This window comes from Rana temporaria, chromosome 11, assembly GCF_905171775.1.
Source record: "Rana temporaria chromosome 11, aRanTem1.1, whole genome shotgun sequence".
Classification (NCBI taxonomy): domain Eukaryota; kingdom Metazoa; phylum Chordata; class Amphibia; order Anura; family Ranidae; genus Rana; species Rana temporaria.
The window spans coordinates 7,284,469-7,356,404 of record NC_053499.1 but is presented as its reverse complement, the minus strand read 5'-3'; the positions used below and the strand labels follow the sequence as shown (position 1 = coordinate 7,356,404).

General features: G+C 46.9%; 2 protein-coding genes across 7 annotated transcripts in view; one reads left to right on the top strand and one right to left on the bottom strand.

Annotated features, from left to right (window-relative positions):
* Positions 1-17,577, top strand: part of USP47 (ubiquitin specific peptidase 47) — a 78,111-nt gene extending 60,534 nt beyond the window's left edge. For 5 of the 6 annotated variants that reach the window (XM_040327956.1, XM_040327954.1, XM_040327957.1 and 2 more), the window contains 8 exons: positions 3,134-3,309; positions 4,628-4,708; positions 4,797-4,912; positions 6,239-6,357; positions 8,305-8,435; positions 10,566-10,613; positions 12,273-12,403; positions 14,197-17,577. In XM_040327956.1, the coding sequence (XP_040183890.1) occupies positions 3,134-3,309; positions 4,628-4,708; positions 4,797-4,912; positions 6,239-6,357; positions 8,305-8,435; positions 10,566-10,613; positions 12,273-12,403; positions 14,197-14,371 (977 nt within the window). In that variant the 3' untranslated portion in view covers positions 14,372-17,577. The remainder of the gene's footprint in view (positions 1-3,133; positions 3,310-4,627; positions 4,709-4,796; positions 4,913-6,238; positions 6,358-8,304; positions 8,436-10,565; positions 10,614-12,272; positions 12,404-14,196) is intronic. The other variant, XR_005744154.1, reaches the window with a different exon arrangement.
* A 6,394-nt stretch (positions 17,578-23,971) lies between these two features.
* On the bottom strand, positions 23,972-68,404 carry DKK3 (dickkopf WNT signaling pathway inhibitor 3). The gene is made up of 8 exons (XM_040327953.1): positions 68,317-68,404; positions 63,840-64,080; positions 54,209-54,337; positions 52,285-52,365; positions 29,293-29,385; positions 27,496-27,634; positions 25,983-26,136; positions 23,972-24,631 (listed from the first exon to the last, which is right to left on the bottom strand). Exons 2-8 carry the CDS (start codon positions 64,053-64,055, stop codon positions 24,421-24,423), a joined length of 1,023 nt encoding a protein of 340 aa, XP_040183887.1. The 5' UTR covers positions 64,056-64,080; positions 68,317-68,404; the 3' UTR covers positions 23,972-24,420.
* Between the last annotated feature and the right edge of the window lie 3,532 nt (positions 68,405-71,936).

Genomic DNA, 71,936 nt, shown 5'->3' with positions numbered 1-71,936 from the left:
CCGTTACCAATTCTGACAGGGTCGCCAAATCTGACGAAACACCGGTACAGGGTTCTGGGTGGATCCCTAGAACGGCTTTATGACGTCAGCCCGCTGTCGGCTGAAAATGGGTCACAAGCCTGCAGAACTAATTGCACTCTTGTGATCCATAGACGTCCTAGCCAAAAAAAGCTTTGACTATACTTGTCCTTTAAGCCCTCTCCTATTCAGTCTATACCAGGTTGGGTGTATTCTTATTGGTTCCCTGCAGCCCAGAAGGGAGATTGTGTTACATGAGGAATTAAAGTGGAAGAAAATGCAAATCCCAACTACTTCTAATCCTACTCTCAGCCACATTCTAAGCCTAATCTTTTTAGCCCTGTTAAGAAAAAAAGACTATCCTTACCTGTTCTGCAGCCGCTTCGGTGTCCAGCACCACCCTCTGTGTGCCTGGGAAGTGAGTGTCACCCATAGAGATACTATATGGGGGTTCCGTTGTCGGCTGACTCTACTACACACTGCTCCTAAAGCCTCTGCTGCCAGCTCAGTGTGGGACCGGCAGAACAGGTAAGTATAGCGATTTTGTTTCTTTACAGGGCTAGATAGATGAGGCTTAGAATGTGTCTGAGAGTAGAATTTGAGTTTTGAATTGCCTTTACTTGGACTTAAAGGCCTCTTTCAGATGGCGCGGAATCAGTTGAGCGTATTCGCCTGCTCAGCAGGGGATTTCTCAGCTGATCCCCCCACGGAGCAGGGGGATGTCAGGTCCGTGTCCACTTCTCTGTGCAGAGCGGACAAGGACACAGCCCCCTGTTCTCTATGGGCCATTCGAATGGAAACAGACCACCTGTCCCTTTCCATCTGACTGTCGATCCCGATCCGTGTGTTTTGATCGGATGCCGGTGGCTGTCAGTGGACACATGTCCGATGACACCCGCTTCTCTATAGAGAACAATGGGTGGTCCCATCGGGTCCGCCTGAAAAACGGAAAAGCAGACCCGATCAGTCCACTCGTGTGAAAGGGGCCTAAGGGATTAAGCTGAGGGTACCAGGCAGGCATTGTGTGGCATCGCATGTTTGTATCTTGGGGTATCCCAGCAAGTTTAGACTTAGATTGGATGTGTGGTGTAACGGTCAGGGGTTAACGCCGTTATGATATTCCATTCCACCAACCCACGACCGCTTCCGACACGCCACAACCCGGTACAGAGGATCCATAAGAATTCCCCAGACAAATGAGACACACGCAGCTCTGTTCTCTGGTTCCAAACAGAATGGATACTTTAATGGTAAACTCAGGCTTGTTATATACAGTTAGAAGCCTGAAGAAACCATGGCTTAACTCCACCCACAACATGACACAATGGGTGCTCAATACACATTCCTTTAGATAATGACATTCAGATAATCTACATGAACTATTTACTAGTCATTTACCCAGACGTTCTGACTCCGCGATAAGCTATTCTCACCTGATACACAATATACATTCCTTTTGTGGACGTAATTGACATGCTAATCCACTACAGCTGAAAAGTCGGCCATCTGACCTTTCAGACTGCCAACACATCGATCATCAATAGACTTTCACACAATGAAATATCTTAGGAGCCAGACTCAATTAACAACTCAACAGTCTATGTGTCCCCACATGAATGAGTCACTCTGCTATTGACCTGTTGGGGTCAGAATTAACCACCTGTAATATTCCAAGATATCCTGCAATACATGAATTATCATTACTGTCCCATCTCATGTAATCCGAGATATCATTTCTCAGTCATCCTATACCCCTATTGGACATAGGATGACCCTAGACCCTAGAGTCATTAGTGAAGCTGGCACAGGAGTACCCCGAATCCTTCAAGAGCCTCTGGGTATCACGGGCCATTCCGTTACATGTGGGATAATCCATCTAACCTTTGCACCTTTTTTATATATAAAATGTGTATATTTTTGGGATTTGGTTTCTCCCAGCCAATCAGAAGTCATTCCCTGAGTACACCAAAGTGGAGTCGGCTCGCTGTGGATTTCTGTACTGGGCACATTGTCACAGCTCTTCTTGCTGTCTCAGGCCTTGTTCGCTGTATTATGTATTTAAAGTGTTACTAAACCCACAAAAGTAAAAATCAGTCTGTATATGAAGTAAAACATGTTTTATACTCACTGTGGAATCTGAGGGGTTAATCCTCTGCATTGTGTAAAATGGCTGTTTGATCCTCTCTTCTCTGATCCTGGCCTTCTTCCACAGTCCCCAATCTATCTGCTGATAGAACAGAGTCTATGGAGTCAGGCTGCACATGCTCAGTTTTTTTTTTTTTTCCTTCTTGGGAGGGTGCATGTGATCTGCACAGGGCCAATCGGCACTGTCCAGACAGAGGGTCAGGGGTCATGCAGCCTCATAGGACAGTCAGAGGAGAATGAAGACTCCTCCTACAAGCTTTAACCAGACATTGATAAAAGTCACAAGACTGCTATATACTGCTGATGAAAAAAGGTATTTAGCAGTTTATATTTAGTAAAATAATTGCATTTCCATATTCTGTGTACTGTGGGAGACCAGATATAGTGAATGCAGGGGGCGGAGTTTAGTATCACTTTGACCACTTGTCCAGGGGAGGACGTCCTATGACGTCCTCGACTTTGTGCGGTGATATCTGAATGATGGGTACAGCTACAGGCATCATTCAGATATCACCGTCTTCAGCCACCGATTCTGTGCACGATAACGATCAAAGCAGCGGTTCCGCCGCTTGATCGTTCTTATAGGCAGCGGGAGGAGACGCGCACCCATCCGGTGCTTCTCCGGGCTCTCCCGTGCCATCGGGGGGCTCGGAGAGCCAATCGGTCGGCGCTGCCTGGAAAGCATAGAGATGACTGGTGACCGTCGGAGACCCGGGCGCGGCGTTATGACGTCACGTCCAGTACCCGGGAAGTAAACAAAGCCACTGTCGGCATGTGATCGGTGAAAAAAAAACTGTCTGCACCCCCATAGCAAACATTCCCCCTCACTTCCAGTCCTGGTGACACACTGAAAAGGGTCACCTGCAGATATTGTAGAGTACCTCGATGTTCTGTCGGGGGTGTGATTAGACGTGTGAAGCCCAGAAATGTGTTGTGTTGTGTGTTCCTGACCCGGCTCGTCTCTCTGCAGGTTTATTGGTGAATGTAGATAAAAGAATCACCCTCTCTGCTTTCAAACAGCAGCTGGAGCCTTTTGTGGGCGTGGCCTCCTCCCAGTTCAAAGTCTTCCGGGTCTATGCCAGCAATCAGGAGTTTGAAAGTGTGCGGCTGAACGAAACGCTCTCCTCCTTCTCCGATGACAACAAGGTAGGAAGTTGGGTCAATGTCTTTGTTGAAGTTTCCATTTCAGTCTATGGGTTGCCACAATTTTTTTATAGAAAAAATTATAATTTACATCTGCCCTTGAAACCATGGCAACGGTACTCATTGCATGCTTAGGATTTTCTAAAATGTCATCCCTTGCTTACCACCTCTCCAAGAAATGCTCATGGCTCGATGTCAGTTTAGACTTCCTGCTGAAAAGGACGTGGCATCCCCGGCCAAATTCTGGTCTTCTGCGCTTCCATCTTTGGTACATGCCAAGTGATCGCATCACGAGGGTGCCGTGTTTCCTATGGCAGCGCTTGGACTGACTGTGTGATCATAGTAAAATCACACCCTTTAAGCACTCATGCATAGGCAGTGGCGGCTAGTGCTAATTTTTTGGGGGGGCAGTGCAACCACACCCCCCCAACCCCCACCCCCGGTCAGGTCGCCCATAACAACCCCCGATCCGGTCTGGTCTGTCAGTAGGTTGGGTTATCCGCAACAAAAACTGCTCTGTCGGTAGGTCGGGTTATCTGCAACACCGGTCCGGTCTAGTCAGGTTGGATCATCCGGGGGGGGGGCGAAACACCAAAACCCCCCCCCCCCCCCGGCTTGCCCACAGAAACTGCCGATCTGGTCTGTCAGTAGGTCGGGTCACATGCAACATCCTCCTTGGTCTGGTCAGGTTGGGTCATCCGAAAGGACCCCTCTCGAGTCGCCCACAACAACCCTCTCGATCTGGTCTGTCCGTAAGTCAGGTCGTCCGTAATGGGCTAAGCCTATTAGAACCTCAGGCTGTAATCACGTCTCAGGCTGTAATTCCCTATTGGAATCCATGCGTTTGGCGCCCTGCATGTAATTAGGGGGAGGGCCGCCACTGTGCATAGGGATGCAGGGGTAGGGGGGTGCCATGTTAAAGTGTCTCTAAAGGCTGAAGGTTTTCATTTCCTTAATGCATTCTCTGCATTAAGGTTAAGAAACCTGAGTGCAGCTCCTAGCCCCCCCTCCCCCACAAATACCGAAGTCCAATTTCGATTCAGTGATGTGCACAAAAGCAATGGCTCTCTGCTTTCTCTTGCCTTATAGGCTCAGAGACAGCAGCAGGAGCCGCTGGCAGGGAGGAGGAAGTGGGGGGGCAGGGCTGAGCCACGCTCTGTGTGCCTATGGACACACACAGCTGGCTTGAGAGTGAGCCCGTCCAAATGCCCCCTTTTTCTCCCCGCTTTTTTTTTTTTCATTAAATTATGTGTTGCAGAGTCTTTGTATAGGAAAGGGTAAAAGCTTTGTCATATTTTTTTGCTTGTTTTTGTATTTCTAGATCACCATCCGGCTGGGAAGGGCCTTGAAGAAAGGAGAGTACAGAGTGAAGGTGTTCCAGCTCCTAACAAACGACCCCGAGGTAGGAGCATTACACAGAGACCTCCTGACCCCGCAGTGCCGCGCCTGCATGGAATATTCATCCTCTGCCTTTCTGGTTTGTTTTTTAGCCATGCAAGTTCCTGCTGGACGCGGTGTTCGCCAAAGGCATGAGTGTCCGACAGTCCAAGGAAGAGCTGATTCCTCAACTCAGGGAGCAGTGTGTCCTGGACCTCTCCGTGGACAGGTACCTACCCTTCTCTCAAGGCTTTCCTCTCCTTTGTGTCTGGTTCAGGCATGCACATGGGCTGAAGTTTTTTGTAATGAGTAAAGTTTATTAAAAAAATAGGACCTGTCATTTGGAGATGTTTCAATTACAGATAGAAAGTCTTAAAGCAAGCCACTTCCCACCATGGTCTCTTTTTCGAAAATAACATAGTGCTCTGTTACTCTGGTGTCATAGGTACCCTGTGTATTAAATCTGACCTCTGGCCTTCTCTTCAGGTCTTGCACAGTTGTAGCAGCTCCTCTCCTGGACTGAAATGGCTTCCCCCAATTTCACTGCACACTGTGAGCTTCTCACAATGTGCATTAACTATCAACTTCTAGGCGCTACCAGCTTGTAATTTAGGGTATGTAGCCAAAAACAGGATGGTCACTAACCCAGCTGCTCAGACTATTTATTCCACTAGGAGTTGTGGAATGATGATCCAAAAAATAAATAAAAACACAAACCAGAGCGCTATATGGAAAGTGACCACAAGATGGTGCTGTAATGTATCGCTATACCAGGGCTCACAAATCAAGCCTCGTACACACGCTTGGTTTTCTCGGCAAGAAAACTGCTGGCAGAGCAGAGAGAATGGCATGTCCTTTGTGTGTGCACGGACCGAGTGTTTGGTGCCGCTGTCATATACTGTAAGGCAGGCTCCTCCTCTCCGGTCTCTTCCCTTCTCCCGGGCGGTCAGCCGCCTCCTGGTTCCTCGAGTCCTCCGTGTTCCCGGCGTGCAACGTCATATACAGCCCCGCCCTCTGGAGGGTGAACTTGATAGACAGATCACCCGTCCTATCCCAGTGACGGGTGATCTGTCAATCAAAGTCCCGGGACCAGGGGGGCGGGGCTGTATCTTTCAGCGAGCGGCGAGGAACACGGCTATTGAAATAAAAGCCGTTATCTCTGTTCCCCCTCTGTACACCTGGGTCTCTCTCTCTCTCTCTCTCTCTCTCTCTCTCTCTCTCTCTCTCTCTCTCTCTCTCTCTCTCTCTCTCTCTCTCTCTCTCTCTCTCTCTCTCTCTCTCCTGGCCTCAGTGATCGCTGGGAGAAGGACTCCCATTGACACACGCTCGCTGCTCGCCCCCCCCCCCCCCCCCCCCCGACTCCCAGGCAGCCCTTCCTCGCCAGACCTTAGAATACACTCGCAAAATGCGAGCAGGCGAGTGGATTTTTGAGGTCTGATTTAGAAGATTTTGTCACACTGCTGGAGGTGGAATCTGTCTCTACGTGAATCACATTTGTTTGTATGGCTCCTTTTAAGTTTTGAGAGAGTCCCATCTAAATGTCTGTTTTCTGCAGGTTCCGATTAAGAAAAAAGACCTGGAAGAACCCCGGCACAGTATTCCTCGATTACCATGTCTACGAGAATGAGATCAGTATTTCAAGCAACTGGGAGGTCTTCCTTGAGGTCCTGGAAGGTAAAGTGTGTGTTCTGATTTCTGAAGAGTCAGCCTAGGTTCACACTCGTGCGATGCGGGAACTGGCGAGATTCCAGAGCTGGTTCCTGCCTCGCATGTCTCCCGGAGGCAGTTCACACTGCCTTCTGTGAACCCCTGTGGGTGTCAATACAATGTTAATGACGCCCTCCGATCGGTTCACAGATCGCAGTGCAAACTGTTGATTCAAACAGGAATCCGATGAGAACACCCATGCGATCCGATTCCAGTGGGGTGGGGGGGGGTGCCTGTGCCTGTGCCTTTGCCTTTTTCCCTGTGCCTTTTTTCCCTGCGCCTTTTTTTCTGCAAATATAATGCGAGTTCAGCCATACATTCATTGCTCAGACATCGCACGTGATCGGCACCTCGGTTGCGAATCAAATGCAATGTCTGAAATCGCACTGAACCTGGGCTCAAGGACACTCTGAGGGAAACCTGTCACCTAGTTGTCAGACTGTAATTGCGATCCTGTGGCTTCAACCTATTCTGAATGTTTGTCTCTAGCTTCATGTAGACTGCAAAGTCAGACGACAAATCTGAATTGTCAGGAAAAGTCTGCACTGAAATTCTTCATGAGAGGTTTCTATGCTTTACCCATCAAGGGTCTGTAAATTAACCACTTGAAGCCCGGGTTATAGCCGTAAGACAGGTACAGCGTGAGCTTTAATTTCCAGGAGGGCGTACATGGAGGTCCTTTTGGGCTCGCACTGCCTGCGTTCCCCCTGCAGGGCACAGGTGGAGCGCTTTGTGATCGAGTCCTTGGAACTCGGCTGATCACAGGTCGGAGTTGTAAGGTTGCTGGTTCAACTAGACCCGGGTTTTAAGGACAATCTGGATGTATGGAAAGTCCCCCAATGCATTGGTAGTGAGAAAACATCCACACGCACACATGGTATGTCCACACACTAGCTTTATTTTCTAATGCTTACTTGTTCATAATCAGACAAGCTTATGTTCTTTTATAATTTCAAGTCCCAGTGAGTTTCTGCTTCTGGTGCCCACAGACCAATCAATGATAGTTTGTCTCCGGTACCAAGATACTCTTTACCCCAGACCACCTCCGATGCTCAAAGTCCATCTGCCCCCCCATCCCCAGAGACCCGTGACCGCTGTCGTCCCGTGGCCCATGACCCCCATCACCTGGACCCTAGGATTGACGCCCAAATACTGAAGGCCCACCATCAAAATGGCCCATCGCCTTCAGTGCCTAGACCACGGGGCCCAACCTTTTGAAGAGCAAGGGCCACTTAAGTGAATTTGTAACCGGTCACGGGCCATAATGAGTGTAGCGGGTGGATGGCATGTTCATGTCTGCTCCGCATATGCAGAGAGGACACTGACACAGCCCACTATACTTTTTAGCAGATCGTATTGGAGGTAGGATACAAGTCGGTTTATGTCTGCCACTACGTAGAGGTGAATGGGGGTTCCAATTGGTCGGACTGACCTTGTTAAAGGGGCCCAAGGCAGTTTACCCGCACCGCGGTGTACCTTTTGGCTTTCCTGCACTTTGCAATAGACTTCTATTATATTCTGCTGGTTTGGTGCATTTTCAGAAAGCTCATCAATCTCGCAGGTAATAACAGAAGTCTATGGCTCAGTGCAGGGAACCCGCACCTGGGGATTAGTTTTAAAGCAGCCCAGTAACCACTGCAGAACAGATATGCCCAGATATATATATTGTGATTTTAGTAATAAACTGACCTTTAACAGTATTATATTCCATCCCAGAGCACGAGGTCGCGGGCCACATGTGGCCCCCAGGCCACTGGTTGGGCACCCCTGGCCTAGACCAATAGCAGTACAACCTCTGCTTCCCAGAAACTTGATGTCTGTTGTGTTTCATGTCTTCTAATAGTTGGAAAACCATTCTATTCATGTACTTGCTGATCTACACCTCTCCCTGTGTTTTATGTTTTCTTGAAACAGAAGGTGAGAAGATGAAGTCTATGTCCCAGCTGTCCTTGCTGACGAAGAGGTGGAGGCCATCACAGCTAAAACTGGAGCCCTTCCAGGAGATTGTGCTGGAGACCAACAGTGTGGATGAACTTCGAGAGAAGGTGATAATCAAAGCATTACAAGTCTTTAGCTGGATACACACTATACAATTTTCTTTAGATTTATCAAAACCATATAATATGAGGTCAAATCTAAACACTTTCAATTTGAATGCAGTCGGGCAGGACCTTCTACTACATAGTTGAAGGTAAATCTAAAGGAAATCTTACAACAAAAGTTGAATAGTGTGTATCCAGCTTTAGAGTCCGTGTTCCAAACATTGTTTGGTGGCTGCTAAAGGGGTTGGACCACCAATGCCGATTCTTTGTCTTTTGAAGACTTTGTCAATGAGATCTCTGTGCTGAACTACCAGGTCTGTACATCTGTTGTACTCATTATGAGGCCCCCCCCCCCCCTCCCTGGGCAGGGTTCCTGAGTCTGTACACCTGCCATGTTCATTATGGGGAGTTTCCACCATTCCTGCTGGATTTTATATTTATATTCCTGATGAAAGGTGGATGGGAAACGCCCAGCGTGGACAGGAACAGTTTCGGGTGGACAGGGACAGTTTCGGGTGGACAGGGACAGTTTCGGGTGGACAGGGACAGTTTCGGGTGGACAGGGACAGTTTCGGGTGGACAGGGACAGTTTCGGGTGGACAGGGACAGTTTCGGGTGGACAGGGACAGTTTCGGGTGGACAGGGACAGTTTCGGGTGGACAGGGACAGTTTCGGGTGGACAGGGACAGTTTCGGGTGGACAGGGACAGTTTCGGGTGGACAGGGACAGTTTCGGGTGGACAGGGACAGTTTCGGGTGGGAATTGAAGGTGGAGATCTCACAAAGTATACAAGACCTTATATAGAGTTAGAAAATGGTTTGGCCAACAAGGCTTCTCCTTTAATTACAATACAACTTTTGTGTGGATTAATCCTTTAATTGCAGTGAAGGTTTATCACTTGTTGGACAGCTGAATGTTCTCACACACCATGTCTTTTTAAAGCCATTGTTTCCAACTTTTAGGGACTCGTTATTGAATGAAATAGTACCACTGGATTGGCGTAGAGCTGATGTGGTGCCCATATTTAAAAAGCGTGTTAAGTCTTTACAAAGTAACTATAGACCTGTTGAACGTTTACAGGGTGCCGCCCCCCTAATCCATGCGCCTGGTCCCTAAGCTCCATACAAGGGTGCCAGACAAACAGATTTCAAGGTGAGTTTTTTTGGGCTTCAAAAAGGGGTGGGCTCGGGTCGCAGAGCCCCCTCCCTTTTTTGAAGACCAAAAAAAATAAACACATTGAAATCTATGTGTGTCCGGCGCCCTGTATGGAGATTGGGTACTATTTCAATACCGAGTTCCTAAAAATTAGAAATAATGGCTTTGAATAGACTTGGTGTGTGAGAACATTCAGCTGTCCAAGTGATAAACCTTCACTGCAATTAAAGGATCAATCCACCCAAAAGTTGTATTGTAATTAAAGGAGAAGCCTTGTTGGCCAAACCATTTTTTAACTCTATATAGGTCTTGTATACTTTGTGAGTTCTCCACCTACAATTCCAGAGACTCTTCCTGTCCACCTGGGAGTTTTGGGCGTTTCCCATCCACCTTTCATCAGGAATATAAAATATAAAATCCAGCAGGAATGGTGGAAACTCCCCATAATGAACACGGCAGGCGTAAAGACTCAACAACTCCGCCCAGGGAGGGGGGGGGGGGGTGACGGAACCCTCATAATGAGTACAACAAATGTACAGACTATATATATATATATATATATATATATATATATATATATATATATATATATATATATATATATATATATATATATATATATATATATATATATATATATATATATATAAAAAAATTCTCTCTCTCTATCTATATCTATGTGTGGGGAGAGGGAGAGAGAGAATATATATATATATATAGAGGGAGAGTGTGTGTGTGTGTGTATATATATATAATATCTAGAAATGTCATATGAGAACAGTCTTGCATGACCGCAATTGTCATTCAAAGTGTGAGAGCGCTGAAGGCTGCAAATTGGCCTGGGCAGGAAGGGGGTAAAAGTGCCCGGTAGGCAAGTGGTTAAATAATAAAAAAAAAATAGCCAAAACTTACAGTACAACTTTTGATACTATGAAATGAATACATAAGGGAAAACGGCTTTTTTTGTGCTTCTTTCAGATGTGTGAGATCAGCGGCATACCGCTAGAGAATTTGGAGTTTGCCAAGGTGAGTTTTGTCTCCACCTCGTCCTCATAGATCTTCACTCAAAGCATCTCATTTTCTGATCATTTAGTAAATACTTGCTTAATGACCATCTAGTAATTTTGTTATTTAAAAGAGTTGTAAAGGCAGAAGGTTTTTTATCTTAATGCATTCTATGCATTAGGATAAAAAAAAAAACCTTGTGTGTAGCAGCCCCCCAATTCCCTGAGCTCCTTCTCTCTAACAATGTCCACGAGTGTCTTAGCGGTCCGGTGATCAGCCGATATGGTTCCGGCTAACGAGAAAGTTCCTGTAAGGACTGCGCAGGCGCAATCCTTCCGACGGAAATCTCCGAACCTTGGCCGGCATCCAGGGCGACGTGGATTTTGAGGAAAGTGGCCAGTCGGCCTCACGTCGTCGCTTCGCTCGGACGGCACGCTGCTCTCGTTTGGCCTCCTGGCTCTTTTTTTAACATCCTCCAATGCACGGGGATGTTAAAGAATGAGCCTGGATGCCGGCCGAGGTTCGGAGATTTCCATCGGCAAGGATTGCGCCTTTGCAGTCCTTAAGGTTCCCCTAACGAGAAAGTTCCTTTAACGACAAGTCACCGGGACTCTCCTTTTGATTGGCTGAGACACATCAGTGGCGCCATTGGCTCCCACGGCTGTCAATCAAAATTAGAAGAGAGAGGGGGGCAGCGTTTTGGAGCATTTCCACTCATCACACATAGGGCAGTCCATCCACCTGCCGCTCTACACATGGCAATCGCCCCAAAGAAGCTTCAGAATTTTTTTTTTTTTTTTAGTGGAGCTTGATGTATTTTTTACTGCGATTTTTGGTGCGGCGCATTTCTGAAATGCACAGATGTCGATGGATCCTCATTGTTGTGTTATCGCACCAATTTCACTTTCAACCCCCATTGACATTTAGCATAGTGGGAGCCAATGTTTTGTGTCTCGTTTTTCCTGTGACACGCATAGGGCAGCCTGTTGATTTCAATTGGATGCACTACACATGGTTAATGGGACATTTTGGCGTTTGTGTGTGTGTGTGTGTGTGTGTGTGTGTGTGTGTGTGTGTTTTTTTTTTTTTTTTTTTTACTGTGCAGCATTTGCCCTTTGTTTTTTCACATGTTTGCTTCTGTTTGTTGTGCCGTTAACAATTAATGGCACTGAAAGCGCAACTAGTAATTTCAGGTGTATAAACATAGCCATACACTATGCAATCTGATTGTATGCAATACCGATACTAGTATCGGTATCGGGACAACCCTAGTTCTAGTCTAATAAAGTAGAACGGCTAGTGGCTAGTGAAGGGGGAGAGGGGGCTTGGGTGGCCGGGGGGGAGGGGGGGTGCGGCAGTTGTCTGCCCGCCATAGGAGACACATGTCAAAGTGGGCCAGTCTGGATGAAGTACAGGGCCAAATTTTTGTCCCAGTCCAGCCCTGCCGCTGTGGCTTGAATCATGCTCGTTTCGCGAGACAACACTCTCAACCCGAGTTAGAATTTTTTAAAATACAGCGCTCTTATTGAAAAACACTCATTAACCGCGTTACTCCCAATTTGAGGTTCCACTGTACCGTATTTATTTGCACAGCAACTAAGACATTTCTGATTTAAAGTGCCCCCCCATCTGACTTTTGAAATGACATTTGCCAATCTTTATTGCTTTTGTTCCTTGCAGGGTCGAGGGACATTTCCCTGTGACATTTCTGTCCTGGAGATCCATCAAGAGTTGGACTGGAACCCAAAAGTATCGACACTGAACGCCTGGCCGCTGTATATATCAGACGATGGGGCCGTTATATTCTATAGGTACGGTGAGCAGCAACCCTCTGAATAAAACAGGACTGTGCAATTTTTCCATAACGCATCAATCTGAAAGAGTCCGCCCTCTGCGTCTTTGTATACTGATAAGGATTGGAGATGTAGATGGTTTCTTATAGTTGGCTTCTTATCTTCTAAGTGTCGATGGCTGCTTAAATTCTAGGTGTGCCCAGCACAGTGCAGAGATTCAGACACAGCTCGGCTATACATGTATGTCACCGGCGCTGTACTGGGCGCAGCGGAATGCAGATCCTTATGGGTAACTGATCATGTGATCGCAGTGTAAACAAATCTGTTATGAATGAATTCAGTCATAACGGCTCTGCTTCCTGTACCAGTGAGCTGTGATTGGCCCACAGCTGGCTCAGGTACCTTGTGATAATCGCAGCACCTTGTAGCATATAATTAGCTGTAGCCAAGCCCTCCTCTGCACTTTAAAGCTTCAAATCATACCAAGATCAGTATGATCCAGTTATTTTTTTATTTAATTTTTTTCAAACCCATTAGGGTTTGTTTACAATTGCAAAACTGGAAGTGATGAAATGCTCCATCGCTTCTGGTTTCCTATACTATAGAGATGATTAGAAGGGTTCCATCTTTATGGTCGGGTTGATCACTCAGGTCTCCCAGTGCATCAGGAGAGCCTGGTAAAGCCGCTGTTGGGGAGGGGTGATGGAACGTCCTTTACCGATGCTTGTTAAAGCAATCCAGCGACTAATAAGCTGCTAGGATTGCTTTTACAATGAAAGCCGACCATCGGCTGAAAAACAATACTGGGATGAAGCCTGCAGCTGCAGGTTATGTCCTAGTATAACCACTAAGAGTGCAGCAACGTGCGGGTACATTGCTGGCTGTCAATGGTTGTTATCATTTAGTGCCAACAATTTATAGGCTGCTCTATATCTCAGGCCCTGCTTACAATTGAAGGTCCCTACTGTATCTTGCATACATACACAGGGTTAGTTAACCTTTCAAATTCAAGCTACTTGTAGATGGTGTCCTGTCCGGAATTTGATCTTAGGACCCCTGGGCTGCAAGGTAGAAATGCTAACCATTAACCACTTCCTGCCCGGCCTATAGCAGAATGACGGCTGGGCGGTGGTTCGGTTATCCTGACTGGGCATCATATGACGTCCTGTAGGGTAACAGCCGCCGCGCGCCCGTGGGGGGAAGAGCATCGCGGCGATCGGTGATGCGGTGTGTCCTCTCCGACGGAGGCTCTTTACCACGTGATCAGCCATGTCCAGTCACAATGTAAACAGGAAGAGCCTTTGTTTGGCTTTTCCTCACTCACCTCTGACAGACGCGAGGAGAGACGATCGGCTGCGCTCCTGACGGGGGGGGGGGGGGGGGTGCTGATTATCAGCACAGCCCCCCCTCTGATGCCTGCCCAGGACCACCAGGGATGGCCATCACACTGCACCAACAGGTATGCCACCCTAGACCACCAGGGAAATTGCAATCGGTGCCTATACCCAATACGTGCCATCTATCAGTGATGCCAATGAGTGCCCATCGTTGCCACCTTATCAGTGCCCATCAATGAAGGAGAAAACATACTTATTTACAAAATTTTATAACTGAAACAAAAGAAAAACCTTCGATGATAAATGATAAATATTCTGTTTGTGTACAATGTTGCATGACCACGCAATTCTCATTTAAAGTGCGACAGCTGAAAATTGGCCTGGGCAGGAAGGGGGTGTCAGTGCCCGATATTGAAGTGGTTAAGCCTCGATCTGTGCCCTTGTCACATAATTAATATTCTCTTCCTCTCCTAGGGATAAAACTGAGGATCTGGTGGAGTTAACGGACGAGCAGCGCAACCAACTGATGAAAAAGGAAAGCAGCCGGTTGCAAAAAACTGGACACCGCGTGACTTACTCCCCCCGCAAGGAAAAAGCCCTCAAAATCTACTTGGACGGAGCTTCGAGTAAAGACGCCACTCAAGACTGACGGGCAGCCCCCGGCGGCCCACCTTTTTTTAGAGAGCCGTGATTTAACACAGACACTGCCGCCAAGGAGTGCCTCTCTTAGCCCCCCGGGTTCCACTTACCGAGTGTGAAGCTATAAAGAAAAACCAGCACTGATTGGTGGACTTGCACGGCCAATCAGCACCCTTGTTCCTTACGCGAAAACAAAAAAAAAATGTAAAACTAAAAAAAAATAAGTGGGGGGGCAATCACCGTTTGTGACTTGAGATCTTGTTTCTGCACTATGGTCGATTAAACTGTAAAAGAAAAAAAAAAAAACGCTGAAAGGGATGTGCAAATAACAATAAAATTATAGAAATGTATAGAGAAATATATTAAATTAAGTCGGGTGCATTGAAAGCTCTGGGCTTCGTCTTGTTCAGGTAGGATGTGGGCCCCACATTGGCTTCTGGCTATTCAAAAAGAGAAGAAATTCTTGTACAGTCTTTTTATTTTGCTGATAAACACATTACCTCATTGAACGCTAGAACGACCTTTTTATGTACAAGTCTGAAGGTGAAGCACAGCGCAAGAGAAAAAGGAAAAGTCGTAGATTTGTACCGAATAGCAATCAGACTAAAGCCGCGTTCTCCACTGAATCCGCTCCCCGCGTTACCGTATTGAAGTTGAGTTGGTCGCCCGCTGGGCATATATGAGGGGGAGCCATGTATTACGGTATTGATATTGGGACGGTCGTCCGCTGGGCATGATGCAAGATGGGCGCCCCGCATTATGGTATTGAAAATAAGGTGGTTGTCAACTGGGCATGATGTGCCCGCCCCCCCTTTTATGGTATTAAGGTCAGTCGTCAACTGGGATTGATGCAAGATGGGCACCCCGCATTATGGTATTGAAATCAAAGCGGTCGTCAACAGGGCATGATGCAGGATGGGCGCCTCCCCATTATGCCATTGAAATCAAGGCCACCGTCAACTTGGCTTGATGCAAGATGGGCGCCCTACATTACGCTATTGAAATCGGGGTGAATAGGCATGATGCAAGATGGGCACTCCACATTATGGCATTTAAAATCAAGGCCACTGTCAACGGGGCTTGATGCTGAAATATTGATATTGAAATCAAGGCGGTGGGCAACTGCACTTGATGGAAGATGGGTGCCCTCTATTACGGTTTTTAAATCAAGGCGGTTGGTGACTGGGCACCCCCCATTACGAAATTGAAAACAAGGCGGTCGGCGACTGGGCTTGATGGAAGATATGTGCCCCCTATTGCGGTATTAAAATAAAGGCGGTTGGCAACTGGGCATGGTATGCATGATGGGAACCCCCCCATTAGGGTATTGAAATTAAGGTGGTCGTCAATTGGTCTTGATGAAAGATGGGTGCTGCCCATGGCCGTATTGAAATCAAGGCGGTTGTAAACTGGGCATGACGCAAGATGGGTGCCGCCCATTGCGGTATTCAAGGTGGTTGGCAACTGGGGATGATGGGCAACCCCCCCCCCCCCATTAGGGTATTGAACACAAGACAGTCGTCTACTGGGCTTGCATGATGGGCACAGGGGGCTTTGGGGTATTGCAATCAAGGCAGTCATCCATTGGGCTTGATGCAAGATTGGCACCCCCCCATTAGGGCATTGAAATCAAGGTGGTTGGCGACTGGGCATGATGAGCACCCTATTTTACGATATTGAAATCAAGGTTGGTCGTCAACTGGGCTTGATGCAAGATGGGTGCCCCATATTACTGTATTAAGATCAAGGTGGTTGGCGACTGGGCATGGGGGGCAGTGGGGTATTGAAATCAATGCAGTCGTTCGTTGTGCTGGATGGGGGGGGCCCTCATTACGGTATTGAAATCAAGGTGGTTGGTGACTGGGCATGATGAGCACCCTATATTACGATATTGAAATCCAGGTCAGCCGTCAACTGGGCTTGATGCAAGATGGGCGCCTCATATTGCCGCATTAAGATCAAGGCGGTGTCGACTGGGCATGATATGCAAGATGGGCACCCCTATGGGGGTATTGAAACCAAGGCAGTCATCCACTGGTCATGATGCAGCATTACTGTATTGAAATGGGGACGGCCGTCCACTGGGCATGATGCAAGATGGGCAGCCCCATATTACGGTATTAAGATCAAGATGGTTGATGACTGGGCATGGGGGGCATTAAGGTATTGCAACCAAGGCAGTCCATTGGGCTTGATGCAAGATGGGCGCCCCCCATTACGGTATTGATATCAAGGTGGTTGGTGACTGGGCGTGATGAGCACCCTACATTACGATATTGAAATCTAGGTCGGTCATCAACTGGGCTTGATGCAAGAATGGCGCCCCATATTACTGTATTAAGGCGGTTGGCGACTAGGCATGATATGCAAGATGGGCGCCCCCCATTGGGGTATTGAACTCAAGGCAGTCATCCACTGGTCATGATGCAAGTTGGGTGCCCAGCATTACTGTATTGAAATGGGGACGGCCGTCCACTGGGCATGACGCAAGATGGGGCACCCCCATATTACGGTATTAAGATCAAGGTGGGGGTCGGTAGCAATATAGAAAGTCCCAGGCCTCCCGCAGCTTCCTAGGGGTCCCCAGACTCTAGAGCTGCAGGGAGTCTTGCTTTGTAATAGAGCAATCTCCTGTGTTTCATGGTAGTGTAAATAACCCCTCCCCCTAAAAAAAAAATAGACCCCGCCCCATTTCCTGTTCCTAGATTTATCGCATATCAACACTGTGTACATTGGGGGAAAAATTAGCTGCCTATTTAATTATTATTATTTTTTTTTGCTGTTTGACTATTCTGGTACTTTTTTTTTTTTTTTTTCTTAGCACGGTTTTGTTTTTGCTCCTGTTTTTAGTTCCCCCTCCTCCACGCAACACCCCACATTTTTAGTTTTTTTCTTTTTTTTTTTTTCAGTAATTTTCCGGCATTTGTGTGTCGACAGCCGACAAGCGCTGATCTCGGGATGTACGTCATGTAATCAATTGATTTGTTTGGGGTTTTTTTTCGTTTTTGTTTTTTAGGTTTTTTGATCTGTATAATTTTGCAAAATAAACCTTCACACGAAAACGCGCAAACCACAAATGTAACAGATTTCTCGCCTACCTTTTTGGAAAAATTGCCATCTAATTTGTAACGGATCGATTTAATGAGGTTTTGATAATTTTTTTCATGCCGCTGTTTACACAGATGAAACATGCCAATAAATTAAAAATGAGAAAATAATTTTTCTGAGTTTGTCCTTTTTTTTTGGGGGGGGGGGGGGGGGAGTGTATAAGAAATTTTTGGATAAAAGTTTTTTTTTTTTTTTACTTGTATTGGAGGCTTTTTCTGCTTATTACCAAGCTACTGCTATATTCGAGTCCAATATTGGAAATCCTGGAAGCGTCTCAAGTTAGCATGAAGAACATTTTAGAGACAGACTGAACTGTTAAAATTATTTTAATAAGGACATGAGAACATTAAATAGATCATTTTTATAATCGGCCAAAATCTACAACCGCTCTACATCAAGTGACACATGCAAACAATGAATTTAGAATATAAATTAGACACTTGAAGTTATTGCATTTCCATCCAGCAGAGGGCGACAGCAACCAAACAATCCTGTCTGCTCAGCATAAGGCAAACGCTATACTACAAGTTTACGCTGACCACGTTTTAATCGAGAATGGAATAAAGGGGAAATGTCAAACTGTGAGAACTGTTTCACCCTGGCCAAGTAGCCACTTCAGCCCCGGACCATTTGGTTGGCCAAAGACCGGGCCACTTTTTGCTATTCGGCACTGCGTCGCTTTAACTGACAATTGCGTGGTCGTGCGACGTGGCTCCCAAACAAAATTGACTTCTTGACTCCGGAGCTAGGCCGAAGCCGCGGCCTTTCCTAACATTATGGCCGCGGCTTCGGCCTACCTCTGGAGCCGCGGGCCATAACGCTAGGAAAGGCCACGGCTTCGGCCTAGCTCCGGAGCCGCAGGAATAACATTAGGAAAGGCTGCGGCATCGGCCTAGCTCCTGGAGCTGCGGCCATCTTGGTACACCCGGCGGCGGCTCTCCTCTGTTTACATCCACAGAGGAGGAGCCTGCACTCGGACACACGCTGGGAGAGTCTGTACTACCTGAGGGGGGGTAGAGTGTCTGTCGGTACTACCTGGAGGGGTGGGTCTCTGTACTGAGAGGAGGGGGGGTCTGCACCGAGGGGGTACTATAGTTGGTGGGGGGGAGATGTGGATATTACAGTGGGGGAGAATTATTATTTTTTTGCCAATCCGAAAAAAGGTTTCGGTCCGATCCGTGACTCCTGATCCGAGGAACGTTCCGACCCGTGAGTTTTTTGATCCTTTGCACCCCTAATTGTCATTTTTACAGCGATTAGTGCTATAAAAATGCACTGATTCACTGTCAGTGAAGGGGTTAACCTGTAGGGGGAGCTGAAGGGGTAAAGTGTGACCTAAGAAGTGCTTCTAACTGTTAAGGGGTGTGGCTTGCCGTGAAAAAATTTCACTGATCGCTGCTCCCGATGAGAGGGAACAGAAGATCGGTGACCTGTCACTAGGCAGAACAGGGAGATGTTGTGTTTACACTGACATCTCCCCGTTCTTCAGCTCCGTGACCCGATCGCGGAACACCGGCGGACATCGAGTCTGCGGTCACGGAGCTCGCAACAGGGTCGCAAGTGCACCGCCGTTGAAAGGGGGGATATATACGCCCATTTGCGCAGCCGTGCCATTCTGTCGACGTAAATACTCGTATGGCGGTCGGCAAGCGGGTAGTCTGGAGGATGACGTTCAGGCAGAGCCACCGAGTTAGCAACTCAACTTGAACCGGGACTCCTGCCATGGGCGGAGACCATGGAGGAGTTTTTTTTTTTCATAAAGGGTAATTTCTCTTCAGTTCATGGAAGGACACAGCCGAGACCTGGAAGATCTGAACCGTTGGGTTATAGTGCCACCTACAAGAGTATGGGATTAAGATGGTGGTGGTCCTCAAAAGGGTTTGTTGGGTCAGCCCCTAAAAACTAGTTGAAGAGCCATAGAGAGGCCTGAGATATCCACCGGAAAAAGAGGGGCGAGCCCCTTATAGTGTGTAGTTTGTAACTGAAAATTAGGTTATTCATACAAAAATGTATGTTTACTTTTTTTCTTATAAGGCTTGCATCTAGTTGGGTTGCGGTGGCCCTGATTGATGGAACCACACAATCCTCCGTAAGATGCAGGTAGAGGGGGGGAAAAAAGCCCCATCTCCACACTGGGTGACGAAGATCACTATCGATGCCTTGGGGGGGGGGGGGGGCCCGGATCCTCTAAAGCAGTGGTTCTGAACCCTGTCCTCAAGTACCCCCAACAGGCCATGATAAAATAGCTGTCCAAAATACCGAGCCATTGACTGATTTAAAGCACCTGTGCAAGATAAAGGAAAACCAGCAAACCTGGCCTGTTGGCGGTACTGGACAGGGTTGAGAACCACTGCTCTAGAGCACATGTGTCCAGCGCAAGGTCTGCAGGCTGAATCTTGCCCTCCGGGCAGCTTTTATGTGGCCCTCGCACGTCTCCTGCAGCTGCGGTATCAGGACAGAACTCCTCCGTGAGATCCTGCGCTTCTTTGTGCAGCCGTAGAGAGGCTGATCTCTACCTCCCCTGGTCTCGGCAATCGGCAGCAGAGAGGAAGACGGAACGCTTCCTACAGTTCCTGTGCATCCGCAGCCCCCCCCCCCCCCCCACAGGTTTTGCGTTCAGCAGCCTCTGGCAGTTGACTCCAGCCTTCCTCCGGTCCTTCTTCAGACCCTGCATTTTCTGCTTCCCAGCAGCAGCACAAGCTAAGGAAGATGCACCGAGGTGGGCGACTCTTGACATCTGATGTAAGGGTGGGGAGTGCTCTGGACATCTAGTCTTGCAGATACAACTGGCCATTTGAGGGCAACCATAATGCTGCTGTGGCCCACAACAAAACTGAGTTTGACAGCCCTCCTCCGGAGGTTCTCGGGTAGGTTTTGAACTGGCAGAGTGTGAAGAGGTAAAAAACCCATCAGGGAGCTGAAGGGCAGAGGTACCGATCAATGACTCTGTTGATTAGGACAAGGAAGGGGCCGGTTAATGACACATTTACTGGCTCCTTCCCTGCTCTCCATCTTGACAGATCCCCAGCAGCAGCCAGTGGGAGGGGCGATAGGTAAGCAAACATGTAGAGAAACCGATGCCCCCCTTTTCCCTCCTGCAGCCCTTTAATGTCTGCGGGAGGGAGAAGCGGGTATTCAGCAGCTACATGAAGAGATTGGTTCCTCTACATGCGGCCACCCCTCATATACAGGTGTACGTGGGGGGCCGCATGGGCCCCCTGGAGCATGGGGATGGGTCGCAATGGTGACCCCTGTATGTACGCCCCTGCATCTAGCTCATGCTGTGTGTGGGATCGCCTACGAAAGCCCTATCCTGGACCCTAATGCAGCCTGTGGGAAATCACATGGGAGTCAAACATGGCTGAATGCAACTGCAGGTGACCCCCAACCCTCCCTTACTAAGGGTATGTTTTGGCATTTATCTTTTTTTTCCCTTTACACTCTTGATTAAAATGTGGTCATAAGTTGACTTTAAACAACAAAGATGAAATAAAATAGAGATTAAACAGGAAGAGAAGGAAGCCGGAGTTTTATGTTATGAATGTAGGCATTTCAGCAATATAAACAGCAATTTGGACCCGGCGTTTGGCAAAGCTGAATCTGAGGGTCTTGTCCCAATTGGTTCTGTCAATCTTTGGTCCATTACCAACCCTTCTCTTTTTCATTGCAGGCCAGAGTAGACCTCTATGTATATTCCCCACCTATGGGAGGATGGATGATGATAGTTGCTTTTTGCTCCAGTTTAAAGTACTCCTGTGGTTTGCCTACGTAGAGCAAAGCAATGGTTTCCCTTTAATGGGGCCCCCATTGCTGCTCATATTTTAATTCTCTTTGATGCTTTGTTCACCTTTGGGAGCAGGGAAAAGAGGTTGTCAGCAGGAGAAGGACTCTAGGACCCAACATCTCTTCCATCATGTCACATGGGCCTATATAAGGAAGTCAACTAGTGGCTTGAGTTGCTGGTTGATCTTCGGCTGTTCCAGTGCGTTATCTCTGTGATGATCCTGTTTCTGTCTCCTGTTACTGACCTGACTTGACCTATGTCCTGTTTGCTTCTTGAGTTCGACCTCGGCTATCCACCTGACCATGTCTGCTCTGCTACCCACCCGGCTCATGACCTAGGCTTCCTTCTGACCATGCTGCAGTCTCAGCATTATCCGAATCCAGCACAACAGCTGTATTCTGGAACCTCCTGAATACAGTCCAGCAGGCGACCCGGCTACTTTGGACCTGACCTCTCCTATTTCCAACCTCAGGGGGGACTGGAACTTAGCCGCAAGGGAAGCTCTCTCTCTCCATTGGCCTCTAGCACCAGGTACATGATAGAGGTCCTGTATAAGCTGCAAATTATGACTTGGTGCTTACACGGGGCTCTCTCCCCACAGTGCTGGGTGCTAAGCAACCAATTACCAGCACCCTCATGTGGTAGGAACTGGAATGAGTCACGTGCTCTCTTATACTTGGAAGGACCAGTGGGAAAACGGAGGAGCTGCATTATAGAGAACCTATTGCCTTGACCTGCAAGGACAAATCACAGGTGTACACCTTATCCAATATTTTTTTTTTTACTCTAGTACAGTGGTCTCCAAACTGCGGCCTGAGGGCCGGATGTGGCCCTTTGCTTGCCTTTATCCGGCCCTTGGGCACCACTAATGGGGCACTATTCCTACCCCTAATACCAGATGTTTACTCCCACTGATGCCAGGAAAATTTCCACTTCGCTGGCCAAAGTCCGGCCCTCCACGAGTCTGAAGAACAATAAACCGGCCCTTTGTTTAGAATGCTTGGAGACCCCTGCTCTAGTACTTAGTGGTTGGCTTTGGCTGATGATGAGGAGAGGGGTGTGCTGGGCCCTTTGGCTAGGTGGACCTGAGACTAGGAATCTTGCACCCTAGGAGGTCAGGGAAGGGTCCTTCCTCTTTGGGAGGGGGCCACATTAAACACCCTTTTTTTTGGTTCACTTTCGTGTTTTGTTTTTGTGTATCGCACCATGGGCTCGGAGAAACAACATTTTTCCCAAATTATACAATTTTCCAGCAACTAATAAACAGGGCACTGTCATAGAGAAAATCCAGAGGCTATAATTGGCGGCCAATAAATAGTTACAAGCCCAGCCCTGCTAGGCGAAGACTAGACAAATACAGACAGGCAGCTGGAAAGATATGCTGGGAGTTGTAGTACTTAAGCAGCTGGCAAATTCTTCCTTCTATGTACATCTGTTGTACAATCCTCATTAAGAGCTCTCCTGTGCCAGAATAAAATCTGGGCTGGCTACTTTCTGCACATTGGGTATATATTTTCAGAAGCATCCCCAACACCACTCTGAGGTCCCGCGCCAAATTCCAACCAAGGGTGGCGGCAAGACTTTGAGTTCCGTCACCCCCCCCCCCCCAACCCCCATCCCTTTTGCAATAAAAACAGATGTGCAGCCGCCCATCGTTTCTTTCTCTGCAAACAAAATGTTATTGTGGAAAACAACATAGAGGCATGCCACCCATTCCCACTGATGCATTTCGATCCCCTACTGGGGCTTCATAGAGATTAAGAGAGAACTCTACAATTAAAGGGGTTGTAAAAGTTCATTTTTTATTTTCTAAATAGGTTCCTTTAAGCTAGTGCATCTTTGGTTCACTTACCTTCTCCTTCCATTTCCCTTCTAAATGTTTTTTTTCTTTATCTGAATTTCTCACTTCCTGTTCCTCCTCAGTAAGCTTGTCCCCATTATCCAAGCCATTCAGGCTGGGGGTTAGTCAGCGTGCTCCCCCCCCCCCTCTTGGAACTACATCCCTATGGGAAGACGCTGTGAACACAGCGTTTCCCCGCAGGGATGTAGTCCCAAGGGAGGGGGCGAGCACACTGACTAACAGCGTGTCCCCGCAGGGATGTAGTCCCAAGGGATGGGGCGAGCACACTGACTAACAGCGTGTCCCCGCAGGGATGAGGTCCCAAGGGAGGGGGCGAGTATGCCGACTAACCCCCCCAGCCAGAACGGCTCGGATGATGGGGGCAAGCTTACTGAGGAGGGACAGGAAGTGAGAAATTCAGACGAACAAAAAAACATTTTTAGAAGGGAAATCGAAGGAAAAGGTAAGTGAACCAACAATGCACTAGCTCAGGGGTCTCCAAACTTTCTTAACAAAGGGCTGGATTACTGTCCTCCAGACTTTAAGGGGGCCGGACTGTGGCCATCAGGAGTACAAAATCCCTCCTAATTGGTGTCATTGGACCCCAAAATTGGTGTCATTGGGAGATATTCTGCCCTATCATTGGTGTCATTGGGAGATATTCTGCCCCATCATTGGTGTCATTGGGAGGTATTCTGCCCCATCATTGGTGCTATTGGGAGGAATTCTGCCCCATCTTTGGTGCCAAGGAATAAAAAAGCACCCCAAGGGCCGGATAAAATCAAGTGCCACATCTGGCCCCTGGGCCGCAGTTTGGAGACCACTGCACTAGCTTAAAGGAACCTATTTAGAAAATAAGAGTAACATCTACAAGAAGGGGGCGAAACACGTTAGGAGAGGATTAAGTAGGATGTGCCTGCTGTTTGCACAATAAAGTTTTGTTTGCAGAAGAAGCAGTCTGAAGTTCTTTGTTTATATCTTTAGGCATTATTCGGCGCTTCATGTATCATTTCACGGGGTAAAGTGCCAAATTCCATAATTACAGCAAAATGCAACCCCTTTGAACTTAAGCTAGATGTATCCCATGCGTTCTTTGTAGTAGGTCAATTTGATGGCATGTGAAGGATCTGTGGTCAGAAGGGGGTCAATGACTTGAGAAAGGACCCCGTGTATGTGGCATGCCAACCAAAGCAATAGTTTCCCAGTTATTCGTGATATAACGGAATTTTCCAGTTTAGAGAGTATTTGTGTCAATTTCTGAGTGATCAGTTCTTCAATCCACCCCCCCCCCCCCACCCCCGAGGTCCTTCATTAATTAATAAGTCCTCTAGATGTAGTCCACAAAGGGACGTTCAGAATCGATTAAATCTCTTTCGTCTTCGGGAAAGCTGGGATCGGCTCCGATTCCTGTGGGTGAAATATTGCCGTCTTCGTAGTTGATCTCCTCCATTGGCAAGGCGGTGAAAAATGGCAGGTTAATGGTCTCTTCCCTCTTGCTCTGCAGGAGAAGTTCTTCACAGACGAGCGCAAAGTTGTCCCTGCAGCAACAAACAAGGAAAGGAGTTATGGCCTGGAAGTTTCCAGGGTTGTGTGGGTTACAGAGGAAAATACATCAAACAGTACATTGAGTAGAAGAGCGTCTTAACAGGTCTCTGCCTTATCAATATACATCAGTTTTACCTGTTCCTTATCTAATCTGGCCACCAGAGTTGAGTGGTTCCATCCCACTATCTCATGTTGGCTTTATGGTAAGACCTCATCCAAGTGGTTCAGAAGATACTTCAGGTATTGGAGTCAACAAGGTGGTGATGCCCTCTCAAAGGGCCAGTTTACGACACCCGGTGCTCCCAGAATATCATTGGTCTTATGGGTTCACCAAGGACATCTTGTGGCAGAGTGGAATAACTACAGAGGGACAGCACTGGAGAGGAGGTGAATCCTGCAGCCAATGCAAGTTTAAACCCACTAGAGAGGGATGGGGTTAACTACTAAAAATAGAGTAGGTGTGTGATGGATCAGGTACAATGCCCATTTTCTATTCATCTTTTTCATACTATAAAGTCTATATTTTTCTTTGTATATAAACTGCTTTTATATTCCATGCTAAAGTTGGCCGCTAGTAGCACCCCCTCCCATCGAATGAAGAATGTGAAAACAAACATGGCGCCTCCGCCCAGGGCCACACCTTATCTGATGACGCCCAGATCCTGGAAGAAGTTCACCTTACATGGACACAACCAATCAGAAACTACTAATACCTAGATAACATTATGCTAATGATACACATGCTCATAGCATTAGTAGCTCACCTATAAAACCCCCATGTATCCGCAACCAATAACGAGAGTATCATCAATCTGAGCACAGTCTCCGTGTGATTTCGTATAGGTTTATTCAGGACGGGGGCAGATACTCATCAGACGGTTGGTCTGATCCAAAACAGGTGTATGGGTTTAGGACAGATAAAACCTACCTTGAGCTGCTTTTTGTGTCCCTGTGGTCAAGTGAAGTCATCAGAGAACCATCAAAGGTTTTAGAACTCTGGCACTCTATCCAAAGCTAAAAAATGGCTTAACCTGAACTCTAAAACCCATCACCAGTCAGATCTGAAACAACCACCATCACTTTCACCCATTCACACTTTAAAAACAACCCTTTTTATTTATTTTTTACGAATCTGGATTCATCGTCCATACCAGCATATCTTTTCGTAGTAGAAACTGGTGATCCACCACTGCCGCCACAGCCAGGGCTCTCCACCAACCAGTCTGGTTGATGCCATTTGTCGTAACAACTCAATGGGAGGTGCGCTGGCTGGACCTTTACTGTACACTGGAGAACCTTTTCTCATGTTTTTCCTCACAGTGATGGTCAAAGGAAGCTACCTACCTCTCACCCTGGCAGATCAGTCTGCTGGCACAGGGACAACGGTTTATAGGGGCTTCTGACTCCAGATCCCATGAAAATATATCAAGGAGTGGGTTTGGAGTCTGACACTCCTCGCCCTTAACCAGCAAAGGTGTGCACACTGGAAAGAGGAGACCTGAAAGACAAAGAAACCAGGTTTACAAATGAACACTTCTAGACCAAACTTTTTTCAACCTTTTTACCCCAGAAGAACCCATTGGTGGTCAGTGGGAAGAATGCCCCTTACATTCATGGTCAACAGGCCACCCTTCCCAAGAGTTAAAAAGATTGTTGGTATCACGCTGTTGGCTCTGCCAAGTGGCTTTGGAGCAAGGCATCACCAGATGGCAGGTCATTCAGCCACAGCTCAAGGAACCCCTAGCAACCTCTGGAGGAACCCTTGCGTTCCATGGAACCCTGGTTGAAAAAACCTGGTCTAGACCAAACTTTATCAACCTTTTTTCCCCAGAGGAATCCATCGGTGGTCAGTGGGAAGAATGCCCCTTAAATTCATAGTCAAAAGGCCACCCTTCCCAAGAGTTAAAAAGGTCAATGGTATCATGCTGTTGGCCCTGCCAAGTGGCTTCGAACCAAGGCATCACCAGATGGCAGGTCAATCAGCCACAGCTCAAGGAACCCCTAGCAACCTCTGGAGGAACCCTTACGTTCTATGGAACCCTGGTCTAGACCAAGCTTTATCAACCTTTTTACACTAGAGAAACCCATTGGTGATCGGTGGGAAGAATGCCCCTTACGTTCATGGTCAAAAGGCCACCCTTGCCAAGAGTTAAAAAGATTGTTGGTATCACGCTGTTGGCTCTGCCAAGTGGCTTAGGACCATGGCATCACCAGATGGCAGATCAATCAGCCACAGCTCAAGGAACCCCTAGCAACCTCTGGAGGAACCCTTGCATTCTATGGAACCCTGGTTGAGAAACCCTGGTCTAGATCAAGCTTTATCAACCTTTTTACCCCAGAGAAACCCATTGGTGAGCAGTGGGAAGAATGTTCCTTACATTCATGGTCAAAAGGCCACCCTTCCCAAGAGTTAAAAAGATTGTTGGTATCACGCTGTTGGCTCTGCCAAGTGGCTTTGGACCATGGCATCACCAGATGGCAGGTCAATCAGCCACAGCTCAAGGAACCCTTAGCAACTTCTTGAGGAACCCAAGGTTTCTATGGAACTTTGGCTGAGAATAGCTGGTCCACCATTATTCCTCCTTCCTTTTCTCCATCCTAGGAAGAAATATAGGAGAAGAAATCCAGATCTGTAGCACCAAACCTCATGTCTCTTTCAGTAAAGCCCAATCCTTTCCTAATCTATCCAAAGAAAAAAAAAGTTTTAGCTGGATCTGAGTACTAGGATACTTGGACTTGAGTACAATTGAAGCCTTTTTTGGTTAGCAGTTCACAGGTTGATTCTACTTGATGTCTGAGGTGTGCACGAAAAATCCTGAAGACATTTATTATTGGGGGGGGGGGGGTAGATAGTTACTTGAATGTACGGCGCAGCAGAAGCCAGGGTCGCAGTCGCTCTGCTTCTCACAGATGGCACCGCTCTCCCCCTTCTCCGATTTCTTGCACTGACCCCAGATGCACAGCTGCCCGTCGCAGCATTCGCCATCTCTGGTGCACTGCATGACATAAGAAAAAAAACAAATAACCCACCAATCAATTGTGTGCAATGATACAACTATACATTTCACTGTCTTCACATCTGCCAAGGGGCCAATGCGGAACAAATTATTTTAGTTTGCATTGACTTCAATGGGGAAACTCGCTTTGATATGCGAGTGCTTTGGATTACGAGAATTCTCCTGGAACGGATTATTCTTGTAATCCAAGGTTCCACTGTATTCGATAGAGCGGAGATGGATTAGAACCCCTGCCAGGTTTTTATTCCTGTCTGTGTCCCCCATTAGGGTGATTCATCCTCTCTTTGTTATCGTTATCAATGAGAATGAAAGTGAAAGAAAATCACAAATTTTGGGTAGTCACCAGAGCAGAAATAGAGGGAAAATCTTCCAAAGGGGACACTAGTTTTGGTGACAACCGGGGATTCCCTCACTATGGAGGGATTTTTACACACTTCCTGTTATGGCTATGGGACAGGATGTGAGGGGAAATCTGACACGGGTTATAACCTTCCCTTACTCAGTCCCAAAGTTTAGTTTTACACACATTTAAATCCTCTAAGGATTTTTTTCAGACTTTCGTAGAAACATTTGAACAAAAATCTAGCCTTGGATGTGTATGGCTAGCGTCAGTGTGAAGGACAGTGGCGTCTCTAGGGGGTGGTGTCATGGATATGCAATAGTCTGGAAGCTTACCTGTTTCCATCTGTCCATTAGAGGCCTGACTCTGTTCTGGTTACCTTCTTATTTCCTCTCCTTTCTGTATGGCCCCACCCAGGCCATCCCAGGAAGTCTATATTAACTATTGCACTACAGGCCTGCAGTGCTGTTCAACAGTGTTGTTTGCTCAAGTTCCTGTCTGCAGTGTGCTACGATTACCTCCCTGTGTACCGTTTTTGGCTCGTCCCTGACTTTTCCAGTTTGCCTGTGCCCTTGACCTTTTGCCTGTCCCTCGGTTACCCTAGTCTGCCTGCCTGACCACGGCTTACCCATCACTATCGCTTGTCCTGCTTGCTGCTTCCCCTCTCTCTCTGCGGAGCGTGACTTAGGGGATCCCAGGGGTCGCGACCTGGATCCAGCTGCGGCGAAGGCCACCATTACCACCAGAGGCTCTGGTGAACACAAAGCTGGGTCTTAGACTCCGCGCCCTGGGCGATCTTGGGTTTGCTTCCTCTCTGATCGCAGCAGTCGGCTATAGGGTTCACTACCCTGCCACAGGTGACCTGACAGGTGGCTACTGGGGCTATAGCCCCGAATCTGGTGCTCATAGCTAGGGTAGGGGTCGGTGGCCCTTGGGCCGCACCCGGCCTGCCTCTGCTAAATGCAGGGGACAGAGTACTACAGTAGGGGGGGTTCATTGCTGGGTACTGGAAAGGCTGCATTGCTTGGCACAGGTGAGGCTGCATAGATGGCCACAACTAAGCCCTGAATTCCTTATGTAGTGCACTCCTAAGTCCTGGTGCTCTCTGGGGACCATGATGTAAGGGGGGGATCAACATTCAGATATGTAACTATTTTATTTATATATATATTAGTACACACACACATTATATACAGGTGTATGCCCGCCCAAGCGTATGACTTTCTTTACTTTGCTGATATGGGCTCTAGCCCCAGATCTTTTGCAGACCTAACAACTCCCCTGGCGAAGAACGTACCGCTTCCTGTTCCTTGCACGGTAGACATCTATAGACGAAGTCTGACAGATGACAGAAGCCGGCCAGACCGCAGTCCTCGTCCACAATGCACTCCTGGAAAAAAGCAATTAGAAGAGATCAGACAGAGCAGGAAGTGGAAAGAAAAGTTACATTTAAATGTCTCCACTGCGCTAAATGATGGAAAATCCGCCCAAATCAACTGAAAATCTACTTTACTTTTACTTTTGAAAAATGTAACATTTTTTTTTTATTTTTTGCATCCCATCGAGGAGATTTTCTATACGGTAGACACAACAGGAAGTGATAAGAAATCTCCCCATAGTGAGGGAATCCCCTCTTAGACAGTCACTTGGCTAAAAGTGCACATGATTCCTAGTTCACAATGACGTGGGATTGAAATCGTGCGAGTTCAGCATAATTTGCGCAATTTCATTCCCCGCATGGTCAGTCTCATCTTCAGTCAGTCTCGATTGGTGAGCCGGAGAATGAATCGGTTGCCGCCGGAAGTTTACTATAGAGATTTCTGGTGACCAGATTGGTCCCCCCCGTCATCTCCATGACCCTCGGAGGCCCGAGTGCGACGTTATGACGTCACGTCTGGGCCGGTGAAAGTAAACAAAGCCGAGGACGGGGCTGGAAAGGCAGAGAGAGTTTTTTTTTATTTTTTTATTTTTAGCCTTTCCAGTCTTATTGAGCCCACATCTCTCCATAAATAAAGAGGACCTGTCGTGCACAATCCTTGTAATAGCAATATAAGTGATCTAAAAAAAAGTTTTAAAAAAGAAAGTGTAAAAAAATTAAAATACATTTTAAGTGCCCCCCCCCCCCCCCATCCCAGTGTGCTTGGGCACAGAAGTGAACGCATATGTAAGTCCCCCCCACATATCTAAACGGTGTCCAAATCACACAAGTGAGGTATCGCCACATGCATTAGAGCAAGAGCAATAATTCTAGCCCAAGACCTCCTCTGTGACTCTAAACAAGTAACCTGTAAAAATTTGCAAAGCATCGCCTATGGAGATTTTTAAGTACCGTAGTTTGACGCTGTAATGGCATGGCCCGTGGGACCCAGAGGCTCTTGAAGTATACGGGGTACTCCTGTTTCAGCTTCACCAATGACTCTTGGGTCTAGGGTGATCCTATGTCCACTAGGGGCATAGGATGACTGAGAAATTATATCTTGAATTACATGAGATGGGACAGTAATGATAATTCACAATGTATTCCAGGATATCTTGAAATATTACAAGAGGTTAATTCTGAACACAACAGGTCAATAATAGTGTGATTCATTTAATGTGGAACATAGACTGTTAAGATGTTAATTGATGTTAATCACCTCCAGCTACCTGGCTGTAGTGATGAAAGCTTGTTGTGATTGCATTCTATTGTCTATTGTGCTAATTAAGTCTAGCTCCTAAGATATTTCATTGTGTTATGCTAATTGACACTGTATTGTGTGAAAGTCTATTGATGATAATATGTGATGTGAATTAGCACAATCTAAAGCTCAGATGTCCGACGTAGGCCCCTTTCACATTGAGGCGTTTTTCATGTGGTACAGCGCTAAAAATAGCGCTGCTATACCGCATGAAAAAATCATGCCCTGCAGGCTTCAATGTGAAAGCCCGAAGGCTTTCACACTGAAGCGGTGCGGTAGCAGGAGCGCTCCAAAAGTCCTGCTTGCCGCATCTTTGGAGCGGTATAGGAGCGGGGTGTTTATCGCTCCTATACCGCACCTTCCCATTGAAATTAATGGGAAACCACGATAATACCGCCCGCAATGGGCCTCTGCAGAGGGGCGGTATTAACCCTTTTTCTAGATACGTGTGTGGGAGGGGCATAAATGGCACCTACAAGCATCTGCAAAGGGCAGCACATTTTTGAGAGGAGCGGGAAAACACAAAATGTTGCACGTCTTCCCGCACCGCAGCTGGGGTGTACAAAGCCCCTAGGACTGTGTTTCTCAACTCCAGTCCTCAAGGCACCCCAGCAGGTCATGTTTTCAGGCTTTCCATTATTTTCCCTCTGGTGATTTGATCATTTTTACTGCCTTAGCAATTACCACAGCTGTTTCATCTGAGGGAAATCCTGAAATCATGACCTGTGGGGGGGTGCCTTGAGGACTGGAGTTGAGAAGCACTGCCCTAGGATTCCACTTTACATTGAAAAAAAAAGTGCAGAGGACAGGGTTGGTCCTGACGGCTTTTGATTTTAATTATTTTGGATTTTAGCGGCAGAGCGAGGGACGAAACTCATCCAGAGCAATGTTTACCGACGACGTCTTTCTGGGTGGCTTCGCCAGAACGAACGATTCTCCTGCCAAATGTACAGACCGGCAGCTGTCCTGCTTATCATTAATACTCTAAGTGGCTTCATTAAGCAGGAGGGGCGAAGGATAAAAGAAATTAAGGCTTTCAATCCCCCCCCCCCCACCCGAGCGTTTCGTCTAATTGCCGGGGACAAACTGTACCAGCTACCTTGGATGTAATTAAAATAATTTGTGTTATCTTTTTTCTTTTTTTTTTTTCGGATGCTGTCTCCATGGAGACGGTACTTGTTTAACAATCTGAAGACAACATTGTTGCACGTGTTTATCTCTGTGCGGAAATTTTGTTTACCGGTTTGTGAAATGTTTCTGGAAGCCAAAAAAGACTTTCCGAAGCCCAGAAGTTTGAAGATTTAACCACTTCAATACCTGGCACTTATCCCCCCGTCCTGCCCAGGCCAAATTTCAGCTTTCAGCGCAGCAGCTTTTTAAATTACATTTACGTGGTCGTGCGACGCTGTACCCAAACTAATTTTTATCCTTTTGTTCCTATAAATCGAGCTTTCTTTTGGTGGCATCTAATCACCTCTTTTTTTTTTTTACTTTATATTTATTTTTTATCAAACCCCTATGGGGTATATGTTAATAAATGTATTTGTATTTTTACTATTGGTGCCGATAAAGTCCATTCCTTTGTGTTTTTAACATTTGCTGCTCCAAAAATATTCTCAGGACGTGGCACTGCACTATTCTAGACACCGTGGGCCAGATTCAGAAAAGAGATACGACGGCGTATCTCCTAATACGCCGTCGTATCTCTGAGTGCGGTCGGTCGTATCTATGCGCCTGATTCAGAGAATCAGTTACGCATAGATATCCCTAAGATCCGACAGGTGTAAGTGTCTTACACCGTCGGATCTTAGGATGCAGTACCGCGGCCGCCGCTGGGGGCATTTCTCGTCGAAATTCCGCGTCGGGTATGCAAATTAGCACTTACGGAGATCCACAAAGGTTTTTCCCTTTGTTTTTTTTTCCATAAGTTTGCCGTCGCAAAATTAGGCTGCAATCTCACGCTGGCCGCTAGGTGGCGCTTCTGTATTTTTACGCGAGGAATATGCAAATTAGTATTTACGCTGATTCAGAAACGAACGACCGCCCGGCGCTTTTTTTTTTACGTCATTTGTGTTCGGCTTTTTCCGGCGTAAAGTTACCCCTGCTATATGAGGGGTATGTGCGACGTATCCTATGTTAAGTATGGCCGTCGTTCCCGCGCCGAGTTTTGAAATTTTTACGTTGTTTGCATAAGTCGTTCGCGAATAGGGCTGGATGTAATTTACGTTCACGTCGAAAGCATGACGATTTGCCGGCGTTATTTGGAGCATGCGCACTGGGATACGTCCACGGACGGCGCATGCGCCGTTCGTTAAAAACGTCAAAAACATGGGGTCACTACTATTTTACATAGTACACGCCCCCAACCAGCCTATTTTGAATTAGGCGGGCTTACGCCGGCCCAGTTACACTGCGCTGCCGTAAGTTTCAGCGCAAGTTCTATGTGAATACACAACTTGCTGCTCAAACTTACGGCGGCGTAGTGTATCTGAGATACGCTATGCCCGCCTAAAGATAGACGAAGCTCTCTAAATCCAGCCCCCTCAGTCCATCCTGTGGTTGGTGGTCTAACAAATATTCAATAATTCCAGAGGTGTGATAATGACAGGAAAAAAATTAAGGAACAGTTATAAGATGAAAAAGAGAGAGAGAGAGAGAGAGAGAGAGAGAGAGAGAGAGAGAGAGAGAAGAGAGCGGTGAGAAGAGGAGAGGATATGGAAGAGGGAGCGAGAGAAAGAGAGAGAGAGAGAGAGAGAGAGAGAGAAGAAGAGAAAAAGAACAATGAAAGAAAGAGAGGGAAAGAGAGGAGAGAGAGAAGAGATTGAGATGGAAGAGGGGGGTGAGAGCAGTATAGAGAATGCAAAACAGAAAGGAGAGGAGATGGACAAGGGAGTAGAAGAGAGAGGGGAGGAGAGATGCAAGAGGGAGAGAAGAAAAAGGGAGAGGGGAGGACCAGAGAGAGGGAGAGAAGAGGGAGGAGGAAGAGATGAGGGACTAGAGAGGTGAGAAGGATGAGGGGGGGGGGGGGGTGGAGAGAGGACATGGAGGAGGAAGTCAGGACAGAAGATGGAGAGGTGAGAAGAGGGGGGATGGAGAGAGGAGAGGAGATGGAGGAGGAAAGGGGAAGACAGGAGAGAAGATATAGAGGTGAGAAGAAGGGGGGGTGAAGATGGAGAGGGGAGAATAGGGGGGAGAGAGGAGATGGAGGAGGGAGAGGAGTGAAGATGGAGAGGGGGGAGAGAGGAGAGGTGATGGAGGAGGGAGAAGGAAGAGAGGAGTGAAGATGGAGAGGGGGGAGAGAGGAGAGGTGATGGAGGAGGGAGAAGGAAGAGAGGAGTGAAGATGGAGAGGGAGGATAGAGGAGAGGAGATGGGGGAGGGAGAGGGAAGAGAGGAGTGAAGATGGAGAGGGGGGGATAGAGGAGAGGAGATGGGGGAGGGAGAGGGAAGAGAGGAGTTAAGATGGAGAGGGGGGAGAGAGGAGATGGAGGAGGGAGAGGGAAGAGGGGAGTGAAGATGGAGAGGGGGGAGAGAGGAGAGGAGATGGAGGAGGGAGAGGGAAGAGAGGAGTGAAGATGGAGAGGGGGGAGAGCAGAGATGGAGGAGGGAGAGGGAAGAGAGGAGTGAAGATGGAGAGGGGAGAAGATGGGGGGGGGGGGTGGAAGAGGGGGAATGAGAGTGAAAGGAGAATGAATGGAGAGGAGACGAGAGGCTAGAAGAGGACAGGAGGGAGACAGAGAGCATAAAGGATAGGTGGGGAGAAAGGAAGTTGGAAAGAGAAGGAGAGATAAAGGGGAGAAGAGAGAGAGGAGATGAGATGTAAAATGGGGAGAGAAAGTGAGGAGAGGAGAGAGAGAGATGGGAGAAGAAGAGAGAGGGAAAAACACAGGGAGGGAGAGAGAGTGGTGAGGAGAGAGGAGGAGAGAGTGGCAAGGAGAGCGGAGAAGAGAAGAGCGGAGGAGAGAAGAGGGAAGTAGAGTAGATGAGTTGGAAGAGGGGGAGAGAGAAATGTGAAGAGAGTGGCGAGAAGAGGGGAGATGGAAGAGAGAGGGAAGTGAGAGGAGAAACAATTCAAGGAGATGAGACAGAGGGAGAGGGGAGAAGAGGATAGAGGGAGGGGGGAAAAGAGAGTGAATAAAGAGGGAGAGAGAAAGGGGGATGGAAGAGGGAGAATAAGAGGGGGGGGGGTGTAGAGAAGGAAAAAAGAAATAGAGGAGATGGACAAGGTATTAAAAGAGAGAGAGAGAAGGAAGATAGGGAGAGAAGAGAGCAGAGCAGGAAGTAAAAGAAGAGAAAGAATTAGAGGAGGGAGAGAAATAGAAGGGGGAAGAAGGAGGAATACAAAGTGGAGAGACTGAGGGGGATGATAGGGAGGAGAAGAGAGAAGGGGAGATGTGAAAAGAGGGGAGAAGCGGGGAGATGAGAGTATGAGGTGGAGAGAAGAGGGGAGAGATGGAGAGCAAAGGAATAGCGAGAGAGGAAAAAATGGAGAGGAGGAGAGATAGGAAATAGAGACAAAAAGCGGGATGGAGAAGAGAAGAGAGAAGGGGGTGAAGAGGGAGAGGAGACATAAAAGAAATGGGAAGGATGGAGAGGGAATAGAAGAAGGGTGAATAAAGGGAATAATGAGAGTCGGGAGATGAAAGGAATGAGAGAGAGGAAAGAATGAGGAGAGAAGAGCAGGGAGGAGAAGAGTCCAGTAAGAAGGAGAATTAAACCCCACCCCTGGAAATCAGAAGGTAGACCCTGTGTAAGTAATTTACATATACAGCCGCACCTATGAGCCCACATATAAATAAATCCTGTACAAATAAAATATATATATATATATATTTTTTTAATCATTGACAAGACGAATATATTGGCCCAGATTCAAAGAGATTTGCGCATTATTTGCGGAGGCGCAGGGCAACGATTTTGCCCTGCGCCCCCGCAAATTTACTGCGCTGCCCTTGATTCACGGAGCAGTAGCTCTGTAAATTGCGAGGGCGTGCCGGCAAAATTGCCCGGCGCTAGAGCACGCAATTTAAATGATCCCGTAGGGGGCGGGAATCATTTAAATTAGGCGCGCTCCCGCGCCGAGCGTAGGGCGCATGCTCCGTCGGGAAACTTTCCCGATGTGCATTGCGGAAAATGACGTTGCAAGGACGTCATTTGCTTCAAAGTGAACGTGAATGGCGTCCAGCGCCATTCACGAATCACTTACGCAAACGACGTAGATTTCAAATATCGCGACGCGGAAACAACGGGTATCCTTTAGCATTGGCTGCCCCTACTATTAGAAGGGGCAGCCTTACGCTAAACACGCCATACGGAAACGACGTAACTTGCGTACGCAGGGCTCGCGCAACATTGTGAATCGGTGTTAGTATGCAATTTGCATACTATACACTGAGCACAATGGGAGCGCCCCCTAGCGGCCATCGCAAGAATGCAGCCTAAAATATGCGGGCATAAGAGCCTTATGCCACGCAGATTTTAGGCTGCAGTCGGCGTTACGATGTTCCTGAATCAGGTGCATTCTTAACGCCCGGGCAAGTCAGCAATTGCATTGTGTAACATATGGTTTCACAGGCGCAATTGCTACTTGAATCTGGGCCATTGATGACATTCTCTCACATCCACATTAACCCCTAAAAAGTGTGCGGTGCCCTTTAAAATGTGTTGTCTGGCAGTGGCTGGCATGGCACAGCTGGCATGGCTCCCCCCGGTGGCCGCCTTCTCCCATCACACCGATCTCCTGGGAACTGACAGCCCGGGAACTTTTCCAGGACAGATCCGCAGACTGGCTGTTCTTTTGTCACCGGAGATGAACAAACACAAGCTGGCACTTGCTGCGGGGAGATTACTGCCTGTTATCCCCGTCCTCCCCATCCTCCCCGTCCTCCATCACTGCCGCTTGGCTCGCCGCTTCCATTATCACACTTCTACACTTTAATAAAAGGAACTGCGAGCCTTTTGGCGCTTTTTGCATCGAGTTTTATGATTAATGACGCCATTTTCTCACCATTGTGGATCCTCTCGTCCTTTACAGAGGCAAACTGAAACAGCGGACTCTCTGCAGTCCCTAATGACATTAAACACCCACAATGACCCTGATTGTCATCTAAGCTACCAGTACCTAGGATTTAATCTGAGCTCCCGGCAGATACAAATGCTACAAATGAAAGCAGCTCTGTATTCATTAAAGTGGATATTCCATGAAAATGGAAGGTCTGCTCTATGGCATGCCCCACCCCTCCCCCCCCCCCAAAGTCAAATTGCCTACATAGGTTGTACCAACGCTGTTCAATACTGGAGATGCGCTGTAGCAGGCAGCCAGAGACTGAGGACATGCTACATAGGCCATTGAAGACTAGAGATGTGCTGTAGGAGACAGCCAGAGACTGAGGACATGTTACATAGGCCATTGAAGACGGGAGATGTGCTGTAGGAGACAGCCAGAGACTTGGAACATGTTACATGAATTTGTGAAGAGTCATTCGGGTGTGCGGTGTGTTGGTGCACATTTTCTGGAGCCTTACCATCCATTACATTACTGCAGTCCATTGAGATGGAGACCGGGGACATGTTACATAGGCCATTAAAGACTAGAGATGTGCTGTAGGAGACAGCCAGAGACTGGGGACATGTTACATAGGCCATTGAAGACTGGAGATGTGCTGTAGGAGACAGCCAGAGACTGGGGACATGTTACATAGGCCATTGAAGACTAGAGATGTGCTGTAGGAGCCAGAGACCGGGGACATGTTACATAGGCCATTGAAGACTGGAGATGTGCTGTAGGAGACAGCCAGAGACCGGGGACATGTTACATAGGCCATTGAAGACTAGAGATGTGCTGTAGGAGACAGCCAGGGACTGGGGACATGTTACATAGGCCGTTGAAGACTATAGATGTGCTGTAGGAGCCAGAGACCAGGGACATGTTACATAGGCCATTGAAGACTATAGATTTGCTGTAGGAGCCAGAGACCGGGGACATGTTACATAGGCCATTGAAGACTATAGATGTGCTGTAGGAGCCAGAGACCGGGGACATGTTACATAGGCCATTGAAGACTAGAGATGTGCTGTAGGAGCCAGAGACCGGGGACATGTTACATAGGCCATTGAAGACTAGAGATGTGCTGTAGGAGCCAGAGACCAGGGACATGTTACATAGGCCATTGAAGACTATAGATTTGCTATAGGAGCCAGAGACCGGGGACATGTTACATAGGCCATTGAAGACTAGAGATGTGCTGTAGGAGCCATAGACTGGGGACATGTTACATAGGCAATGGAGGACTAGAGATGTGCTGTAGGAGCCAGAGACCGGGGACATGTTACATAGGCCATTGAAGGCTGGAGATGTGCTGTAGGAGACAGCCAGAGACTGGGGACATGTTACATAGGCCATTGAAGACTAGAGATGTGCTGTAGGAACCAGAGACCGGGGACATGTTACATAGGCCATTGAAGACTAGAGATGTGCTGTAGGAGCCAGAGACCGGGGACATGTTACATAGGCCATTGAAGGCTGGAGATGTGCTGTAGGAGACAGCCAGAGACTGGGGACATGTTACATAGGCCATTGAAGACTAGAGATGTGCTGTAGGAACCAGAGACCGGGGACATGTTACATAGGCCATTGAAGACTAGAGATGTGCTGTAGGAGACAGCCAGAGACTGGGGACATGTTACATAGGCCATTGAAGACTGGAGATTTGCTGTAGGAACCAGAGACCAGGGACATGTTACATGTGCTGTGTGTTAGTGCACTTTTTCTGGAGCGTTACCATGCATTACATTACTGAAGTTCATTGAAATGGGCCATCAACATACCAAAATGACCAAAAAATGGACATGCACCTTGTCGGGAAATGCAGTACAATGCACAGTAGTGAGTTTCCTATGCGTTGTGGCGCTGCATGCAAGTGCATTGGAGCTGCAGTACCGCAGTGTGTTGGAGTTCCTTTCAAAATGAACGGCATGCGAACGTACGTAACTTTTGTGACCACAGAGCACCGCACCCAGAAAGTGTGTGTTCACCCCTTAGAGATCATAACCCCTTTACAAAATGACACTCCCACTTCTGGGGCCCAAGGGCCACGCTGCAGGCACCAAGGGGCCACCTACGGGTTTTCAAGATGTTCCTCGGGCACCAAGGGGTGTCGATTGTTCAGCGCGCTCCGTCAGCTCTATGTAAATGGGTCAGAACCCATCCACACTGGTGGCAGTAGCGTTGTGGTGCGTTGTGCTGTACAATGTGTTAGGGGTCCTATTTACAATGAATGATGCTGCGCTGCGTTGCGTTTTGGTAACGTGCGTTACGGAACGCTTTGCCCCAGTGCATGGGCCCTACAAAAAAATATTTAGATCATGTGACAGCAGCTCTTCTTGAACCCTTTCATGTCACACGTTGCGACCTCAGAACGCTTCCAGTGAATACCATAAAAAAGCAGATTAGCGTGCCGGAGGAGCGCGGTGAGTCACGATGAATCACGCGGGGAGTCGGTGTCATGCACAGTGACAGCTGTGCCTGGCAGCACATCGTGAATTAAATATCAGTCGCCTTTTAGCTGAGAATAATTCAGATTTAACATCCCCCAGACTGGCGTGCGTCTCTGCGCTTATAAAAGAGAATGGCGGACCGGATCGGAACCGCGAGGATTCTCATAATGTCAGCTCTATGGAGATAAATGTTCTCATTTCCCCATCAGGCACGCCGCCGCCACCAATACACCGACCGGCTTAAAGGATCAATCCATAGCTCCCAACTGTCCCGGATTTCGAGGGACTGTCCTGATTTGTCCCTCTGTCCCTCTGTCCCTCATTCCTCCTCATTTGTCCCTCATTTTGGTCTGATCTCTATGGTTGTATATAAAATGTACTTTTTATCTCTCATAAAGTATTTCGCAGTCCTAAACCTTTCATCTGATTTCTAAAATGCCGCATTTGTACAAAAGCCAATATAAAGGAATAGCAGTGGTAAAAAAAAAAGCACTTAAGGGTTTAACCACTTCCCGCCCGGTCAATAGGAGATTGACGTCCGGGAAGTGGTTGTGAAATCCTGACTGGACGTCTATTGACGTCCTGCAGGATTTCATGCCGGCGCACGCCCCTGGGGCGATCGGTGATGCGGGGAGGCTCTTTACCATGTGATCAGCCGTGCCCAATCACGGCTGATCACGATGTAAACAGAAAGAGATATATATAAAAAATATAAAAAGAAAAAGAAAAGAAAGATAAAAAGTGCATTTTATATACAACTATAGAGATCAGATCAAAACGAGGGGGAAAGAGGGACAGAGGGACTTTGCTCCAAATCTGGGACAGTTGGGAGCTAGGTTAACTCTTCAATAAGACACAGAAGTTGAATCTGATTTTACTTAAAGAAGAACTGCAGTCGGCTCACATAATTTGTAATAAAAACATCTTTGCCATTCTGAAGCTTCCCTCCAACCACTTTGCATATTATTTTATATATACTGTGATTCTGTATTTGCCAAATATGCTGCAGAAATCTCCCTCCACCGAGTCTGGCTGCAGCCATTTTAACTGTGGGCAGCTGAAGCTGCTGCCTGTTCACTTCCTGGATTCACACAGACACACAGAGGTACACCTCCAGCTCTCATTGGCCCTCTTATGACTTATCCCCCCCCTTCATGGCAAACTCTCATGAGAGTGATAGAGAGAGCTGTGCATGATGTCATAAGCCTAGGCTAATGACCAGACAGGAAACAGGAAGTGGGCTGTTTAAGGAAACAGGAAGTGGGCTGTAAAAGGAAACAGGAAGTGGGCTGTATAAGAAAACAGGAAGTGAGCTGTATAAGGAAACAGGAAGTGGGCTGTAAAAGAGAAACACAAAGTGAGCTGTATAAGGAAACAGGAAGTGGGCTGTATAAGGTAACAGGTAGTGGGCTGTATAAGGAAACAGGAAGTGGGGTGTAAAAGAGAAACACAAAGTGAGCTGTATAAGGAAACAGGAAGTGGGCTGTATAAGGAAACAGGAAGTGGGCTGTATAAGGAAACAGGAAGTGGGCTGTATAAGGAAACAGGAAGTGAGATGTATAAGGAAATAGAAAGTGGGCTGTATAAGGGATTTACTGGCAGAAAGAAAATGTTTTACTATCCAAAGATAAAGGTAAAGGTAAAAGAAAGATGGAATCTAATTGGCCGCCATTAGTTACTGCTTTTCCTGTTCCAGGCTGCCTTGCCCCAGTTTTTGGCCCAATAATGAAGTCAGATATCTGCCGCCGATGATGAAAGCTCCCAGAAATGAGCTGAGCTTGCATTTCAGATGACAAATATTTATTACAACCGATGTCTGTTGTTTATTACATTTTTTTTTAGCATCTGATCCTTGGCTCAGTATTGGGCGCACAGACCATGCGCAGCTACTGGGGAGCGGAGACGCCGCTGCTTTCAACACATGGAAAGGTGAGTGTATTTCCTCTTCTTTTACATGGCTGAAGATGGCGGCAGGGTCGCCTTAACCACGTCGCACCCAGGGGCTATTTTTTTATTTATTACAAAAAAACATCAGCAGTGTTTGCTAGAAAATGACTTGAACCCCCCCCCCCCCCCCAAAAAAACAAACAAACAATAAAGCGTAAATGAAAACAAACACATTTTTTCGACAGAACCAGAACATTGTCTTGATACCAATATTGATGATCAAAGACGAGGGGCTAGATTCAGAAAGCCCGCCGTAAGTTTGTGCGGGCGTAGCGTATCTGACATACGCTACGCCGCTGTAACTTAGTGAGGCTGGGGCTGGATTCACAAAGAACCAGCGCCCTAAGTTACGGCGGCGTAGCGTAAATTGAGAAGAGGTGGGCGTGTTTTATGTAAATAAAACATGACCCCAAGTAAATGACGTCTCTAACGAACGGCGCATGCGCCGTCCGTGAACGTATGCCAGTGCGCATGCTCCTAATCACGTCGCAAATAGTCAATGCTTTTGACGTGAACGTAATTTACGCAAAGCCCTATTCACGAACGACTTATGCAAACAATGTAAAATTTTCAAAATTGGATGCGGGAACGACGTCCATACTTAACATTGGCTATGCCTCATATAGCAGGAGTAACGTTAAGCCGGAAAAAGCCTTACGCAAACGACGTAAAAAAATCCGCCGGGCGCATGTACATTTCTGAATCGGCGTATCCAGCTCATTTACATATTCTACGCTGAAATCAACGGAAGTGCCACCTAGCGGCCAGCGTAAGTATCCACCCTAACATACGACGGCGTAAGAGACTTACGCCAGTCGGATCTTAGCCTAATTTTGGCGTATCTTGCTTTCTGAATACAGAAAGAAGATACGCCGGCGCAGCTTTGAATTCTTTCTGAATCTAGCCCGAGGAGTTTTGGAACGCTTGTATGACCCGCCTATAATCTAGCGGTCCATACCTTGTGGTAAGAGGCCCAGCTGTGCTATGGTGTCGGTGGAGGAGCGTTATATCACCAGTATTATATCTCTACACACCTTGGGGGTCCCCCTAGGACTGGTACATCTAGAAATTTTTATTTTTATTTCTGTAACATATTCTGGAAGTTCTGATTGATTTTTTTTTTTTTTTTACTTTTTTCATAAAATGAACTTTGCATTTCTTTTTTATAGTACTTTCAGAATGATTGTCGCTGCTGATTCTGGTGGATGAGGAGGCTTTATAATGTACATTGTGTATTGTAATGAGCTCTGTGTCATCCTATGGGGTTTTGTTCCCCGCTCCTGTATATGTGGGTGATATAAGGTCCTGATGATGGATCAGTTGGCTGGCTCTGTGTACAATGAGGAACAGAAAGGGGATTGAGCAGAGGGGGCGCCGCATGTTATGTGAGGACTCCGACCCGTCATACATCCCGGGGACGACCTCTGTAATTAGATAGGTGAAGGATTTCCAGGCAAGTACTGCAGTCCCCGGCCATTCCACATCTGGATCACTTTACTGGAGAGAAACCCGGAATGAACCATGGAGAGGAGCAACCAGACTAATACTTCTAATTCAGCCCTCACGCTCTGGGGGGGGGGGGGGGGGGGGGGGGGGGGTGGGCTCCAAAACCCCCCCATATCTACGTCCCTGCTCTGGAGTATTACTCCCATTCTCTAAAACAGGTAGTGCTTCAAATATTTCAGAGTGACAGGTATTAGTAACAAGTCTCCTAATCAGGGCCACCATCAGGGGGGTACAGGCAGTACACCTGTGGGGCCCAGATGGCAACCCCCTTTTTTTTTTTTAAAGGGGCCCTTAGGTCCCTAGGGCCCTGGATGGCAACCCCCCTTTTTATATATATATATATATATATATATATATATATATTGTTTTTATTAAAAGGCCCAGAGGTCCCCAGGGCCCCGGATGGCAACCCAGCAGGCTCCACCCACTACAGGCTGTCTGCAGAAAACGACAGGAGGGGGCGGAGTCGAGACCAGTCACCCTGCACAAGGAGAGAGAGCAGAGCTGTGGGAGGGGCCCAGTAGGCTCCACCCACTACAGGCTTCCTACAGAAAATGACAGGAGGGGGCGGAGACGAGACCAGTCACCCTGCACAAGGAGAGAGAGCAGAGCTGTGGGAGGGGCCCAGTAGGCTCCACCCACTACAGGCTTCCTACAGAAATCGACAGGAGGGGGCGGAGACAAGACCAGTCACCCTGCACAAGGAGAGAGAGCAGAGCTGTGGGAGGGGCTCCCCAGGCTCCTCCTACTACAAGCTTCCTGCATAAAACTACAGGAGGGGGTGGAGACGAGACCAGTCACAGTGCACAAAGAGAGGGAGCAGAGCTGTGGGAGGGGCCAAGTAGGCTCCACCCACTACAGGCTTCCTACAGAAAATGATAGGAGGGGTCGGAGACAAGACCAGTCCCCCTGCACAAGGAGAGAGATCAGCAGTGATCGGTCTTTATTACAGGAAGGAAAAGTCTCACACTGGATTACTGCTCAGATCTGGAAGAAATATACAAATCTCACCGAGATTCAAGAAGAATACACATGATGAATAAATTTAGATGATATATTTACTTTTCCCAGAGTTCAGCTTTAGGTACCCGGATCTGCCAGCGGGGGAGGGGGAGGGGTAGCACTGCCTGAATTGTCTTATATTGCCTTCAGGGACACCCAGCGATCTGCTGACTTTTTGTTACGTTCCCCAAACCACGAATGAAAACAAAATCCTCCTTCCGACTGGAAACAGATCTGACTTCAGGACAAATCCGCCATCAATCATCGACGTTCACTATTTAATGTTCTTCATGTGATTCAGCGAGAAACAAAACCTGCAGCGCGCCAGAGGCCAAAACTAACATTGCGATTTCCCCTCTGATTACACCGCCGCGCCGCGAAACCGCGATGGAGTCACAGCGCACTGAGCGATGGATGGGGCAGACGCAACTCTGAGAGACGGGGACATGGGAAGCAGATGTGAGCCCAGCTGAATGCGACTTAGTGAACAGTATTATAAATAACCGCCATTAACCACTTGCCCCCCTTTCTGACCAGGCCATTTTTTGCGATACAGCACTGCGGTACTTTACCTGACAATTGCGCGGTCGTACAGCGTTGTACACAAACAAAATTGACATCTTTATTTCCCCCACAAATAGAGATTTTTTTTTGGTGGCATTTGATCACATCTGCGGTTTTTATTTTTTGCGCAAAAAAAAAACAGACAATTTTGGAAAATAAAACAATATTTTTTACTTTCTGCTATAAAACATACCCAATAAAAAAATGTAAAAAATGCTGCTACATATTTGTGGTAAAAAAAAAAAAAAAAATCCCAATAAGCGTATATTGATTGGTTTGCACAAATGTTACAGCGTCTGCAAACTATGGGATGTATACTGGAATTTTTATTTATAAATGTATTTATTTTACTAGTAATGGTGGTGATCAGCGACTTATAGCGGGGCTTCGATTTTGCAACAGACATTCGGACACTAATTGACACTTTCTGGGGACCTGGGGACACTTTGACTTGTATGGCAGTGATCAGGGACACTGTTGCTGGCTGCACTGGTCTCATGATACTGTACGGGGATGGCGCTAATTAGGAACACTGGGCCAGATCCACAAAAGGGATACGCAGGCGTTTCTACTGATACGCCGTCGTATCCCTGTTTCTATCTATGCGGCTGATTCATAGAATCAGTTACATATAGATATCCCTAAGATCCGACAGGTGTAATAGTTTTACACTGTCGGATCTTAGGATGCAGTACCGCGGCCGCCGCTGGGGGCATTTCTCGTCGAAATTCCGCGTCGGGTATGCAAATTAGCACTTACGGAGATCCACAAAGGTTTTTCCCTTTGTTTTTTTTTCCATAAGTTTGCCGTCGCAAAATTAGGGCTGCTTTTACAAAGTGTAAACTTAGTACACCATGTAAAAGTATACCCTTCTATCCCGCGTCGCTGTCAAATTTTTTTTTACATTTTTTTTTCCCGCCGCAACTCTTTTTTTTTCTTTTACACCCGTTGCGATTCTCAAAACACGGCGCAACGTAACTTCGCGCAAAGCACGTCGGGAAAATAGCGTCGGGAGCATGCGCAGTACGTCCGGTGCGGGAGCGCGCCTAATTTAAATGGGACTCGCCCCATTTGAATTGGCCCGCCTTGCGCCGGACGGATTTAAGTTACACCGCTGCAAATTTCCAGGTAAGTGCTTTGTGGATCGGGCCCTAACTTGTGTAATTTGCGGCGGTGTAACTTAAATCACAAAAGTTACGTTGCGCCCGCTGGTTGTGGATCTGGCCCACTGTTGCTTGCTTGCACTGGTCTGGTGACACCAACACTGGTGTGACGATGATCAGGAACACTGTTGCTGGCTTGCACTGGTCTAGTGACACAGGGACTGGTATGGCAGAGATCAGGGACACTGTTGCTAGCTTGCACTGGTCTGGTGACACAGGGACTGGTGTGGCAGAGATCAGGAACACTGTTGCTGGCTTGCACTGGTCTAGTGACACTGGGACTGGTGTGGCAGAGATCAGGAACACTGTTGCTGGCTCGCACTGGTCTAGTGACACAGGGACTGGTGTGGCAGTGATCAGGGATACTGTAACTGACTGCACTAGTATGGCGACTCTGCAACTGGTGTGGCTGTGATCAGGGATACTGTGACTGGCTGCACTGGTCTGGTGACACTGTAACAGGTGCGGCTAGTGATCAGAGACACTGTCTGGCTGCCCCGACATACAGTGTCATCAGTGCAGCCAGACAGTGTCACCCGCCTTACAAGCCACAACAGTCCCAATGTCACCATACTAGTGCAGCCATTTACAGTGTTCCTGATCACTGCCTCACCAATGGCACTTGGGGTAAAAAAAAAATCCTCATAAATTACATTATTATTTTTTATTTAATTTTTTTTGTAAGACCTCACCTGGCACTAGACCCCCCCCCCCCCCCCCCCCACATGATACATCCCATATTCCCTACAGGATCCAGAGAGAAATTCAGACACATTCTTCTTTAAATGCATTCATTTTATTCAAAGTTTATTCAAGTGTTGTGATAGATTGTGCCAGTCTCGGTGATGTAGCCGGGCTCAAGAGTTTATCTCATTTCTGGGGAACACATTTCTCCCAGTATGTTCTATACACGTTTTTTAAAGCCGTCAAATTTTGACACCACAAATCCTTGTTGGGAAATTAGCTGTGAATTGAAATAATTACAGGTTTAGTCAATCAGATCTGGATCAGTGTGAATTTCATTGCAAATTTCGAATCAGGTGATCCTTCAAGTTAGAGTGTGTGATTATTCAAAGTGTGATTTGTGTCCCTGAAAGGATATATTATACAGTGTATGCAATGATTACTAGATAGGCCTATTATTAAAATGAATGCCCATTATTTACCAACAGTGCTCATTATTGAAAAGTAATGCCCTTTACATATCAATAGGGCCATTATAGAAAAGAAGTGCCCGGTATACACCAACAGTGCTCATTTTAGGAGAGAAATGTTTGTTATACACGAAAAGTACCCATTATAGAAGAGAAAAGTCCGTTATATATCAAGAGTGCCCATTATTAAAGACAGATATCAATTATACGCCAACAGTGCCCATTATAGAAGAGAAGAATCAATTATTCGCCAACAGTGCCCATTATAAAAGAGAAAAATCAATTATACACCAACAGTGCCCATTATAGAAGAGAAAAATCAATTATACACCAACAGTGCCTATTATAGAAGAGAAAAATCAATTATATGCCTACATTGCCCATTATAGAAGAGAAAAATCAATTATACGCCAACAGTGCCCATTATAGAAGAGAAAAATCAATTATACACCAACAGTGCCCAAACTTTGAATCAGATGACCCTAAAGGTTAGAGTGTGTGATTATTGCAAAGTGTTGAAAGGATATATTATACAGTGTATGCAATGATTACTAGATCCGACTATTATTAAAATGAATGCCCATTATTTACCAACAGTGCTCATTATTAAGGAGTAATGACCTTTACATATCAATAGGGGCATTATAGAAAAGAAGTGCCCAGTATACAACACCAACAGTGCTCATTTTAGAAGAGAAATGTTCGTTATACACGAAAATTGCCCATTATAGAAGAGAAAAATCAATTATTCGCCAACAGTGCCCATTATAGAAGCGAAAAATCAATTATACACCAACAGTGCTCATTATAGAAAAGAAGAATCAATTATATACCAACAGTGCCCAAATTTTGAATCAGATGATCCTAAAGGTTAGAGTGTGTAATTATTGCAAAGTGTTGAAAGGATATATTATACAGTGTATGTAATGATTACTAGATATGACTATTATTAAAATGAATGCCCATTATTTTCCAACAGTGCTCATTATTAAGGAGTAATGACCTTTACATATCAATAGGGCCATTATAGAAAAGAAGTGCCCAGTATACAACACCAACAGTGCTTATTTTAGAAGAGAAATGTTCGTTATACACGAAAAGTGCCCATTATAGAAGAGAAAAGTCCATTATATACCAAGAGTGCCCATTATAGAATAGAAGCATCAATTATTCGCCAACAGTGCCCATTATAGAAGAGAAAAATCAATTATATGCCAACAGTGCCCATTATAGAAGAGAAAAAACAATTATACGCCAACAGTGCCCATTATAGAAGAGAAAAATCAATTATATGCCAACAGTGCCCATTATAGAAAAGAAGAATCAATTATACACCAACAGTGCCCATTATAGAAAAGAAAAATCAATTATATACCAACAGTGCCCAAATTTTGAATCAGATGACCCTAAAGGTTAGAGTGTGTGATTATTGCAAAGTGTTGAAAGGATATATTATACAGTATATGTAATGATTACTAGATATGACTATTATTAAAATGAATGTCCATTATTTACCAACAGTGCTCATTATTAAGGAGTAATGACCTTTACATTTCAATAGGGGCATTATAGAAAAGAAGTGCCCAGTATACAACACCAACAGTGCTTATTTTAGAAGAAAAAAGTTTGTTATACACGAAAAGTGCCCATTGTAGAAGAGAAAAGTCCATTATATACCAAGAGTGCCCATTATAGAAGAGAAGAATCAATTATACGCCAACAGTGCCCATTATAGAAGAGAAAAGTCAATTATACGCCAAGAGTGCCCATTATAGAAGCGAAAAATCAATTATATGCCAACAGTGCCCATTATAGAAGAGAAAAGTCAATTATACGCCAACAGTGCCCATTATAGAAGAGAAAAGACAAGTATACACAAACAGTGCCCATTATAGAACAGAAAAATCTATTATACACCAACAGTGCCCAAGTTTTAAATCAGAAGACCCTAAAGGTTAGAGTGTGTGATTATGCAAAGTGTGATTTGTGTCCCTGAAAGCATATATTATACAGTGTATGTAATGATTACTAGATATGACTATTTTAAAAATGAATGCCCATTATTTACCAACAGTGCTCGTTATAGAAGAGTAATTCCCTTTACATATCAATAGGGCCATTATAGAAAAGAAGTGCCCAGTATACACCAACAATGCTCATTTTAGGAGAGAAATGTTCGTTATACACGAAAAGTGCCCATTATAGAAGAGAAAAGTCCATTATCTACCAAGAGTGCCCATTATAGAAGAGAAGAATCAATTATACACAAATATTGCCCATTATAGAAAAGAAAGAAAATCAAGGATACACTAATATTGCCCATTATAGAAGAGAAAAGTCAATTATACACCAAGAGTGCCCATTATAGAAGAGAAAAGTCAATTATACACCAACAATGCCGATTATAGAAGGGAAAAGTAAATTATACGCCAAGAATGCCCATTATAGAAGAGAAAAGTCAATTATACACCAATACTGCCCATTATAGAACAGAAAAGCCATCAGAAAACTGCCACTTATAGAGGAACAATGCCCATTAAATGCCAGCAGTGCCAATAGCAGAGTAGCGCCCACTGTAAAATAAACATTTATAGAACAGCAAAGCCCAGTAGAGAATAACAATACTCTTTATGCACATACATAAGATATAACAGCAGTGATAGTAAATCAGTAACATTAATTATATACCGGAGACATCTCATTTATACAAGCAGTGCCATTGTATAGAGTAATTGCCCATAAGACACTGATAAAACCCAATAGATGCCAGCATTTATATAAAAGCACCGAGGATGGAAACGAGTTTGAGGTTTGGAAGGGTCACCATATATCTCACATGGGTTATGTAACGTTTCATGAACTGATGATCACAATAACTGGAGCATGCTGCTATTTATATAAAAGGGAAAGATAACATTCCACCTGACTGATCGCGAAGACAGGAAGGATCAGAACTGATCCTTCACTAAATACAAGATGAATTACTACCAGAAGACATGACGGGAAATAAATATCTAAAAATCTCTGCAGGTGCCATTCAAGGGTCAGTTTGCCCAAAGTGGAACGCTCTGTTTTGGGCGAATTCCAAGGAGCTGAATTAGTTGTGGCGCTCAGGTGTCTGGTTGTTTCGGTCATAGGGATGGCATTGAGAGCTTTTTTGAAGCTTTGTTACCCCCCCCCCCCAAAAAAAATTAGTCCAGAGTGGTGAGCAGTGATTCGCTTTCTCTTGAGGAGCTACATTGGGTTCAACATCCAACACTTCTCATGTGCCAGTTACTTGGGTCCCAAGTTGCGTATGGTGGTTCCTTCCTCCGGCTGCTTTGTCACCACTGTGCCCCTGTAGAGCTGTAGCGATTTAGGGATCACAATGTGCAGTTGGTTAAGCATGCTTCCAAAACACTTAGGCCTCGTACACACGACCGAACATGTCTGCTGAAACTGGTCCGTCGGACCAGTTTCCGCGGACATGTCCGACCATGTGTAGGGCCTACCGGACAGTTTTCCGGCCTAGCGGGCAGGTTTCCAGCGGACAAAAGTTTCTTAGCATGCTAAGAAACTTGTCCGCTGGAAGCCTGTCCGTCTGACATGTCCGATGGTTAGTACGACGCATCGGACATGTCCGCTGGCCCGAAATCCCGCGCATGCGTCGAATTGCTTTGACGCTTGCGTGGAAGCATTGAACTCCCGTGTCAGAGAACGTCGGTGTCTTCTACGTCATCGCGTTCTCTGTCCGCTGGGATTTTGGTCTGATGGTGTGTACACACATCAGACCAAAAGATCCCAGCAGACATGTCCGATGAAAACGGTCCGCGGACCGTTTTCATCGGACATGTCTGCTCGTGTGTACAAGGCCTCATGCCGCGTACACACGATTGGATTTTCCAACAAGAAAAGTCTGATGTGACTTGACGTTCTTGACGGTCGAACGTTCTGAGAACTTTTGTGTGATCGTGTGTATGCATGCCAAGCTTGAGCAGAAAATCTGATCGTTTGTACGCGGCATTAGAAAACTTGGAGCCCCAAAATGACAAGTTGGTGAGAAACTGGAATATTAACATGTATATATTTTTTAGAGGTGCCAGTGCATGTAGAGGGTATCACAATGCCCCAACAACAGCAACAGTTTGAGTAAGGCCAACATGACTGTGCACCTGTGTACAAAGCCAACTCCATAAAGACATCACTCGATGAGTTTGGTATGGAGGAACTAGAATGGCCTTCATAGAGCCCTGACCTCAACCCTACTAAACACCCTTGGGATGAATTGGAATGAGCCAGGTCTTCTCATCCAACAACTCCATAAAGATATTGTTTGACAAGTTTGGTGTGGAGGAACCAGAAGAGCCTTCACTAGGCCCTGACCTCAACCCTACTGAACACGTTTGGGATGAATGAGCCAGGTCTTCCCATAAAAGAACTCCATGAAGACATGGTTTGATGAGTTTGGTGTGGGGGAACTCAAATGGCCTTTACAGAGCCCTGACCTCAACCCTACCGAACACCTTTGAGATGAATTGGAATGAGGCAGGTCTTCTCATCCAAGAACTCCATGAAGACATAATCTGATGAGTTTGATGTGGAGGAACTTCAGTGTCCTTCACAGAGCCCTGATATCAACTTTACTCAACACCTTTGGGATGAATTTGAATGAGCCAGTTCTTCTCATCCAACAACTCCATAAATATATTGTTTGACCAGTTTGGTGTGGAGGAACCAGAATAGCCTTCACAAAGCCCTGACCTCAATCCTACTGAACACTTTTGGGATGAATTGGAATGAGCCAGGTCTTCCCATCCAAGAACTTCATGAAGACACGGTTTGATGAGTTTGGTGTGGAGGACCTCAAATGGCCTTTACAGAGCCCTGACCTCAACCCTACCGAACACCTTTGAGATGAATTGAAAGGAGCCAGGTCTTCTCATCCAAGAACTCCATAAAGACATAATTTGATGAGTTTGATGTGAAGGAACTTGAGTGTCCTTCACAGAGCCCCGACCTCAACCCTACTGATCACCTTTGGGATGAATTGGAATGAGCCTGGTCAAGAACTGGATAAAGACATCATTTTATGAGTTTGGTGTGGAAGAACTTGAGTGTCCTGACCTCAACCCTACTGAATACCTTTGGGATGGTTTATAATGCCAATTTTGAGACAGGTCTTCTCAACCAAAGTCAGAACCTCACTTCACAAAGTTCTTCTGGCTGCATAGACGAGCACAATGCAAAGTCTTGTAGAAAGCCTTTCCGAAAGGTTGGGGGATAATTTACCCATAAATCTCATATTATGGCCAGGTGTCCACAGCTCTTTGGCCATATGGTGTGTTTCATTTTCTCACCAATTTGTCATTGTGGCCACTTGTTTCTCTAGAGTTGATGACCACACCCAAGATCCCCAACATTAAGGTCAAATACAGTGTCCTCTATCTCTACCGTATCTATCTCTGGAACATTGTATCGCACAGTCTAACCACCCTGAGATCCGGTGCTATCTTTTATCAACCTTCTGAGGTTCCCATTGTTGTCTATGCCCCAGTTTGGGAGATCCAACCTTCCTGATGACACCTGTTCCAGGCACAACTACCAGAGGGATTTTCTTAGTTTTAGGGAAATTTCCACATAACGTCTTGTTGGGTCTCTTGGGGCAGAAACTGCAGAAAGATTCATGCAGCTGCAGACGCACACAGCTATAAAAGCTGACAGATTGTCAGCGTAGAGTTACACATAATACCATCAGCCTGGCACCGCCCTTAACAAATAAAACGGATGTTACAAAGACTCACATGCTCTCTCTTGTCGCCACCTTTCAGGGATGATACGATGGTCTTGGACAAGTACGTTGATCCCGTTTTATTGTCCGTTTCCTGCAAAGACACAGAAGAAATACTAATGTGTAAACGGTAAAGCAAATAATTATCTCAGAATATAAAAATCAAAGAGGTATGTTATATTGATTTTGATGTTCCTGATTACATCATGGTAGCCCCCCCCCCCCCATTGGTGATTTTCTTCACTTTCTGTCCTGGAGCGACAACAGGAAATACTAGGAAATCTCTCAGAAACAAGGGAAAACCCCCTAATTGAATGAATTGAATAAGACTATCAGAGCAGACATGCAACTGGAGATGGCCAGAGACTACTGTCATGCTACAAGAGATGGTCAGAAACAATGGGCATGCTACAAGAGATGGTCAGAGATTCTGGGCATGCTAAAAGAGATGGTCAGAGACTATGGATATACTACAAGAGATGGCCAGAGACTATAGGCATGCTACAAAAGCTGGTTGAAGACTATGGGCACGCTGCAACAGATGGTCAGAGACTATGGGCATGCTACAAGAAATGGTCAGAGACTATAGGTATGTTACAAGTGAGGGTCAGAGACTATGGGCATGCTACAAGAAATGGTCAGACTATAGGCATGTTACAAGTGAGGGTCAGAGACTATGGTCATTCTACAAAAGATGTCCAGAGACCATGGGCATGCTGCAAGAGCTGTTCAGAGACCATGGGCATGCTACAAGGGATGGTCAGAGACTATGGGTATCCTACAAAAGATGGTCAGAGACTATGGGTATCCTACAAAAGATGGTCAGAGACTATGGGTATCCTACAAAAGATGGTCAGAGACTATAGGCATTCTACAAGAGCTTGTAGAAGACTATGGGCATGCTACAACAGATGGTCAAAGACTATGGACATGCTACAAGAGATGGTCAGAGATTCTGGGCATGCTAAAATAGAGGATCAGAGACTATGAGCATGCTGCAAGAGATGGTCAGAGTTTATGGGCATGCTACAGGAGATGGTCAGAGATTATGGATATACTACAGAAGATATCCAGAGACTATAGGCATGCTACAAGAGCTGGTTGAAGACTATGGGCATGCTACAAGAAATGGTCAGAGACTATAGGCATGTAACAAGTCTGGGTCAGAGACTACAGGCATGCTACAATAGATGTCCAGAGACCATGGGCATGCTGCAAGAGCTGTTCAAAGACCATGGGCATGCTACAAGGGATGGCCAGATACTATAGGTATCCTACAACAGATGGTCAGAGACTACAGGCATGCTACAAGAGCTGGTCAGAGACTGCAGGCATTCTACAAGAGCTGGTCAGAGACTATAGGCATGCTACAAGAGCTGGTCAGAGACTATAGGCATGCTACAAGAGCTGGTCAGAGACTATGGGCATACAACAAGAGATGATCAGAGAATATGGCAATGCTACAAGAGCTGGCCAGAGATTTGGGGTATTCTACAAAACATGGTCAGAGACTATAGGCATGCTACAAGAGCTGGTAGAAGACTATGGGCATGCTACAACAGATGGTCAAAGACTATAGGCATGCTACAAGTTAGGGTCAGAGATTACGGGCATGCTACAAGAGATGGCCAGAGACCATGGACATGCTGCAAGAGCTGTTCAGAGACTATGGGCATGCTACAAGTAGACTATGGGTATCATACAAAAGATGGTCAGAGTCTACAGGTATGCCACAACAGCTGGTCAGAGACTATGGGCATGTTACAAGAGATGTCAGAGACTGCAAATATGATATAGAAGTGGTTGTAGATTGGGATCACGCTTCAGTAGACAGCCATAGGCTGGGGACAGATTACATGAGACTATTAGAGAACACTGCTATCAATTAATGCTCCTCTGTTCAGCTCCTTGTGTTCCCGGGTAATCACTGTACATACCTTGTTAATTAGTTCTTTGGTGATGATGGTGTCATTCCCAATTTTTGTCTCCTTGACGGTCTCATTATGGTAATTAGGTGGGAGGTCCTTCATGGTCACGCTATCTGCCGCAAATTCTTCAGCCTCCATCTGAAACAAGATCATCGTTACAGATCTTCATCTTCGAATTTGACAAATCTTATATAGAATCTTCACCCTCCGTTGTTCCTCCGACCACCTCCTGAGTGGTCCTGATTTCTGTCCTGGCATCCGCCTGCCTTGGCTCATTAGCAGAAGTTTAATCTTCTTATATTTAGCCTTCCCTGGATCCTCCACCCCAGTGGAGTATTGTCCCCTCCTGATCCCAGTATTGTCCCCTCCCGATCCCAGTATTGTCCCCTCCCGATCCCAGTATTGTCCCCTCCCGATCCACCCCAGTATTGTGCCCTCCTGATCCCAGTATTGTGCCCACCCGATCCCAGTATTGTGCCCACACGATCCCAGTATTGTGCCTTCCTGATCCCAGTATTGTGCCTTCCTGATCCCAGTATTGTCCCCTCCTGATCCACCCCAGTATTGTGCCCTCCTGATCCCAGTATTGTCCCCACCTGATCCCAGTATTGTGCCCTCCTGATCCCAGTATTGTCCCCTCCTGATCCCAGTATTGTGCCTTCCTGATCCCAGTATTGTGCCTTCCTGATCCCAGTATTGTCCCCTCCTGATCCCAGTATTGTGCCCTCCCGATCCCAGTATTGTGCCCTCCCGATCCCAGTATTGTGCCCTCCCGATCCCAGTATTGTGCCCTCCCGATCCCAGTATTGTGCCCTTCTGATCCCAGTATTGTGCCCTCCCGATCCCAGTATTGTGCCCCCCTGATCCCAGTATTGTGCCCTCCCGATTCCAGTATTGTGCCCTCCCGATTCCAGTATTGTGCCTTCCTGATCCCAGTATTGTGCCTTCCTGATCCCAGCATTGTCCCCTCCTGATCCCAGTATTATGCCCACCCGATCCCAGTATTGTGCCCACCCGATCCCAGTATTGTGCTTACCTGATCCCAGTATTGTGCCCACCTGATCCCAGTATTGTACCCACCTGATCCCAGTATTGTACCCACCTAATCCCAGTATTGTGCCCACCCGATCCCAGTATTGTGCCCACCCAATCCCAGTATTGTCCCCTCCTGATCCACCCCAGTATTGTCCCCTCCTGATCCACCCCAGTATTGTCCCCTCCTGATCCCAGTATTGTCCCCTCCTGATCCCAGTATTGTCCCCTCCTGATCCTCCCCAGTATTGTCCCCCCCTGATCCCAGTATTGTCCCCTCCTGATCCCAGTATTGTCCCCTCCTGATCCCGGTATTGTCCCCTCCTGATCCCGGTATTGTCCCCTCCCGATCCCAGTATTGTCCCCTCCCGATCCCAGTATTGTCCCCTCCCGATCCCAGTATTGTGCCCTCCCGATCCCAGTATTGTGCCCTCCCGATCCCAGTATTGTCCCCTCCTGATCCCAGTATTGTGCCCTCCGAATCCCAGTATTGTCCCCTCCTGATTCCAGTATTGTGCTTACCTGATCCCAGTATTGTGCCCTCCCGATCCCAGTATTGTACCCTCCTGATCCCAGTATTGTGCCCACCCGATCCCAGTATTGTCCCCTCCTGATCCACCCCAGTATTGTCCCCTCCTGATCCCAGTATTGTGCCCACCCGATCCCAGTATTGTGCCCACCTGATCCCAGTATTGTGCCCACCCGATCCCAGTATTGTGCCCACCCGATCCCAGTATTGTGCCCTCCCGATCCCAGTATTGTGCCCTCCCGATCCCAGTATTGTCCCCTCCTGATCCCAGTATTGTCCCCTCCTGATCCCAGTATTGTGTCCTCCTGATCCCAGTATTGTGCCCTCCGAATCCCAGTATTGTCCCCTCCTAATTCCAGTATTGTGCTTACCTGATCCCAGTATTGTGCTTACCTGATGCCAGTATTGTGCCCACCCGATCCCGGTATTGTGCCCACCCGATCCCAGTATTGTCATTAATCATTTTCCTTCAACTTCACAATTATGTGCCACTTTGTGTTGGTCTATTACATAAAATCCCAATAAACTACATTGACATTTTTGGGTGTAACATGACAGAATGTGGAACATTTCAAGGGGTATGAATACTTTTTCAAGGCACTGTATATGTATCATATACACAATTCAATATTATCTCTGTAAAGATTCTGACAAGACATGGAGCCTTGTGCCTGCCTTCCCCTTTCAGGCCGCTGTCCCACATCAAGGATATCAGTTGGGAAAGCAATCAGACGTAATCACTGTAATTATTCCAACTGGCAGATATGAGATATATTTTTATTAACAATATAATTGTGCAATTGTAGAATTTTTAATTAAAGTTTATTATTATCTTGATAACATTTACTTTGTTCAATCACTTTGTATCATAAGCAACTGCTATTTTTCCTACTAAAATATGTGTTTTCAACATTTGTTTAACCACTTGGCGACCGCTGCACGACTATAGATGGCGGCAGAATGGCTCGCCTGGGCATATGGAAGTATATATACGTCCCCTTTATGAAGCGGCATTGTGGGCGCGCGAGTGCGTCCGCCGCAAGCTCCGTGAGTGTGACTGCGGGTCCCACGGACTCGATGTCCGCCAGGAGTCCCACGATCGTCTCACTGAGAGGAAGGAAAAGGGAAATGCTGAAGTAAACAAGGCATTTCCCTGTTCTACCTAGTGACAGGACACTGATCACTGCTCCCTGTGATCGGGAGCAGTGATCAGTGTCATGTCACACATAGCCCATCCCTCCTACAGTTAGAACACATCCCTAGGACACACTTAATACTTAGCCTAGCAGCCCCACCCACTTCAGAAAAATACAGGAGGGGCGGAGACAGGGCTGTCTTAATAGCATCATGGGCCCCTGGGCAAAGTAATGCTCTGGGGCCCTTACAATGGTGACAGTGCAGATAAACAGATATCAAGTAGGTAGGAGGCAGACTGCCTCCCCTGTGTATCTATCACTCTCAGTGCCATCATGGGGCCCCCAATTACGGGGCAGCATGGGCTCAAGGACGAGCTGCTTTGGAGAGAGTGTAGGGGCCCCCCATGCAGCTAGGGCCCCTGGGCAGTGCCCAGGTGTGCCCTCTAATTAAGACAGCCCTGGGCGGAGACAAGACCAGTTACCCTGCACAAGAAGAGGGAGCAGAGCTGTGGGAGGAGCTCAGAAGGCTCCACCCATTACAGTCTGCCTGCAGAAAACTATAGGAGGGTGGCGGAGACAAAACCAATCACCCTGCACAAGGAGGGAGAGAGCAGAGCTGTGGGAGGAGTCCAGCAGCCCCACCCACTTCAGCAAAATACAGGATGAGGTGGAGACAAGACCAGTCCCCCTGCACAAGGGGAGAGAGCAGAGCTGTGGGAGGAGCCTAGCAGCCCCACCCACTTCAGAAAACTACAGGAGGGGCGGAGACAAGACCCTGCACAAGGAGAGGGAGCAGAGCTGTGGGAGGAGCTCAGAAGGCTCTACCAATTACAATCTGCCTGCAGAAAACTATAGGAGGGGCGGAGACAAAACCAATTACCCTGCACAAGAAAGGAGAGAGCAGAGCTGTGGGAGGAGCCCAGCAGCCCCACCCACTTCAGAAAACTACAGGAGGGGGCGGAGACAAGACCAGTCCCCCTGCACAAGGAGAGGGAGCAGCAGTGATCGGTCTTTATTACAGGGAGGAAAAGTCTCACACTGGATTACTGCACAGATCTGGAAGAAATACACAAAGATCACCGAGATCCAGGAAGAATACACAAGATGATTGGATTGATACAATGTGTGCTAGATTCAGCATTGAATTACGCTGGCGTATTTATAGATACGCCGTGTAAATTCAAAGCTGCGCCGCGTATCTTCATTCTTCATTCCGATTCACAAACGTACGTGCGCCCGGCGGAATTTTTTTACGTCGTTTGCGTAAGGTTTTTCCGGCGTAACATTGCTCATGCTTCTATGAGGTGTACGCAATGTTAAGTATGGACGTCGTTCCCGCGACGAATTTTGAATTTTTTACGTCGTTTGCATAAGTCGTTCGTGAATAGGGCTGGACGTAATTTACGTTCACGTCGAAACCAATACATCCTTGCGGCGTACTTTGGAGCAATGCACACCGGGATATGTACACGGACGGCGCATGCGCCGTTCGGAAAAAAACGTCAATCACGTCGGGTCACCACCCATTTACATAAAACACGCCCCCCTCATACTCATTTGAACTAGGCGCGCTTACGCCGGCCCCATTTACGCTATGCCGCCGTAACTTAGGAGGCAAGTGCTTTGTGAATACAGCACTTGCCTCTCTGATTTACCGCGGCGTAGCGTAAATACCATACGCTACGCCGCCGTACAAATGCGCCACCCTACCTGAATCTAGCCCTGTATCTTTAGCCTGGATTTAAAAAGGAACTGAAAAGAACTTTAATAATACAATCCCCTGTTAAGTCTCCTATGAGATTGCAGTCATTGGGTGATATATAGGAGTGGATTCCGTGTCTCGCCTGAAGCTCACCGTTCTTTCTCCTCCAGACGTCTCCCAGAAATAAAATGTGTTTTTTTTCCAGGCGGGGAAACTTTGGACTCGAGGAGAAAGTCGCGGACAGATTTTATTTCTACACCTTCCTTTAGCATTTAATTTAATTCGCTGCCAAGAAAATTCTGCCTTCCGAGTAAAATTAAAAAAAAAAAAGAAAACGTTGGGGTTTGTGGGTAAGGGGGGGAGGGGGCGTAAGGGAAGGGGAACAAGAGAAAAACGTAGGATTCCATCGCTTTACACTGAAAACCCCATTAACTGTTCACAACCCGGCGCCAGTTTTCTAGGTCATCGTCCAGCTTTTTTTTAAAGGGGATCTCTACCGATATGAATACAAGGGGCTGACCTCCTTCTGAAGGCGTCTGGCTGCCATGGAAATCTGGAATTTATGTGGTGGAGATCTGACTTTTGAATTTTAATGGGAATTCCGATGGGATGAAGTGATTGCCGGGATGTGCCAGCTCTCTGCTGCCCGGAGGAGGCTTAATACTGGTTACCAGCCTGCCCTTCAGTCTTGCACAGCTGTACAGGATCCTCTCCCGTAAGGATGAGCCGAGCGACCCTGAGGTTCGATTCGAGACGTTCGTCAAACTTCAGAAGCCCAACCAGAACCCTACTAGTGGTGACCGCGTGTCCCAGATTGCCCGGGACAGTCCCGCATTCTGCAGTGTCTGTCCCGGGCACCTTCACTCTGGGACAATATAGTGTCCCGGAATGAAACTGACACAGGTCCCAGCATGAACCCCTCAGCGCTTAAGATGTGACACCCCCCCCCCCCCCAAACTAGTGAAGAACTACAGGTCCCAGCATAGATCTGTGAAATCTATGGGGTCACACCCTTAGATCTCACGGGTTCATGCTGGGAGTTTCAAAATGGGGGGTCACATTTTTAGATATCATCGGTTCATGCTGGGATTGGTAGTCCTTTACTTTGGGGGTGGGGGTGACCTCCCCAAAGTTAAGGACTACAGGTTCCAGCATGAACCCCCCCCCACCAGAGCTGAAGATGTGAGACCCTCTGCCCCCCAAATAGTGAAGAACTACAGGTCCCAGCATGAACCTGTGAAATCTATGGGATCACACCCTTAGATCTCAGGGGTTTCATGCTGGGTGTTGTAGTCCTTCAAATTGGGGGGGGTCACATCTTTAGATATTAGGAGTTCATGCTGGGACTTGTAGTCCTTCACTTTTGGGGGGAAGCGTATATTGATTTGCGCAAAAGTTATAGCGTCCACAAAATAGGGGATAGATTTATGGCATTTTTATTATTATTATTTTATTATTATATTTTTTTTACTACTAATGGTGGCGATCTGCCATTTTTATCGTGACTGCGACTTTATGGCGGACACATCGGACACTTTTGACAAATGTTTTGGACCATTCATATTTATACAGCGATCAGTGCTATAAAAATGCACTGATTACTGTAAAAAATGACACTGGCAGTGAAGGGGTTAACCACTAAGGGGCGCTGAAGTGGTTAATTGTGTCCTAGGGAGTAATTCTAACTGTAAGGGGGAGGAGCTACCAGTGATACGTCAGCGATCACAGGGAACAGTAGATCCCTGACGTGTCACTAGGCAGAACAGGAAAAATGCCTTGTTTACAAAGGCATCCCCCTGTTCTGCCTTTGCCGACCACAATCGCAGGCCGCCCGGGAACATCGAGTTCCCGGGACCCGCGGGCGCACCCACTGGTCGGCAAATTTAATGGGACGTTTTTTTTATTTTTATCAAATTTATTTTAATAAAATGCTTTTGATGTAAAAATCTATCTAAAGATAGTTTTCTATTTAAGATACATTAATAATTTAGTTTATTCAGCATGAAATGGAGCTTGGTTATGTAGCATGAGGCGGTATGTTCTGCAACAGCAGGTCAGAGGAGAGGCCAACAGCGGGTCAGAGGAGGGGCCAACAGCGGGTCAGAGGAGGGGCCAACAGCGGGTCAGAGGAGGGGCCAACAGCGGGTCAGAGGAGGGGCCAACAGCGGGTCAGAGGAGGGGCCAACAGCGGGTCAGAGGAGGGGCCAACAGCGGGTGAGAAGAGGGGCCAACAGCAGGTTAGAGGAGGGGCCAACAGCAGGTCAGAGGAGGGGCCAACAGCGGGTCAGAGGAGGGGCCAACAGCGGGTCAGAGGAGGGGCCAACAGCGGGTCAGAGGAGGGGCCAACAGTGGGTCAGAGGAGGGGCCAACAGTGGGTCAGAGGAGGGGCCAACATTGGGTCAGAGGAGGGGCCAACAGCGGGTGAGAAGAGGGGCCAACAGCGGGTGAGAAGAGGGGCCAACAGCAGGTTAGAGGAGGGGACAACAGCGGGTCAGAGGAGGGGCCAACAGCAGGTCAGAGGAGGGGCCAAAAGTGGGTCAGAGGAGGGGCCAACAGCGGGTCAGAGGAGGACCATACCATGCCCTCAACTTGCCTTAGGGAGTCCCATGTTGACAAGGACAAAGGCCTCTTCCCCACACCCTAGCCTGGTGGTTGTGGGGGGTCCACAGGGAGAGGGTTTATTGAAATCTGGAAGAACCCTTAAAAAATAAGGGCCCCCCCCGCCAGATACCGGGGTTTTGGCTTTAGACACACGTTATTTAACACTATAATAGCTGTACTCATAGGAAAAAGCTGTTCCAGACACCCCAACAATTGTCTCTGCTGACCCTCCACTAAGCCATAAACAGAGCTCTGCTCAGACTGATGGAGACCCCCCATTGCCTCCTGGGAGCGGAGCTTTTCTCGTGGTTCAGACTCGTTAAGCTGTGACATGCTATAGAGGAGGAATGGTCACGTCGAAGCGCAGAAATGGAAGTTCTGCAGAGGGACTTGGCGGTTACACAGAAATCTTATAAAAACAGTGCAGTTATTCTTGAAGACGGGCTTTCCTTGCCAAAAACAAAATCTAAATTATAATGTGTGTAGCCAAATTCCTGAGATGTAACCTATCCCGAACCTTAACTTCTTCAGTCCCAAAGCCTTTTCCTTCCTATACCCCCAATGAATCCAAGAGCATTTTCCTTCCTATACCCCCAATGAGTCCAAGAGCATTTTCCTCCCTTTACCCCCAATGAGTCCCAGAGCATTTTCTTCTCTATACCCCCAATGAGTCCCAGAGCCTTCTCCTCCCTTTACCCCCAATGAGTCCCAGAGCCTTCTCCTCCCTTTACCCCCAATGAGTCCCAGAGCCTTCTCCTCCCTTTACCCCCAATGAGTCCCAGAGCCTTCTCCTTCCTATACCCCTAATGAGCCCAAGAGGATTTTCTTCTCTATACCCCCAATGAGTCCCGGAGCATTCTCCTCCCTTTACCCCCAATGAGTCCCAGAGCATTTTCTTCTCTATACCCCCAATGATTCCAAGAGCTTTTTCCTCCCACTACTAATTAGTCCCAGAGACTTTTCCTCCCTTTTTTCCTAATGGGTCCAAGAGCGTTTTTCTCCATTTACCCCCAACGAGTCCCAGAGCATTTTCTTTGCTATACCCCTAATGAGTCCCAGAACCTTCTCCTTCCTTTACCCATAATAGGTACAAGAGCATTTTCTTCTCTATACCTTGCTATAGTCCCAGAGCTTTTTCTTCCCTATACCTCGCTTTAGTCTCAGAGCCTTTTCTTCCCCATACCTTGCTTGAATCCTAGAGCTTTTTCTTCCCTATGCCTTGCTTGAGTCCCAAGGTCCTTGCTTCCTAATACCCTAGCTTGAGTCCCAGGGCCTTTTCTTCTCTATACTTCGCTTGAGTCCTAGAGCCTTTTCTTCCCTATGCCTTGCTTGAGTCTTAGAGCCTTTTCTTCCCGAAGCCTTGCTTGAGTCCCAAGGTCCTTGCTTCCTAATACCCTAGTTTGAGTCCCAGAGCCTTTTCTTCCCTATACCTTGCTTGAATCCTAGAGCTTTTTCTTCCCTATGCCTTGCTTGAGTCCCAAGGTCCTTGCTTCCTAATACCCTAGCTTGAGTCCGAGAGCCTTTTCTTCTCTATACTTCGCTTGAGTCTTAGAGCCTTTTCTTCCCTATGCTGTGCTTGAGTCTTAGAGCCTTTTCTTCCCTATGCCTTGCTTGAGTCTTAGAGCCTTTTCTTCCCTATGCCTTGCTTCAATCCTAGAGCCTTTTCTTCCCAATGCCTTGCTTGACTCCCAGAGCCCTTTCTTCCTTACACCTCGCTTTAGTCCTAGAGCCCTTTCTTTCCCAATACCTTGCTTGAGTCCTAGAGCCTTATCTTCCCCATACCTTGCTTGAGTCCCAGAGCCTTTTCTTCCCTATACTTTGCTTGAGTCCCAGAGCCATTTCTTCCCCATACCTCACTTGTGGCTCAGGCAGTTTTTTTTTTCAATTAATAACATTTGACCTGCACAGAATACAGCCTGGGAATGTTCGATTTTTGGCTCGTTCAAACAGAATTAGAAAAACAGTTAGGGCCAGATTCAGAGACATTGGCGCATCTTTGTGCCGGCGTAGAGCATCTCATATGCGCTACGCCGACGTTACATTGAGAGGCAAGCTGAGTATTCACAAAGCACTCGCTCCCATATTTGCGCCGGCATAACGTAACTTACGCCCAGCCCCATTCACGTACGACTTACGTAAACAACGTAAAATACGACGGCTGTTCCGAAGTTTCCGAAGTCCATACCTTAACATGACTTACTACTGCTTTATGAGGGGTAAACTTACGCCGGACATACGCCTTACGTAAACGGCGTAGATTACTGCAACGATTTTAGTACGTTTGTGAATCGGCATATCTTGCTCATTTACATATTCGATGCGTAAATCAATGGAAGCGCCCCTAGCGGCCAGCGTAAATATGCATCCAAGATACGACGGCGTAGGAGACTTACGTCGGTCGTAGGAAGCCAAAATTCAGTCTTGTACTGTGAATTAGGCGCATAGATACGACGGCGCATCCGTGGAGATACGTCGGTGTAAGGTCGGTGTAAGTCTTTGTGAATCCGGGCCTTAGTTTGTAAAATTTGGCACTTATCTTGCTGAAACTTCACACTGCGCCAAATGGAGATGCGATTCATGGCTTTTCTACAAACAAGCGGTTCACAGCGCCATTCTAAGGTGCAGCTCGGTGCATCTTACCTCTTTCACAGCATTCTCCAGCTTAGAGTTGGAATCCCGAATCAGATCTCCCACTTCCTTGAAGATGTCGTTCAGACTGTCCGCCTCCCTAGGAAGGTCCAGCAGGGAATCCGGGATGAAGTCATCAGGGATCTCAGATCTTCTGGTCGGAGAGGTGGACACAAAGCTCAGGGTCACCGCTAAGAAGACGAGAAACATCTTGGAAACAACAAGCATGGACCCTCCAACAGACCTTATAGACCTGCAGGAGAAAGAGAAAAGTAGTCAGGGACCCTCCCGGTTATTTTTGCTGATGCCCTCAATGACCCTTGTAATTTATCCACACTGTGTTCTGGTGTGATTGGGTACTTCATGCATAAGAAAGGCCTAAAGCAACATTGTATACCGTGTATAACAAACATGAAACAAATGTATCAGATTACCAAAAAATGTTCATCAACCGGTTATCCCTTTTTCTTTTTTAAATCGGATCCTTTTTTTATTTTTATATACAAAGGGGCAGATTCTCGTAGATCGCCGCATCTCTGCGGCGGCGTAACGTATCTCATTTACGTTACCCCGCCGCAAGTTTTACGGGCAAGTGCTTGATTCACAAATCGGCGGCGTAGCATAAATCCCCCGACGCAAGTCCGCCTAATTCAAATTGGGCAGCTAGGGGGCGTATAGCATTTAAATTAGGCGCGTTCCCGCGCCGAACCTAATGGGCATGCGCCGTCCCTAAAATTTCCCGACGTGCATTGCGCTAAATGACCAGTGGGAAGAATGTCCTTTACATTGGTGATCAGTGGGAAGAATGTCCTTTACATTGGTGATCAGTGAGAAGAATGTCCCTTACATTGGTGATCAGTGGGAAGAATGTTCCTTACATTGGTGATCAGTGGGAAGAATGTTCCTTACATTGGTGATCGGTGGGAAGAATGTCCCTTACATTGGTGATCAGTGAGAAGAATGTTCCTTACATTGGTGATCAGTGGGAAGAATGTCCCTTACATTGGTGATCAGTGGGAAGAATGTCCCTTACATTGGTGATCAGTGAGAAGAATGTCCCTTACATTGGTGATCAGTGAGAAGAATGTTCCTTACACTGGTGATCAGTGGGAAGAATGTCCCTTACATTGGTGATCAGTGGGAAGAATGTTCCTTACATTGGTGATCAGTGAGAAGAATGTCCCTTACATTGGTGATCAGTGAGAAGAATGTCCCTTACATTGGTGATCAGTGGGAAGAATGTCCCTCACATTGGTGATCAGTGGGAAGAATGTCCCTTACATTGGTGATCAGTGGGAAGAATGTTCCTTACATTGGTGATCAGTGAGAAGAATGTTCCTTACATTGGTGGTCAATCATATCAGCAGAGGAGGTCCCAGGTCGGGGTTCCTGTCTCTTGGATCTATAGAATGTTAGGGACCAGACCAGTGACAATGTTCTGATCACCTCCAAGGATGCAGACAGAGTTTCAGCCATTGAAGATAATACTCTGCTGTTATCCATGTTCTCTGGTTTTCCTTCTTCTTCTTTAGGGAAAGCGGCTTCAGCTTCACTCAAATTATTATTGAAGCATTTAAAGGGAGGAGGTGGAAAGTGAAGGTGAGGAGATCACAGTATTGATTATCACCTGGAGAAAGTGCACGGCTGCACAAAGTAATCAATATCTGCGATCAATATCTGCAAGCACCAATAAGAGGGAGCAGAATACCAATCAATATATACAAAGAGCATTCTACCGGTAGGGAAGTGTTCTGGTCTGAATGTCAGCTGGTCCCACCCACCGGGAGGAGAGAACGAGCAAAACTACATGGGTTCTGATTGGTCACTCTGGGGACAACAATTTTACAACCCCAAAGAACCCATTAAGATACAAAACCCAGTCATCCTGGACAACATATAGGTAAGCCCTTATATAAAAAAAATTCAATTGATAAAATACAAAATAATAATAATAGCAACAATAATCATATTAATAATGATAATAATTATCTAAAAATATATAATTAAAGTCATAAATAAATAGATATATAACACACACGCACAAAAACATTTGTATTAAAAATATATAAGCAACAAGAAAAAATAAAATAAAATAAAAATATATATATATACACACCCCTTTAATAATAATAATAATAATAATAATAATGCAAATTAATAATCTAGTTATTTATTTGTTTATTATTTTTTATATATATATATATATATATATATATATATATATATATATATATATATATATATATATATATATATATATATATATATAAATAAAATAATAAACAAATAAATTACTAGATTATTAATTTGCATTATTATTATTATTATTAAAGGGGATGTAAAGGTGTATATATATATATATATATATATATATATATATATATATATTTTTTTAAATAACAAACATGTCATACTTACCTCCACTGTGCAGTTCGTTTTGCACAGAGTGGCCCCGATCCGCGTCTTTCTGGGGTCCCTCGCAACTGTCTCAGCTCCTCCCGACAAGAGCTAACCCCCTTCTTGGGATCTCTCTCCCAAGGGGGCTAGCTTGTGGGAGCGCTTCCGTGATACAGCCGGTGTCTTGTCGATCTGGTTCCCCTATCGAGATGGTTCCCTTCCTGACTGCGCAGGCGCGGACGAAGCCCACGGAAACCTTGGAGGCTCATTCCTTAAAGCGGAGGTTCACACTTGGCATCTTTCAGGGGGGAGGGGGGTGCAGATACCTGTCTGAGACAGGTATTTGCACCACTTCCGGGTTCGGATCCCTGTGGGGAATCCAGACTGTGACGTCACCCCCCCCCCCCGCTGTCTTCTGGGAAACACTATTCCCAGGAGAGAGCAGGGACCAGTGACGGCGCGCCGCGATCCTCGCGCATGCGCAGTAGGGAATCGGGCAGTGAAGCCGCAAGGCCACTTACCTCAAATTTCACGTTGTCCTGGAGGTTCGGTGATTTCCATCGGCAAGGATTGCGCCTGCGCAGTCAAGACAGGAACCATATCGATAGGAGATACCATATCGTCAGATCACCGGCAGCTGTATCACTCGGCCCCGCCGAGTCATTGAATTGATTGACGGCAGCGGGAGCCAATGGCTGCGCTGCTATCAATCTCCAATGAGGAGCCGCCTCAAATTGGGGGAAACCATCGCGGGAACAAGCCCACAGAGTTTCGTGGCTCAGGTAAGTAAAATGGGGGGGGGCCTGGGGGGTCAAAAATTGCAAGGTGTTTTTTCACCTTAAAGCGGAGCTCCACCCTAAAGTGGAACTCCCGCTGATCGGATCCCTCCCCCCCTCTGGTGTCACATTTGACAGGTATTTGCACCCACTTCCGGCCGCAGTCTGCGGGCAGGACGTCACCTCCCCCCCCCCCGTTGTGCTCTGGGAACACTCGGCTCCCAGAGCACAGCGGGAGCCAATCAGCAGGCGCAGCGCAACGCACGCATGCGCCATAGGGAACCAGGCAGTGAAGCCGGAGCACTTCACTTTCTGGTTCCCTCACCGAGGATGGCGGGGGGGGGGGCAGCAGAGTGATGAGCGATCGCTCGTCCTCTGCTGCCGACGGCGCTGGACTCCAGGACAGGTAAGTGTCCTAGTATTAAAAGTCAGCAGCTGCAGTATTTGTAGCTGCTGACTTTTAATATTTTTTTTTTCATCCTCTTTAATGCATAGAATGCATTAAGATGAAAAAACACGAACCTTTACAACCCCTTTAATAATAATAATAGGCGCGTAAAATTTGAAGTAAAATAATAAATGAATAAATACATATCATAATGATAATAATATCTCTATAATTTAAATAAAACAATAAATAAATAACTATTATTAATAATAATAAAATAATAAAAATAATAATATAATTTTAATTAAATAATAAATGAATAAATAATAATAATAATAATAATAATAATAATAATAATAATAATAACACAATAAAAAATAAAATAGGATAATAATGATAGATAAAATAGATTTTAACCCTCACTGAATGACATTTAGTTTTCTCTGCCCTCTGTATATCATATCTGATCGCCCCGAATCTCCCTATCTCCATGTCCCCTCCATAGTTGGTGTCTCTGCCCCTCCCATACGGCCATCGCGAAGGTGTCACAGGTCGCAGAAGCTGGGTGTGAGGATCTCCCATCCTTCAAGGGACAGCCTATGACACAACTTCCCAGCAACCAGGCAGATATGAATTAGGAGTTTAGGTTGGAGAGTCAACCTTGAAAATCTGAAACATTGTGTGCTGAGATTTTCCACCGTGGCGGCAAATCTCAGGTCGACGGTATCGAGTTTTATTGCTTCCGCAAGCTCAATAATAATAACCCCTGCACCGCCCCAATATTGGGATACTGGGGGGTCCAGCGTAGAGGTGACTGTTCTGAATCTAACCGGTGTGTCCCCCCCCCCCCCTAGGCATGCAATCGCAGGAGAGTCGCCCGTACAGACAAGCGTAGACAGGATGAGCCCCACTCCCTCCCAGCACTGACCTGCAGTCCCTGAGATGCTTGATGAACAATGATCAGCTGCAGCAGCAGCAGCAGAGCCAGACTGGGAGTGGGGCACGCCTACTAATCTGCATAGTGAGCTCTGATTGGAGGGGGGGGGTGGACGTCACCTTGAAGAGGAGGGGGACCTGCAGGGACCACGTGTGCAGAGGACAACACATAACACACATATAACAAGCGGCATGCGATGAAATGTTCCACATTTCATTAATGCTTCGTGATTGCGCAATTTTTATTATTTTTTATATATTTTTTAAATATACAGGGCCAGATTCAGAGAGACTTACGCCGACGTATCAGTAGATACGCCGTCGTAAGTCCGAATGCGCGCCGTCGTATCTTTGCGCTCATTCTTAAAATGAGATACGCCTCACTGTTGCCAAGATACGACCGACGTAAGTCTCCTACGCCGTCGTATCTTGGGTGCGTATTTACGCTGGCCGCAAGGGGCGTTTACGTTGATTTACGCGTCGAATATGTAAATGAGCCAGATACGCCGATTCACGAACGTACGTACGCCCGTCGCAGTAAGCTACGCCGTTTACGTAAGGCGTACGTCCGGCGTAACTTTACCCCTCATAAAGCAGGGGTAAGTCATGTTAAGGTATGGACGTCAGAAACGTGGAAAAGCCGTCGTATTTTACGTTGTTTGCGTAAGTCGTACGTGAATGGGGCTGGGCGTAGGTTACGTTCACGTCGTAGGCATTGAGCCGTCGTATCTTAGGGAGTATATGCGACGTGATTCTGAGCATGCGCCGTTCGTATGGCCATGCATTTACATGGGGTCACGCTTACGATTACGTTGATTTACGTGTCGAATATGTAAATGAGCAAGATACGCCGATTCACGAACGTACGTACGTACGTTCGCCCGTTGCAGTAAGCTACGCCGTTTACGTAAGGCGTTTTTCCGGCGTAAAAAGATAAACCACCAAAAAGATGGCGCAGCCCATGCAAAGGTATGGACGTCGGAAGTGCCGTCGGATTTTACGTCGTTTACGTAAGTCGTACGTGAATGGGGCTAGGCGTAAGTTAGGTTCACGTCGTATGCATTGAGCCGTCGTATCGTAGGGAGTATTTGCGACGTGATACTGAGCATGCGCGCGCATGCGCCGTACGAACGGCCCTTCATTTACATGGGGTCACGGTTAATTTAAATGTAGCACGCCCACTACCTGCCTACTTTCAATTAGGCGGGGGGTTACGCCGGCCCATTTTCGCTACGCCAACGTAACTTACGGTGCAAGTGCTTTGTGAATACTGGCCTTGCCTCACTATGTTACGTCGGCGTAGTGCAAATGGGATGCGCTACGCCGGCCAAAAGATACGCCGATCTCTCTGAATCTGGCTATTACTTTTTTATTTTGTTTTTTAGCCATTTAGGCCCCATTCACACCTAGGCGTTTTTACGCCTGAAGCGCACTGCTCAAAAACGCCAGAGGGGAGAATTAACATTATTCCCTATGGTGACTGTTCACACCTGAACGCCTGAACGCCCAAACGCCTGTCGCGCGAAGCTCAAACAAGTCCCGGACCTTTTTTTGTCGCGCGTATCGTGCGGTTTGGGGCGTATTTGAGCGTTTTTTTTTTTCCATAGAAAGTAATGGGAAACGCGCGAATTGAGCGTATCGCGCGACAACGGGCGTTTGCTACGGGCGTTTCGTCGCTTTAATAAATAGAACTTGTCGCCCATGCAGAAGATTAAAAAAATCTACCAACATAGCAACAAGTGATGAAAAGATGATCATTTTTCCTATTGGCTAAAATAAAAAACGCCGAAGTACAAAAACGTTGCACGACGCTGTATGCAAACACGCAAATACGCGCGACAAAACGCCAGAAAAAAACGCCCAAAAAAACTACCGAACGACCGACGCATGAGGAAAATGTACACAAGAAAGTCTCATAGACTGAAGACGATAAGTGAAACATTGTTTCCAGTAGCAGCATGCAGAAGAAACAAACAATGTACGTAATCCAATCACTCACGCGGAGTCTCTGAGGATTTTATTTGCATAGATAGAGAACGCGTAAATCATCGCAGCGTGGGACCGATCACCGAAATGTTACATAAGATTTCATTCTGAACTCCGGGCTGAGATGAAAAAATCTGCCTTCATTCACATCATTGCATTATTATTTTAATGAATGCGTGTCTACATGCTTTATTTTGCTGAAAAAAACATTAACACCCCCCTATTCCCCCATCAATTTCTAACTGCAGCCATCTTGAGTAAGGGCAGATGATTTTTTTTCCCCCTTCTATTGGTTAAACTGGATGGGCTTGCATGGGCATCCGCTCCATAGGGCAAGGGGGGGCAATTGACCCCTCCCCGGAAAATCGAGAATGCGTGGAAGAGTCTAGCGGCCGCGGGCTGTCTGAGCGGTCTCGGCCCGGATATCAAACAGGCACAGCGAGCAGAGTGAAGCTGCCTCCCCCTCCCCCTTTATGTGTACACAGGGGGAGGGAACCTGCTGTGCCGCGCTGATGGCTGATTTGAGGTACTGAATGGGATGGGGGAGGGGGATCCATCTGTGCTGAAGGGGGGTCTGTGCTGAATGGAGGGGTCTGTGCAGAATGGGGGGTCTGTGCTGAAGGGGGGTCCATCTGCGCTGAATGGAGGGGTCTGTGCAGAATGGGGGGTCTGTGCTGAAGGGGGGTCCATCTGTGCTGAATGGAGGGGTCTGTGCTGAAGGGGGGTCTGTACATTCTCTAGGCTATATTTATATGGGCATGGAGTGAAGCGGAATTATCTCAAGAGCTACCGTATTTATTGGGGTATAGCGCGCTCCCGCGTATAGCGCGCACCCCTAAAGTTGCCCCGAAATTCCTGCGAAAAAAATATTTTTGTACTTACAGTTTTGGTGTCTTGCGCGGCGTCCATCGGCGGCCTCGTCGGCTCCGGCGTCCGTCTGCGGCTTCGGGTGTCCTCTTCATCGGGTCCGGCGTCCTTCTGCGGCGTCCTCCCCGCTCGTTTCCCACTTTCCTGCGCCGAGTTTGAATACTGCGCCGGCATATACCGAGCGCAGTACACTCGTGTATAGTCGGGCAGGCTCGGCTACTCTCGCGTTGACGTCCTGTACGTCCAGGACCTCAGCGCGTGAGGAGCCGAGACTGCCCGACTATACCCGAGTGTACTGCGCTCGGTATATGCCGGTGCAGTATTCAAACTCGGCGCGGGAAAGCGGGCATCGGCGTATATCACGCACCCACGATTTTGCCCTGATTTTCAGGGCAAAAAAGTGCGCGGTATACGCCGATAAATACGGTATTTCACACTGCTAGCTGACCGCGTTATCGGTAAAGCGCCACTTAAAAGCGGCGTTTTACCATCGTTTTAGCTGTGCTATTCGGCCACTAGCGGGGTGCTTTTAACCCCCGTTAGCGTTTTAAGAAAGGGTTAAATGCGACTGTGTATCACCGATGTCGAAGCGCCCCCCCATTTCAGCGGACGCCCATGTGGGCTTGTGTCTTTTTTTTACCCAGACTATGTAACTAAGATGATTCAGGTAGCATTTACTTCCTGGCAACCAGCTGCCCTAAGCTCAGGCATGCAGGCAGGAGGAACCCCCCACTCCTCCTGAAGACTCCTGGGATGTAT

Coding starts and splice junctions, on each gene's coding strand:
- DKK3 (XM_040327953.1), bottom strand. CDS start 64,055: ATGCTTGTTGTTTCCAAGATGTTTCTCGTCTTCTTAGCGGTGACCCTG. Junction 29,386..52,284: donor GTGGCGACAAGAGAGAGCAT/GTGAGTCTTTGT, acceptor GCTTTTTTCCAG/GAGTGCATTGTGGACGAGGA. Junction 24,632..25,982: donor CTGATCTGCCAGGGTGAGAG/GTAGGTAGCTTC, acceptor TTGTTGCTGCAG/GGACAACTTTGCGCTCGTCT.